This window comes from Pelophylax lessonae, assembly GCF_965119305.1.
Source record: "Pelophylax lessonae genome assembly, chromosome: 11".
NCBI classification, from domain to species: Eukaryota; Metazoa; Chordata; class Amphibia; order Anura; family Ranidae; genus Pelophylax; species Pelophylax lessonae.
This window is the reverse complement of record NC_138778.1, coordinates 164,934,105-165,006,193: the sequence shown is the minus strand read 5'-3', so window position 1 is coordinate 165,006,193 and position 72,089 is coordinate 164,934,105. Positions and strand designations below refer to the sequence as shown.

The following is a 72,089-nucleotide window of genomic DNA, read 5'->3' as shown; positions in this document are numbered from 1 at the left end:
AGTATTTTAATTATTATAGCTGCGCCTCCTTCCAGTTCTTCTTGCTGGAGTTATTGAAAGGCACTGAAATCTTAGCAGTTCTCTAATTACTCTTGAATACCCCAAAATCTTGGCAATAATTATCTAGTGGACCTGTATACTGTCAGTGGGAGGAGGTCACATTCTCCTTCATACTGGAAACCCATTTGATTTTCTATTCGGTGGCAGTGGAGGTGGGAGGGAGGCTCTATTTCTGGTAATAAAATATAACTGGGGCAGGGGAAGGAGGGCTTTAGACTTTGTTTGTAAAGGGCACAGTGACAATGTCTCTTTATTAGGGATGATTGAACGGTTCGGGTCGACCATTGGTTCGACCCGAACATTTGCTGAAAAAGTTCGGAATTTGGCAACCAGAACCGACCAAAATGCAATGGGACAGGAACTGGGCTTTAAAAGCCCGTGATTGGACCAGAACCATCAGTAAAAGCCAATTGAGGGGGCAGGAGGATGCTAGGAATGTGATTGGAGTGACTAGGGGGTTCAGAGGCCAATCAGTAGTGAATACGCCCCCCAGTATATAACATAGCCCCGCCAAATCTCTAGCATTGTAATACAGGGGCTGTGGAAGAGAGTGGAAGCAGTTCTGTTACTACTGCTTCAAAAGTGTAATTTAGCAATTATTAGTGTGAGGAAAGGGATATCTAGTGTAGTTAGGGTACTATTTTCCACTATAGTTAGATTCAAAAATCTAGTTTCTGTAGGGAAAGTGTTAAGTGTCAGGGTGATCGTAGTGTAGTGTAGGGTGAACTGACTCTGACTGCTATGGCAGGGTGACCAAACCCTTCCATGTCAGGGTGACCACCATAGAAAAAAGATCGTTTGTATTAGAATTGCAATAGAGCAACGTTTATTGGGCTTTTTGTGGACGTCTTTGGAGGTAGGCATGACATCTGAACTTCTGTGTAGGGGTATATATACACACACACATATATGTATATATACACCTACACACATATAGGTGTGAAAGTAGCAGAACCCTATGCCTGCGCTAATGAAATTATTTGCAGGCATAGGGCTCCGCTCCTATCACACCTATATGCGTGTAGGTGTATATATACATATATGTGTGTGTGTATATATACCCCTATACAGAAGTTCAGATGTTATGCCTGCCTCCAAAGACACCCAAAAAATGCCCAAAAAAATGCCTGCAACAACACACCTGGACGTTTTTGTTGCAGGTGTTTTTTTGGGCATTTTTTGGGCGTCTTTGGAGGCAGGCATAACATCTGAACTTTGGTATATATACACACACTCATATATGCATATATACACCTACACACATATAGGTGTGATAGGAGCGGAGCCCTATGCCTGCAAATAATTTCATTAGCGCAGGCATAGGGTTCTGCTACTTTCACACCTATATGTGTGTGTGTGTATATACCCCTACACAGAAGTTCAGATGTCATGCCTGCCTCCAAAGACGTCCACAAAAAAGCCCAATAAACGCCTGCAACAAAAACGGCCGGGTGTGTGTATATATATATATATATATATATATATATATGTGTGTGTGTGTGTGTGTGTGTATATATATATATATATATATATATGTGTGTGTGTGTGTGTGTATATATATAATATATATATATATATAATATAAATGTTATGTGTTTGTGTTTTGTGCAACGTTCAAGGTTTGAATTTCCCTCCCTAGTTCCGCTCCCATGCAGCATTGCTGCTGCAGGGAACGGAACCAGGAAGTCCTCATACCGACGAACGTTCTCGGCTGGCGATCACAGCAATGGGAGATCATCGCTGGATCGCCATGATAAGGTAAGAGACACCGCTGCGCGCTCTGCACATCTACCCCGAGCGTGACTCGGGGATACCGATAACAGCATGGAAAATCCACCCCGAGTCACACTTGGGGATACCGCTTGGCAGGTTAATAGTCCCTGGGGCATGACCCAGAACCCTAGGCACTTTTTAGGGGCATTTATTGGGTTTTAGGGCTTCAAAATGGTGTTTTTTGATTACCGAAGTTCGGGTCCATTTGGTTTCAATGGGGTTCTGAAATCCGGGCTGAACTTTCGGGAAGTTCGGGTGTTCTGGTCGAACCGAACTTTTCAAAAGTTCGATCATCCCTACTCTTTATGTATGCCAAGTGATAACAGGAGATTCTGAATCCTCCAGAGTTTTACATCTTTATGTTTATTACCAAGAGGTTCATAAATAAGCATGTCACCGATAGCAAGGATAACTTGCCACAGATTTGTGGCAGTGTTGAATTGTAAGACTTTTCAACTTGCTGCACATTTTTACTGGCAAGTTGTACACTTGTAGAGCACTTGAAGCATACTTTCTAGTTGACACTTTTCCAATTTGTAGCAAATTTATGTGGCAAGTCTCTAGCAAGAGAAACGTTGCAGTGGTGAGTCTACAGCAGGAGTTCAGCAAATGAGCCCTGTGGTGGGATGACTATTGCACAACATAACTGAACCAGAACTTGCAGATTGTTTGCAAAAAAAGTTGATCTCGAGTCATTCAATGCGGACTTGCTGCAATTGTGCAACAAACTTGTGAAGCCTGGCAAGTCTAGCAATAGCATAGCAAGTCATTTTCAAACTTGTAGCTCAATTGCTTGCTATCTGGATCTTTAGTAATAAAGATAATATGAAAACAAAGTGTAAAAACCATTAAACTAGAACTAAAGTTACAAGTGTAAAATTACTAGCAGGTAGGTTTTTATGGCAGAAGATACTTTCTGTTTACACTAATTTACACAAATGCACATCTCATTGTACAATCTCAACTTCTGTGAGGTGTTGGGGCAAGGAGCCATGATCTGGATTGAAGCAACTCCCGTGCACATGCGCATTCAATCTGAAGATGACCATTTGAGAAGAAAGAAGACTAGAAGACTTGAGACCCAGAAGAAGACCTGGAGGAGATATCAGAAACAAAATGATGAAGGGAGAGTGGACCTTGCCTCTCTGAGAGGTTACTGTATCATAATTTTGCAGGACCAGAATCCGTAAAGTCCTGAGAATCCTTTGTTTAATCTGTTTATGTTTTCTACTTACCTTTCAGAAGAGCATACAGATAGCCATGTGCCAAGGTATCAAATATATTTATAAACTCAATGATTATTTTAATCTGCATTGGTCATAATACTGTTACTATTTTCCTAATAAATAGATAATATACATTTAAAAAATATTCATTAGAGAATAATGTGTCTGAGCCATCCATTTAAGTCTACGGTTAACGATTTTATTGTGGATTTATTTGGCATTAAAGATCTAATGATTACAATAACTTGTCAGTCAAATGTCCAGGGTGTGACCCGTTGCACTGTATGATTACATAACAATGGTCTTTTCATTAGTGACTGTACAACCACATTCCCACCCTAATGGAAGCCTGTTAAAAGTCCATAAAATGACATTCATTCAATGACGCCTCTAAGGTTGTATAAAAGTTACCCACCAGCAAGGATCAGCTATATTTCCAAACTCAGGCAGCAGTGTAACTACTCCACCAAGTGTGCAACTATCACAGTCTTGTTTTACCATCACCATGAACCAAACTGTCAAGCAAGCTCACTCTGGATCCACCCAAGGAAAAAAACAAATATCCATTCACAACAATACTGCCCATCAAAAGGGATCCGCTGTTTCCTACCATGGAGGTCATCATCAAGCCCAGCATGGAAGACACATTAGAGCTCCCAGTGTCCATGGTGGATCTGGTGGAAAAGGCATTAGTATCTCTAGACATTTTTCTCATGGCCACAGCTTTGGGTCTGTTCATGGTTACAGTCATGGAAATCACTTCATCCACCAAAGTGCTCATGCTGTTTTCAAGAATGATAGTCCTTTTTGCTTTAATGAGAAAGAGACAATGCAGCTACTGAATAACCGACTGGCCACATACTTGGAAAAAGTATGCTCCTTGGAACAAAAAAATGGTCAGCTGGAGAGGAATATTAGGGAGTGGTTTGAGAAGAATGAGCCTGATGGTCTACCAGACTGCAGCAAGTACTACAGGACCATCCAGGAGCTCCAGAATCAGGTAACCTTTTGACAATGTTTATGAAATGTGATTTTTGGAAATGACATTGTTGATTTTGGTGGAAGCATTTATTCATTAGCTGTAATATTATCAGTAATATCTATGTAAAAGAAAAACGTAAAGGTATAATTTAGTTATATTCAGAAAGTTAGAATTGAAACACAAAAAAAGAGACAGACAATGTCTGTTTAGAGTTTTTGTTTTACATCTTGCCAATGCTTCAGTACCCTAGGTCATCCTTCTATGAAAAAAAATCTTTAGCTGTCTAAAATCTGGTAACATTCAGTAGTCATTTTGAGACAAAGATTCTGTAGGCTAAAGTTTCTCTGCCCATCAAAATATCTTTGCAATCTGAAGATGCACAGCCTGATGCATTTATTATACTTATTAAATAATCAATATGCTATATGGTTTATTTCATTCAATGTAACTGCCACTTTGCTGGACAGCTTGGCCTGTTAAATGAATTTTTTAAAAAAAGTGAATCCAACACATTTTTGAAGCACATTCATACTTCAGTATTATATAATTTAGGAGAAAAGGAAACTTCCTGTGAATTAACTTGATTGTCCATCAGTGGTGGTCCTGGAAGGAAATTCAGCTGTGTGTTGATTCCAAAACCATGTGCTGAAAGCACCTGCTACTGCTGCCTGAGTCTCCAGTCACTTTTTCTGCAGTGTTCCTTGGACCCTAAGCATTAAGGCACACTGACAGTCAAATTGGGACTGCAGATAATGGTTGACCAACTCTCGAATATATAGAGTGGCTAGCTACATGTCATAGTTTTTGTGTCATGTAAAAAATGGGACTAGAGACACCTGGAGGTACCTTCAGTATATAGTAAATTAAGGTATTGGGGACTCTCTTAGTTTTGGGGGGTTCCATCAGAAGCCTAAAAGTTCTGATAATACAGCAGCAATTGATGCTTCTGGAGTTGCTTTCAGTACTCTGAAAATGGTGTTTTATTTTTATTTTTTTATTATTTTAAAGGGGTTTTTGGGGTCTCAACCATTAGTTATCCATAAGTAAAGAATTTTACCAACTGCTTTGAAACAGCTATAGATATAGGGTTGTATTTAATTATTGTCATCATAGAAACAATCATTTTTATTATGTAATAAACTATACTAAAATTATCGGAATACTTAATTTATTTTTAACATTGCAAAGCTCAACAAATATGGTATTTCTTTCCTCAGTGGAAGAGAAGCATTTCACAAGCTTTATTGCTGATAAAAAATATTTATTTTATTTAAAAAAAAATACACCTTAAAAATACTACAAAACCATCATTAACTAGATTTCTAAGGATTTTTTAAATATTTTCAAAATAAATTATTATGGATTGTTTATGTGTACCACTTCATAGACATTATGTAGACAGAAAAGGAGGTTAGTCTTTCATTTTTCAACTTGCTCTGATTAAGGTTTTTTCATAGCCGAAATATTTTATTTAAGTTTTGGATAGGGTTGAATGGATACGGGCCCCTATCAAGATTTTCTGCTGTATCTGTTCTCAGTGGGAAGAATTACAGAAAGCAATAGAAAATCCAAAATTTTACAGTTGTCACTAGAACAAGAGATGAAGGAAAATCCTCCAACTGGGATACCTGTTTCTCTGGCCATTATCTAAGGGGAGAACTCTTCGCACTTGGTAGAGATTTCCTCTAACGTCCTGTTGCATCTCTAGGAGAAAGTGAAGGGTAATCCCCTGAATGGGAGATAAACAGCAAAAAAAACATTGACAGGTGTTTTAATCCTCCCCTATACTATCCAAAATATGGTTATAAAAAGAAAAGGTTGGGCTATACATACACTTTAAATATTCATTGTGAACCAGTAAATTACAGAACCCTTTAAAAGGATCATTGTTGAATAGGAAGACCACCTGACATTGATATTTATGAGTGGATGCTGGCCAAAAAGCCAACCTAATTTTTGTATCTCACTGAGAGAAATAGTGGTACTGTCATTAAAGAGTCTCTGAAAATGGAAACACTGGTTTTGAAATAAGAAAGCTCTAAACGACATAGATGTAAGCCATCTGGTCCAGGTGTTTTAATTGATTTTATTTTGTTTAAATGTTTCTGGATCATAACACTTTTGAGACATTATGGTTATTTTGGGGCTATTTCAATTTTACCCCATTAAGGACTTGAGCATACTCATTTTCCTTTGTAAGCTCTGAGCTGAAAAATATATTTCAATACATTTTCCTTTTTTTTTTTGTCCCCAGTTACTAAGAGTTATCTTGTAAAGGGCTTACATGCTCAGACCTGAATTTTTTACTATTACTATATTTGATGAATTTTTTTTTCATTTGTGCTGGGATGACACATCACAGAAAGTCAAATACAGATCAGATATGAATGTTCCTAATACTAACATCCTACATTATCCACAGATCCCTGTAGCCTATAAACAAAATGCAGAAGTGTTTTTGGATATGGACAATGCCAAACTGACAGCGGATGACTTAAGGAACAAGTAAGTATATAAAAAAAACAGTTACTACAGTATTTGCATATTTATGTATTAATAATAGAAAATATATATATCCAGTATATACATCCAGTATATATTTACACAAACTATAAAAATGAACAAGCCCACTCCTCAGTAAGGTGGTATAAGGTACCTGCTGTTATCGTCACTATGCTCCTCCATGGCCCTGATCTCAGAGACCACTGCATATATAAGTATAGACTTTTTTTAAGTCCAAATTAACACAGGGCTAGGCATATCCCCTTCCCCTCAACCATTAGACAGCAATATGGTCATGCAATTTGTTCCTGAAGAATCTAGTGCAAAATGGGGGGGGTCCCTTTTGTACCCCTTTACTTAAAGTTTCTGAAGAGAATCAGGACAATAGAAAGCACCTGAATTAGTAAGAACAAGCACCTTATGTAGCCTGTATTGCAGAGGACTTGTTATTAGCCGTCTAGGTCCCAAAAAATCTACGTATTCTGAGTTAATATAGCCTGCGCATAATTTTAAAAAATATGTGAGTGTGATATATTAAAATTTATTAAAACCTAAGAACAAAAATGAAAACTATGAAGTGTTCTAGCCCTTAGAATTGGTGGTAGCATTAGTTTTTCTTTTCATTCTAAGTATATTTTCTACAAGTACAGGAACATACCAGGTCATTATTTAGTGGCTTGGAGTGGCTATTGAAAAATGGCTTGCTTTGGCTTACTGTGCACTGTTGTTCCCATATATGTCTTGCAGTATGTAATAAAGTAAGCTTGTGTCAGAACCTGGTTCACCTGCTGGTGGCACTGTGGTTCACTGGACTACTGTCTACATGGCAGCAGCAGTAGCACCGTAGGACCCAGTGCTGGTTACTTTATGGGGCTGATCGGCAAATGCGTGGGAGGGCCAGTGCAATTGGTTGTAGACAACTGAGCCCTCCTGCAGGTAGCCTAGCAGTAGAAAAGCGGCATAGCCTTCTCTGTTGGCATGCAGATCGGGGTGCAATCCAGGTGATGCTCCCAGTTGATCTAATAATGAATATGATAGTGGTTTTGTTGATCAAAGCCCCCACCTTACTAGCATGGAGCCCACATGGCTGCTGAACATATAGTTGATAGATATGTGATTGTAAACTTGATTCTTAAAAAGCTGTGTTTATTTGATCCGACTGGGAGCATCACCCAGATTACATCCTGATTGGCATGCCAACAGAGAAGGCTATGCAGAGTTACTGTTCTTAGGTGACTGGAGGGGGCTCAGCTGTCTACAACTAATAGTGCCGGCCCTCCCCCGCATGCACCCATCAGCCCCATAATGTAACCAGCACTGGGTCCTGATAGACTGCCACCACTGCCATAGAGACAGAGATTCCAGACCAGCAATGGCAATAGCAGGAGAAGGGCAACAAAAGGAGAGCGGGAACCCCCACAGTGGCGAAATGCCAGGGCCCGGTCGCAAGAGCGACCTTTGAAACCCTGCTAGTTCAGCCACTGTGTTGGACCCTTATATGGAGTTCCCTAGTGTGCTGGTGACATATCTCTTGCTTTCTGCCACCATGGGGGGGGGGTCCCCAAGAGGGTAGGAAGGGGGCCCACTACAGAACATGTAAAAGAGTCCCGCTGCGGGACCAGAATAAAGGGCCGCGCCAGAGGAGTAAAGGGACTGGGATCAGTGGGGAGGGCGGCAGGACCAGAAAGGGCCCTGAGACCGATGGGTGGGTCAGGGAGGTTCTTTCAATGTTTCTTGTATCAGGGCCCTGAAGGTTCTAGTTACACCTCTGCTGCCAGATACTGTATGCCAGTTTATCCTGCTCTTGATCTAGCCTTATTTCTGTTCCCCTTGTTTCTGTACCTATTCCTGAATCCCCCCTTCCTTGCATATTTGGTATTCCCTAGTCTCAGATTACTCATGTAGCTACATAGATGTGGTTATCTTTGCCACTGAATCCTGACAACTTATTTACATACAATACTTTGTATCTTCTTTTTCTTCAGATATGAATTGGAGCTTAATCTAAGAAATAGCATTGAGGCTGATGTCAAGGGTCTCCACAGAGTCATAGAGAGACTGAACATGGAGATAGATGATCTTCAAATGCAGGTCTGCAACCTTCAAGAGGAGCTCCAAGATCTGAAGAAGACTCACCAAGAGGTGAAGAAAAATAAGATCTTCTGGGAAACAGACTAATAATAATATCCTTTGTACCATACTCATTTATTCTTCTTTTTTACAGGAGGTCAACTGTCTGCGCACCCAGTTGGGTGCTAGAGTCAGCGTAGAAGTCAACGCTGCTCCATGTAAAGATTTGAACAAAACCTTGTCTGAGATTCGACAGGAGTATGAAAACCTAATGGAGAGAAACCTCAAAGAGGTTGAGGATATCTTCCTTACAAGGGTAACTCCATTTTTTTACTTTCAATGGTTTTTATTGAAATTTCAGAAACACAAGTAAAACATAACAAAGTACACGGGAGGGGGGGGGACAGAGAAAAAAGGGGGGGAGGGGAAGGGTGCGATGTACATTACATAGTACATAGGTTTGCATCAATCTTGGTACAATCAGTAGGTTTAACAAAGATTATACAATACGAACAATGCGAGAGTATAACAACTGGTGTAGAGGTAAATGGAACAACAGAACTAGGTAATTCCTGTCATATAAGTACGAACTGTCAGGTAACTCCATTTTTTAAAGAATGTATCTTAGATATAAAAAACAGAAATAAAAATATTATAATTACCAGATTAGAAATGTGTTTACTCTAATATTTATCGTATGAGAGTGGACAAACAAAGGCCTCTCTGAGTAAAGGACACTTGTTTCCTATTTTTTAATGTTTTAAATTATTTTTAAATCTGCAGTTTTTATTAAAAATGTTATTTATACCCATTAATCCTGTCAAGATAGTCCTTGTTCAGGCACTTCCCATCAGTGGATGACAACACTCTGTCCCAGTCTTTTTACCGCTATCACTATCAGGAAACTTGCTCCTATAAATGACATGGGATTACATTGCAAGAGTGCATGTTTGTACACATGAAGTGGCTGGAGGAGATGAGCAGTGCTGAGATTTCAAAGATGAAAATAGGTGTAAACAATATTTTAGAGAAAAAAATATGGCAATTTCTTATGCTACACTTTACTACAAATTATATGTTGTTTACTTAGGGTTTTTGATCTACTTTAATAGGAGCTAAGACATTTTGCAGCATTTAAATAGAAGGTTCCAATGTTTTCCTCTGCCTACTGGTTGCTTTAATTTAAAGTGAGCTAGAAATAGTGTTATTGACTTGTACCTGACCCTGATTACTGTACATAATGGGACTTCTAAGCACTTATTTTTAAGATAGACCTGCTTTCAGCAAATTATTAATATCACAGTACTATTGGGAAAAGCCCTATCTACATTTAACAGGACTGGGACCACCATGAAATGATGTGGGGACTCAAAATTATATTACTTAAGTTTCTTGGCATGAATTCCATAAGTACAGTAACCTGGGCCAAGGGTATAGCTAAAGAATTGATGGGGTACAAGCAAACTTTCCTGTTGCTCACTGCTGAAGAGAACCTTAAAAATGACCCCATATCAATATTTTAAATTACGTTCCAACAAAGAGTATGAAGCAAGAATCTGACCTAGGATAAGTGGCTGGCACCCAAGTTTGGGGATGTCTTAACTTTTTTCTTACTATGTGATTGGTTTACTATTGTTATTCACATTTTTTAAATTTTAAAAGGTAACCAGTTTACCTAAAAAAGGCTGGCGTCTAACTTTAGCATGTAGTTTTTTTTCTCATATCGCTATATATTTATATCAATGTACTGTTGGCACAACTGAACTATCTTGTCATGTTATTGCCATTTGCCCAACTCTCTTTTACAGAACTGCACATGAACTGTTTTCCAAAATAACAATCTTAAGGAGATCCTGTTTTAGAATATAATATTGAGGCTACAGTGTTGGTGAAAGCTAAACAAGAAAACGATTTGAAAGAGTTTGAGATGCTAATTTCAGATGATTGCAAAATGAGCAGTTTGGCCAGGAAGCATGGAAAGCAATTTAAATTCTGGGATGCATCACTAGTGGTATCAGAACTAGGAGGAAGGAGATCCTCAATCTAGTGTATAAGGCTTTAGCAGACCTAATTTAGAATGTTGTGTCCAGTTCTGGAGACCACATTTACAAACATATATTGATACCATAGAGCTAGTACTGAGATGGGCAACAAAATGTGAAAGGTCATAGGGATACGATATATTAGAGGAGAGTGTAGAGAAACCTAAAATAGACAACCTTGAGGAAAAAAGGGAAGGAGGAGCAAAGGGGTATGACCTGAAACTAGCAAGTAGAAAGTTCAGGAATAGCCTATATCAGCCTTTCCCAAACATTTCAACACAAAGGAACCCTTGAAATAAATTTCTGGTCTCGGGGAACCCCTGCTAAAAATTAAAAATCTACAACTCATGACAGATTAGTGTGATAGTCAGTGGGAAGAATGCTCCTTACTATTGTCACCACTGGGAGGAATTACCCCCTTACCGATAGCTAAAAGGAACAATGGTGTCATTGGGAACTTATCTGAGAGGCAGAAATTGCCCATTGCTCAAGGAACCCCTAGCAACCTCAAGAGGAACCCTAAGGTTCCACTGAACCCTGGTTGAGAAACCCTGGCCTATATTATTATTATTTTTTTTTATATTATTTGTACGAAAGAGTAACTGATGCATGGGATTCCAGCAGAGGTAGTGAGTTAGTCACCAGTAAATGAATTCAAACATGCTTGGGATAAACATACACTATATTGTCAAAAGTATTGGGGCACCTGCCTTTACACGCACATGAACTTTAATGACATCCCAGTCTTAGTCCGTAGGGTTGAATATTGAGTTGGCTCACCCTTTGCAGCTATAAAAGCTTCAACTCTTCTGGGAAGGCTGTCCACAAAGTTTAGGAGTGTGTCTATGGGAATGGTTGACCATTTTATTAGAAGTTTTTCTAGTTTTTCATTGAAGAAATTCAATGAAGTTTTTGTGTGGTCTGGCACTAATGTTGGACAAGAAAGCCTGGCTCGCAGTCTCCCCTCTAATTCATACCAAAGGTGTTCTATTGGGTGGAGGTCAAACATTCCCATAGACACACTCCTAAACCTTGTGGAAAGCGTTCCCAGAGGAGTTGAAGCTGTTATAGCTGCAAAGGGTGGGCCAACTCAACATTGAACCCTACGGACGCCATTGAAGTTCATATTTCGTGTAAAGGCAGGCATCCCAATACTTTTGACAATATAGTGTATGTCAATGCTTATGTACAAAAAACAATAAAAATAAAAAACCCAAATATTAAACAGGGGCTGATTCAATGAACCACTTGGTTTTTCCTGTCATCACTCTTCTATGTTTCTACCTATGTTTTTAAAGATGTTACTGACACAACATTCTTTTGTAAACTATATGAATTTATTGGTAGCTTAAAGCTGGTTCAAACCTATACTTATCATTTTCACATACAATTTTCAGATTGAAGAACTGAACCGTGATGTGGTGTTCGGAGCTGAACAGTTGCAGTCAGTTTCTAGTGACCTTATTGAGTTGAAACGCAGCCTGCAAACATTGGAAATTGAGCTTCAAAGCCAATTAAGTGTGGTAAGTAAGACTTTTTGGGATATATTTTTTTATTTTATTTTTTCAGTGGCAGTGTAGAAAGGACACATCATTTGAAGATTAGCATCCAGAATATTTATAATATAAAATAACAGATTATTTGTAAAATTGTACATTTGAACTTCAATTTGCAAAAGATTAACATCAATCATAGTTCAATACTTCTTGGGCTTAAAATTATGTTCAATATTTTTCAGAAATCAGCTCTAGAGGACTCATTGGCCGAAACAGAAGCCACTTACCAATCTCAGCTGGCCCAGTTACAATGTATGATTAACAACCTGGAGTCAGAGCTGGGGCAAATACGATTCGACCTGGAAAAACAAAACACTGCTTATAAAATCCTCATGGACCAAAAGAATCACTTGGAGATGGAGATTGCCACATATAAAAATCTTCTAGAAGGACATGAGATCCAGTATGTATAGCAAAATAATTACCAAAATAACAATAAATGAAAAACAACTGGAAAACCATTCGGTAGTATAAACCTGGTAGTATAAAAATATATATGCAGAGGCCAAGAAGAATTAGCATCCCTGTCAGGTTTTATTGTGGTATTTGTACCTGTTGGGGAGTTGTACCCTCTCTGTTATTTCTAGGTGCCATTGTAACAGAAACAGGGAGTAATGGGAGATCCAAATGTACTGCTACCCACATTTGCTGCTTTGTAATTTGGGTTCTCTGCTCCATGCCTTAATTCCAAGAATGACCTTAGCCCCTCTCACATACCTGGTTGAGTGAAAGTTACTGCAAGAACTTATAGGAACATGAGTATAGATACCTTTAACATGGCTGTGAATTAGTACCAAGGAATAGACACAGGACTATTTAGTGGTAAATTAAATCAATTTATTGGTACAGGTTAGAATAAATGGTGGTTTGAGTACACATGAACACACAGAAGGTAGATTTGGACACAGTCCACTAGACAGTATAATCAGTATGCCAAGATAACTTAGAAAATAGTTCTGTATAACTAGAGTGTGATAAACTCATGAATTAGCAGCAAAAGGGAATCAGCAAAATTCAACCATAAACTGTGCATATATGTAGTAACTGCAATGTGAATAATATTGCTATACATAGTATAGAGTGCACTCTAGGAGAAAATCTAGGATATAGTGCAATGTCCTCTGAGAAGTACCTCTTAGTATAAGCAATAGGGAAAGCTCTCTGTGTAGCAGCTGTAAAGGGAATCTTTAGTCCTTCACCTTCAGCCGGCAAGCATTGGGCCCCAGTTGTTTCATTGGTGCATGTGAGAATAGTCCCAGTCAAGCCTGCAGACAGAAAAAAAGCCTACCAGATGGCTGTATGGTCAGTTCCTAAAGGTCTCAGTCTCTCAACCTTCCTGCAGAAGTGGTAGCTGCAAATACAGTGAAGGAGTTTAAGCATGCATGGGATAGGCATAAGGCTATCCTTCATATAAGATAGGGCCAGGGACTATTCATAGGATTCAGATATATTGGGCAGACTAGATGGGCCAAATGGTTCTTATCTGCCGACACATTCTATGTTTCTATGTTTCTAGTAGGAGATAGTAAATCCCCACTGCAGCAGCTTACTAGTCCAAGTAATATTGCAGCTACCCATCCAGTCACACACAGCAGTTAGCCCACTCTCTGCTCTACACCCAGGTGTCTCTGAACCAAGCACTCTGTATTCTGCTCAGGCCACTGTTGTACAGCAGTGGTGGTAAACATTGGACAGCAATGTGTACTCTCCATGTTCCCTCATGGCAAGAAGGAATATGCGTCCTCCTCAGAATGAGAAAATGTAGAAGAAGGGGAAACTCCTCCTGGCAATCTTACTCTGGGAAATGCAGTTCAAAAGCTCTTGACTAGAGTAGAGTCTCTCTCCTCTGAACTAAAGTTCACACAATGCAGCGCTGCCTAAGTCTATGGAACTCTTCCTGCTCAGCAGCTCCCTCCTCTTGCTAATATACAGTAGCTATTAACCAGTTCAGCACCGCAGAGCAGCAACTACAGAGAGTGACTGTGTTTCACTCACTCTCCATTCTTAGCCAAGCACCTGGCTACACAAATTTTGAGTTGTCACCAGTAGGGATGATCGAACGGTTCGGGTTGACCATCGGTTCGACCCGAACATTGGGTGTTGGAAATTCGGCCGAATTCCGAACTTTTTGCGGTAAAAGTTCGGAATTTGGCCACCAGAACCGCCCAAAATGCAATGGGACAGGAACTGGGCTTTAAAAGCCCATGATTGGCCCAGAAACATCAGTAAAATGTGATTGGAGTGACTACGGGGTCCAGAGCCCAATGAGGAGTGAATACACCCCCATACGCCCCCCAGTATATAACATAGCCCCGCCAAAACTCTAGCACTGTAATACAGAGCCTGTGGAAGAGAGTGGAAGCATTTGTGTTGCTCCAGTGTCATTTTGCAATTATTAGTGTGAGGAAAGGGATATGCAGTGTAGTTAAGGTACTATATACCACTATAGTTAGATTCAAAAATCTCGTTTTTGTAGGGATAGCTTTAAGTGTCAGGGTGACCGTAGTGTATTTTAGGGTGACCTGACTCTGCCATGTCAGGGTGACTGTAGTGTAGTTTAGGGTGAACTGACTCTGCCATGTCAGAGTGACCGTAGTGTAGTTTAGGGTGAACTGACGCTGCCATGTCAGGGTGACTGTAGTTAGTTAAGGGTGAACTGACTCTGCCATGTCAGGGTGACCGTAGTGTAGTTAAGGGTGAACTGACGCTGCCATGTCAGGGTGACCGAACTCTGCCATGTCAGGGTGACCCCACTATGCAGATTCTGGGTTAGGGGTATACATAAATTGTCGTTTTTGATATATATATATATATATAGATATATATATATATATATCTATATATATATATATATATATCAAAAACGACAATTTTTAAGAACTTTTTTTTGCCTGATTCATAGTCCCTGGGGCATGATCCAGAACCCTAGGCACTTTTTAGGGGCATTTATTGGGTTTTAGGGCTTCAAAATTGTGTTTTTTGATTCCAGAAGTTTGAGTCCCATTGATTTCAATGGGGTTCTGGAATCCAAACCAAACTTTTGGGAAATTCGGGTGTTCTGGTCGAACCGAACTTTTCAAAAGTTCGATTATCCCTAGTCACCAGAAAAAAAAGAGGGCAAATCTTCCAATTAGGATATTTTTTATATGGTAAAATAAGACATGTAAACCTAAAATAGTTCTAAAAATTGTTTTATAATCTTCAGGACACTCACTAAACAACTGTTCAAGCAGCTGGACATGTTATCCTTATATCTCAATCTAATAACGTGATCAATGAATCCCCCCATGGCCATCCTCAAAACTCTCTTACATTTTTCTGTACTAGTTGTCATCTACTGCTATATTCTGTAAGTGTAAAAGTGGTTCTAAAGCTGAAGGTTCTTTTTTCCTTAACGCTTTCTCTGCATTAAGGTAAAAAACCTTATGTGTTCTGCTCCCCCCCTGCCCCCTCCCTCCCACCACCTTATACTTACCTGAGCCCGATCTCGATCCAGGGATGTGCACAAGAGCAGTCGCTCTCTTGGCTCTCTCGATCCTCATAATACTCAGAGCCATTGGTTCCCACTACTGTCAATCAAAGCCAGTGAGAAGCGAGAGGGGGGTGGGGCTGTGGAGCACTAGGTGTGTCCATTGGCTTGGGAGTAAGCCCACACGCATGTCCCCCATAGTAATTGGCTTCCTGTGGTGAGCACTCGGCAGGGGAGAGGAGCCAGGAGTTCCACGGGGAATCTGAGAAGAGGGGGATCGAGGCTGCTCTGTGCAAAACCATTGCATAGAGCAGGTTAGTATAACACGTTTTGTTTATAATTATTAATATTCAAAAAAAATATGGCTTTACAATCACTTGTGGGTGCAGCCAAAAGAATTCTCTAAATATCTCACACCTACCACCAGACTGAACACTGCCCTGGTATGTTTACTCAATGCCCATATTTTGGCAAATGGGTTCATTTTGTCTATAAACTTGTGCAATTTTTTAGTAAATCATTTTACTTTGAATTCTAATAATGATAAAATGAATAATAATCCTCTTTTTTTCCCCCACAGTGCTCCTGTTCGTAACAACAGTACTGGTAAGATAATAAATATAGCCTTCTAAACAAATTGTTTTACAAAAGACAAACAGAGAAATGAGAAAAAATGCAACATTCTGTCCTTGACCAAGACAAGGGTGTCCAATTCTTTTTTATTTATAGGTGCCCCATGTAGTAGCTATGCTAAATAAAAATAAAATAGCCAGCAGATGGAAAGTATACCAAAGCACAAACTATGTTTATTAAAAATTGTGCTTGTATCCAATACTTTTTCAAACTCGGAGTACCTTGATAACAATGTTTGGACCACGTTTACAGTAAAGTATGACATTTCTTTATACAAATCAGCAAAACAAATGAACTTCTAGGTACTAAAACCCATGCTGGGGGTAGGACAATGGAGCATAGATTTGGACTGACTTTGGAGCAATTGTTGAGATGGTCTATATCACATGATTTGGAAACAAGTGTATAAACGTAGCATGCCTCCTACCAAATCAATCATTCTGGAGGAAATGGCAGTCCAATAGTTGGAGGCTTTTAGATCATGTAATCCAATCTAACCTGGCCTTGAACTAGCAATTGACATTACTTGTTCAATGCTCCAACAGGGCAATTGCGGTATTTTCCTACTAATGGACAATGCCTGGCCTTCCTCCAAATGTAACTTTTTCGTGTATTCTGATTGTGAATATAAATTGTGGTGATGGTCTTGTTATCACTATACTCCAAGTCTGAAAGGGGTCAAATAACACCTAAAATGTCTCTTTTATAGAGTGATGGAGTAACTATATCTCTGTAATGGTACACACTTACAGGAGCCGCTAGATAGGATGGGTCCTCTGTTCTTTACCTCAACCTCTTCAGCCATTCTGACACTCTAGGCTGAGTGTACAAAGCATGCAATATCACAGAAAATCACTGAAAGTAATACTTACTACCCAGTAGCAAGGAGAGGACTGGGCAAGGGGACAGGGGGGCAATTGCTAGTCAGCCCCTGCCAGTAGCAGTACTATATCAAAGAAAACAAGGCACGTAACCAGTTAGTAATGTCAAGCTTAATATATTGTCACCTGATATGGTGGTGACAAAGACAGCACAGAATGGGATTAACAATGGTAATAACACAATTTAGCATACAGGGTGATTAGTAATAAGGACTAGTCATAAGATGACACTTAGGGGAATATTTACTAAAACTGGTGCACTCAGAATTTGGTGCAGTTGATGTCGACTATGCTAGGCCTAGACCAACTGAACTTGCATTGTCCATAGAAATTAAAAAAATAGGAGAAGGGAACAAAGGGGACTTACAGGATGGTTGTACGGGAGGGCAGTCCTTTATTATATTCTTCTGCTAGCTATCATTTGGGCCCTTTTATGAAGCGCTGGGGTCCATAACAATTGTTTTAGTAAACAAGCATGTGGTAAAAGTGCAGTACAGGTGTGGTATAGGTTCAGTATACTTAATGTCCTACCTCCAGTAACTCAGTTCCAGCTAGCAGTGTGAACAATGGGCAGTTTCCTCTCAACAGTCCCTGTCGTGCGGCTGTGAGCTCTTGCTGTAAAAAGGAGTGCCCCCCCAGTCTCTCCAAAGAATGCCTCTGGAGATTCAGCAGTGGAAAGAAGAAGAGGGTCTCCCTGTGGCAGTGGTGCAGATATGATTGATGCAGTCTGTGCTGAGCTGCCTGAAGTGTCTCTGCTGGTCTAGCCTCTCCGCTGTCTGGTCAGTATGCGGATGTGTTCTCTTTGGTTCCCTCGGCGCCAAGAGAGAGATCCTAGCTGAGCAGTAGGGGAGCAGCTTAGGGGACAGCCAAGTGGGATACTACAAATTAGCCATGGGTAGATTTAAACTAATAATCCCAAAAAAAATTCAGCGCTTATAAATTAAAAGAAATCAATACTTGCCACTCACATTTAGGTGTAAATAGCCATATGTGAACAAATTATCACTGCTGCCACTATAAACATAAATGCATTAAAAAAAAAGGGGAAAATGACAGTGTATCACTCTCTACAAGTAGTGCTGTGAAAAAACAGCATTTATTATCACTATAACATAAAGTATTTCAACTTCCAAACACCATCTCACGTGCAAACAAAAAGTGATCCCACTCCCCATGGATGTGAACTCGCTAGCTACTTATGCCTTCCATTCTCATAGCGAGTTTACCGACCATGAGAATGGAAGGCATAAGTAGCTGGTGAGTTCACATCCATGGGGAGTGGGAACACTTTTTTTTTGCACGTGATACAGTGTTTGGAAGTTGAAGTTTGTAATAAGGAAGACGTTTTCATCATTCTCCTTTATGGGGGCGTGGGAGTGTCCTATGCCGGAATACTTTTACTAATAGGCTGTCATTCTCATCTCAAAAAGTTGGGAGGTTTACCTACATAAGTCCTGAACGTAGACATGACTGTGTACCCAAACTCTTTCACAGCTCCTTATCCTATTCTTTAAAGGCTTTTTGGAAGTGAAATTTGTGGAAAGAGCAGAGGAGCTTAATAAAATTTACTATATTCTTTGTTTTCTTGCAGATACTCACCATGCTGTAAAAGTTCAGATCACCACGGCACAAGTTCACCAGGCCAAGTGTTAATATTCTTTTTTGAACCGGATAACAGACCTGTTTTTAGGACTCGTTCACACTTGCGATAGGCCTTGCTTCCCCTCCAAAAAGCGTTTCAAAGCATATCGCTTTTCAGAGAGTGGTGGGCAGACAGCTGGGAGGCATTATATTGCCTCCTCACTGCCTGTTTTAACCTGGAAAAACTTGCACCGCCATGCTGCAACTGTGTGCAATACATTTACTTAAATACTGTCTGTCAAACATTATTCTTGGCATCATTGTTTCCATGGTCTTAATGCAAAGCAACGAGAGGGGAGAGTTGTAAAACTGTGGCTCTTCTGCTATTTTTTCACCTCCTACGGGCCGTAAGTGTGAACAAGCCCTTGTGAAGTTACCTTTACTGTGTCATTCCTAAAGCACCAATAAGCTTTCTAATAAGCAAAAAAATAAAATGAAAAATACTTTATAGAAGAGCTGCTCATAATCTTAACAAATATCTGAAAATTAAGGAGTAGAAATTTTTGAGAGACTTGACATCATAGATACATTTGTACTGCAGCTGAGTTTTACGTCATCAGTCATTGCAAGCTATGGAGAGGCTAACTGCAGCATCCTTCAGTGGGATTACCAACTGGAACTCAGCTGCATGTGACAAATATATCATCCTAATACAGGCATGAAAAACTTTATTCATTTTACCAATAAGAATGAGCTTGTCAGCTGTCACTGGTGTGCTAATGAGCTATGGGCAGGAGATTCCCCACGCCGCAACTGCACATATACAATGGGGCCGGAATGCTAATTACATCATTGACCTAATATTGGCCATGTGCCCATATGTCACGAGTATCCCCTTACATGTATGTCAGCCGCGAAGCACAGAATACCCTGCCCAAAGCTCATTGGCCCAGTAATGATAATAAGCTTCCAGGTTTGGACAAACTTGGGTTCGGACCAAACCTAAGCCGGAACCCAAGCTCATCACTAAATACTGGTAAATCCAGCTTTTTTTAAATTTCTCAAACTTTTACAAATATATTTGTTGGTATTATTAATGGCTCAATTATTTTAAAGGAAACCTCTATGAGGAGAAATATGAAGGCTGACATTGCTGATCTCTTTATGAAAACCCTACTGGTTGGCTATTTCTGAGTTAAACTGATATTAAAGTTTTAGTTTTTTTCTTTAAAATAACAAACATGTTATACTTACCTGCTCTATGTAGTGGTTTTGCACAGAGCAATGCAGATTCCCCTCTTCTCGGGTCCCTCGCTAGCACTTTTAACCCCTGCCAAGCTGAGCCACTGCTCTGTGTGTCCATTCAAACACAGAGCCATGGTTCCACCCTTGCCGCCTCTCTCTTCTCATTGGCTCACTGACTTTGAAGGACAGCAGCGGACCAATGAGGAGGGAGAGTCCAATGAGGAGAGCAGCTGAGACTCTCCTGCAGTTGAGAGGGGCTCAGGTATTAGGGTGGCTGAGGGGGGCTGCTGCAGACAGAAGTTTTTTTTTTTTTTTTTTATCTTAATGCATAGAATGCATTACAATAAAAAACCTTCTGACTTTACAACCACTTTAAATACCTTCTGAGTCACTGACCTGGAACAAGCATGCAGCCATTGAGATTGAACTCAAAGTGAAGCCTAAACCTTTGTTTAGCATCAGATAATAATCAACAATAATAGGCTGTGCTAGGTTAAATACAACAAATAAAAAAGCTGCTAACATGTTATTGCTGGAAAAGCAAAATAAGTAAAACATTTACATCATAGGTGCAGCACTAAAAACAAAACATTTGATTTACATATGACTTAACAGTACTTTAACCACTTAAGCCCCGGAGGATTTGGCTGCTAAAGGACCAGGGGTTTTTTTGCGATTTTTTACTGCGTGACTTTAACGGACAATTGCGCGGTCGTGCGACGCTGTACCTAAACGAATTTGACGTCCTTTTTTTCCCACAAACAGAGCTTTCTTTTGGTGGTATTTGATCACCTGTGCGATTTTTTGATCACGCGCTATAAACAAAAAAAGAGCGTAAATTTTGCAAAAATAACAATATTTTTCACATTTTTTATATGAAATTCCCCAAAAAAAAAGTAAAAGTCAAAATTTTTTAACATTTTTCGGCCAATTTGTTTTATGCTACCTATGTTTGGTAAAAAAAATCGCAAAAAGCGTATTTGCACAAAAGTTATCGCGTTTACTAACAAAGGGAAAGATTTTTGTCATTTTTGGTGGTTTTTTTTTAACGCGTAATGGCGGCGATCTGCGATTTTTTTTTCGGTACTGCGACATTGCGGCGGACAGATCGGACCCTTGACTGACATTTTTGACACTTTTGGGGGTACCAGTGGGGGGATTACTGCAGTAATCAGTGCTATACATATGCACTGTTACTGCAAAAATGACACTGGCAGGGAAGGGGTTAACTTTATTGGACAGGGAGGGGTTAAGTGTGTCCTAGGGGCGTGATTCTAACTGTGCAGGGACATTCCTATTGGTGTAAAAGCAAAGATCAACCGTTCTACATAGTAGAACGGACAGATCTTCACTTTTACACAGGGAGAACTGACAGGCAGCTTGTTTACACAAGCCGCTCTGTCTTTCTCCCTTCACAGGAGCGATCGCAGTGTGACTGGCGGACATCGAGTCCGCCGGTCACACGCACTGACTTGTCTGTGAACGAGCCGCGGCGGGCGCGCGCCTCGGCGGGCGCGCGCCCGCCCGCGATAGGCTCGCAAGTCAGTGACAGGCGAGTGACGTACCGATACGTCACTCTGCCTGGCCGGGGCTGACCGCCGCAGTATATAGTCGTGCGGCGGTCGGCAACTATTAAAAAGGTTATTAAAAACGGTTAAAAAGTATTTCTCAAATCTGCATCAAAACAACACTGCCTCCTACCCTCCAATATGGACCTCAGGGGCGGCCCTGAGGATGTAATTGATGACGAAAAACGTAGGGAGGAGTCATGACGTGTGACGCATCGTGCATTGGGACGCGGCTGCCATTATGTTGGTTGGAAACTTCAGCTTTATTCCTATGTATGTGCCTGTTTGTGATTCCAGTGAAGTGAGTGTACAACCTTTTTACTAATACATTTATATTGCAAATGCTACACTATGCTACGCTCCTTCTATTCTTCCTCACATAATTTGTGAGAAATTAAGGAAGCCATGGGCAGTGAATGATTGTTCCAACAGGAAAAGTATGGTGAATATTCTTCAGGGACACCAGTTCAGGATTGCATTGGAAGCTGCATGTTTGACCTTCCTTGGTAGAGGCCCATATTGGAGAGTAAGAGGCAGTATGAACAGGTGCTGGTGATGGCTTTACCTTTCCTTGGATGCACCTTAATCTTTATTCATTTTGATCGCATTACCAATCAATTTTGATGCAGAGTTGAGAATGACTTTTTAAAGGACTGCTAAGCCATATGTAAATCGAATGTTACAATCTGATTTTGTTTTTAGCACTCCATCAGATAGTATTGAAGTCAGCAAATCAACGTGCCACCCAGACAACTGATATTTTCAGGAGATGTCAGCAATGGTAGTTTCGCATATTTCCCTCTGCAGAGATTTCCTTTATGACAGAATTTCAGTTCATTGGTCTTGTCACAAAATTTTTGATTGAATATTTTCTGAAGCTCTGTAATACTCTTATTCTTAATAAATTTATTTCTGCACAAAGCAAAAATGTTGTTGTGTGCATTTAATGTGCTTCATAGGATCAGAGCTGGATTGCAATTATGGCCACTTATAAGACACCCTTCTCTCCCCCAAAGGTATATGAGGAGCCTCAGAGGCAGGGTGAGCTAGCATTTCACCTTAGGGTTAGATCTTTGGCAGTAGTGGATGTGTACAGAAGGGAGCAAGTTAATTTTCAGAGCAAGCAAAGAGTTTCTTAAATCTAATTCAAACTCCTGAGAGAGAATCTTAGGTTTAGGATATCTATAGTAGATGTGCAAAAGTGAGATTAAAATTACTTACAGCCTTTACACATAGAGGCCCTTTTGGCCAACCCAGCATTATGTAACTTCAACTCTTGGCTGCCAAGCACTGGATGGTTCAGCTACTGACTCCTTGGGGAGAGATCACCATACACCAGTCAAGGACCAAGCTTCTATCCAAATTCTCTGATACCCCTTTTAGGCTCCCATAGGTGTTTCAATCCCCTTGTTCAGCATTCTAGGCCTCAAAGCCAGGCCTCTATCCATTCACATGTTCACCCTTTTCAGACAGCAGGCTGTTGTTTCACAGGCAAGAGGCCAGGGGGAAGACTGCATTCCCAAGGCCATGCCTGAATATGGCACCTCCTGCGGTGTGCATCGGGCATGCTCTGTGACCATTGTGTCCTTCAGAGACAGCTGATCACAGATCGGGGTAAAGGGCCAATCACAGCTGCCCTTTGCCATGTGATCAGCTATGTCCAGGCACAGCTGATAACATGTAAACAGACTTGCCGGTTATTGGCATTCCTTTCCTCCCATGCTGTGTCTGTGGGAGGAAAGAAGAGCCCTTAACCAGCAAGGTCGTCAGGACATTGTTCACACTAGTAATCAGGGGCGCTGATCATCAGTGCCCTGATTATCAGTGCAGCATCATCAGTGCCAACCAGTGAAGCCTATCAGTGCCAGTCAGTGCAGACTATCAGTGCCCATCAGTGCAGCCTCATCAGTGGTGCTTATCTGTGCTGCCTCATCAGTGCCCATCAGTGCCACCTCATCAATGCCCATTAGTGCTGTCTATTAGTGACCATCAATGCAGCCTCATCAGTGCCCATCAGTGAAGAAGAAAAATTACTTATTTGCTAAATTTTATAACAGAAACTAAGGAAAACATTTTTTTTTCAAAATGTTATGTTTATGTTTTTTTCATTGGTTTAGTAAAAAAAAAAACAGAAGTGGTTAAATACCACCAAAAGAAAGCTCTATTTATGTGATAAAATGATAAAAATATAATATGGGTACAGTGTTGCATGACCGCGCAAATATCATTCAAAGTGTGACAGCGCTGAAAGCTGAAAATTGGCTTGGTCGGGAAGGGGGTGAAAGTTCTCAGTAGGCAAGTGGTTAGGAGAGACCTGAGCTATCAGTCAGGCTTAGGCTGCATATAGCCTAGCAACTCTAAATGTAAATATACATTCCTGCTTAGGGTGGGTTGGATACATCTATGTGACCACAGACCTTTAAGAAACAGGAGCTCATACCCATGTCACACAGGTGACTGTGTCCTCTCTAACACTTTACAAGAGCTACAAATTGATTTTTGGTAAAAAAAAAAAAAAAAAAAAATATCCTTGCTTCCATCCCCGGCTCAATTTGCTAAGACTTGTACAAAGTGTGTGTTAAGGGGGGGTCATTCATCACCCATTCTCCAACCAAGAGAGATGTGTAATGCATCTCTGTAGCACCTGATAAGTCTCAGTATGTATTTAATGTATTTGATATTTTGAGTAATGACACAAAAACACAAAGGGCAAAGTACTATACAATCATGGCGAAACAACTGATCATCATATGTGATTCATTAACTGACTATTCTTTCTGACATTTCTATGTAAATTGATTAATTAAATTGGTTCCTACTTATAATTGTGCATTACTCATATTTGCAGTAATTAAAATAAATATGATATGCTATCTTGTCTGTGTTTTTTTCTCATTATATTATGTATTTATCAAGTATTTAATATTTAGTGAATTAAAAAATATGATTTTCCTGATGTTAGAAAGATCTTAATGTTTGCTGATGGTTATGGTAGTGTCATTGTTGCTTGGTAAAAGATGCTGAAATGACCATGAACATGGTATGGCATGTATGGTTCTTTTTGGATTACTGATAATCCAGTCAGAATTATATTTGTTGCCCATAGCAGTCAGTATTATATCTTGCTGCCATATGTTTCATTTTCAAAACTGAATGAGGAGATTACATCGGAAACGAATTGGTTGCAAGGGTACAAAAAAATGTTCCAATTTCCAAATTGGCATTTTACTGGTATTTTCACACCAGTTAAGGTAAATTGCTTTTTAGTTGCATCTAAATTTAATTTAAATGCTCTCAGACCTCTTATAAGATGTGTGACAAAATGTTTGCATCCCCCTATTTTTCATCATAATAATGAAAGGTGGTAAAATAATGGAGCAAGTTTAGGTTTGGCCCTGGTCAATAGAGCCTGTCTACAAAATGTTCTATGGTCCTGGAGTAGACTTCTAGATTAGCGTTTCTCAATCTTTTTCAGTCAAGGCACCCTTTAAAATCATACATATTTCAAAGCATTCCATTCTAAAACGTAACCAAGAGTTTTACATAAAACACTTTGCATTAGCGGCATCATGACATGTAGGACACCCAACATTGGAGGTGATTTATTATTCCAAAGCAAATACACCTTTTATTATTCTAGTGTTTCTCTTCTGCCTTAGTTTCTCTCCCTCATTCAGCTAATGTGACCCCAGTGCTGACGGAGAGGAGAAAACAAGGACATACTCAGGTGCCTGATGTCCTCCTTATCAACCTATACTTGTTAGAATGCCAACAGTTGACCTGCATGATGCCTAAGTTTGTAATGCTGCACAATAAACACCTTTAGATGTGTGTAACAAAAAAGTCAGGCTTAAAGCAGTTGTATTTCCCGCTTGGAGATTATAAGAGATAATAAAGCTTAGTTGTAGGTAAAATGAATATCTCCTAAACATGCACCATTTAGGAGATATGCACCCGGCATGCAGTCGCTGACATTAGCAGCACATGTGCTCTGAAGGTCTAACGTATCGTGTCGGAACTTCAGAGCTCCGTGCCGGAAAAGTAGTGACATCATCGCGGCTCCGGCCACTCACAGCGTCAGAGGGGGAACATTTCAGCACCCTCAGTGGTGACCCGGTACCACTACGGGGTCTACTAACACATTATGCTATTGTCTTGCAAGTTTTTTTATTTTTTAGCGGTTTACTACCACTTTATTCCACCTGTCAACTTGTTGACAATTATTGGGCAATTTGAAACAACCTAGAAGGCACCGCAGGGCTCCATGAAACCCTGGTTGAAAAAGGCTGTTCTAGGCGATGCCTGATAATATGAGATATGTTTTGTCTTTTGTTAATCTTTGAATTAAATTTCATGCACTTCGAGGAGAATCTTTTCTTATATCAAATTACATGGCCCTGCCAATAACAAAGCTTCATCATCCTAATTGCACTGTTAGAGGTAGGGAAAGTTACAGGAGCAGGACCAAAAATAGGAGGGGGGCCAGGGGCCACATGCCCCAGGCGCTGCATTAGGAGGGGTTCTGCCTTGCCCATGTCCCCATGCTGCAGGAGAGGCAGCAGGGATGGCCTTTACTAGAACAGCCGATATTTAGCTGCTGCAAGTGGAGGAAAATACAGCCGATTGGTGCTTGTAAATGCCGCCCTATACACATGACTGACTCCACAGCCTTTAGATTTGAAAACATGCACCCCACTCACTGCTCTGCAAACTGAGCGATCTGTACACATTTAGTCCACCCCCATTTGCAGTATGACACAGTAAACAGTTCCCTGGCTTTTTGGAACTTTTAGCTCAGGTAATGACAACAGCGCTCGGATCAGCTCCATCCCTCAGTTCTTCGGGGAACCCAGAGCTCCCTGCAATGTTCCCTCCCCCTATCACATGGCAGATTGGAAGTGGAAGCTGTAGGTGAATGATGATTGGTGCCATGGTACTGTACAGATGCTTTTACTGGAGCTGATATCAGTGCTATGCAGGGTGGTCAGTGTCGTGGCTCTCTTTATGTTTCTTTATTCTGCTGGTGATCTGACCACTCGTGGTTAACAATGCCTACATGTCAGTCTGCTGCCTATTAGTCTTGTGTATTCTAAGTACCTGCAGGGCTGAAACTATGGGGGCATGTACTAGAACCGGGCTGTATTTTCCTCCTTGTGCAGCATCTAAAAGCAGTCTTTTCCTCCTCTCCCTTCCATCAGCTGTCAGCGGCTGCAGGAGGAAAATACAGCCGATCAATTCTACTAAATACCACCTTCCACTGCTCTACTGACTGACACCGTCCATTGCCCCACTGACACCTTCCACTGCTCTGCTGACACCTTCCATTGCCCTACTGACACCTTCCACTGCTCTACTGACACTTTCCATTGCCCTACTGACACCTTCCACTGCTCTACTGACACCAACATCTTCTCTATTGACACTTCCATTGCCCTGCTGAACTTGTACACTTTTAATTTGGGCTAAGTTCATGTTTCTACAGTAACATTTGTTTTAATCATTTAGGCAGATTTTATGGGTACATGAATGCTTTTGGTTTATTTTACCATGTCCCTTTAATCCCCTCCCACTGTTAATGCAATTTGGCCCCAACCACTGTTCACCCACTGTGCTATTCACCCTGGGGCCCTCAAAGGTGTCCCAGGTCTTTTACAATCCTACAGTGTGTACTACAAAAAAAAATTGTTGTGTGCCGCTAAAATGTTAGGGTTTTGGCTTGAAGAAAAGGTGGCAACCTTAGCTGCTGTGCCAGAAGAAAGTAGCAGCGCATTATGAGGCAATTTCAAGCCTCACCTCTATGGTGGATTAGAAGGGGTGCTGCAGCAACAAAAAAAAAAACAGACCAGCGGGGTAGGCTTTAATAAGCCAGCCATAACTGTAGAATGAGGCAATTTCAAGCTTCACCTCAGTAGCGGCTTAGGAGGGTCATTGCTGGGAAGGAAGAAGAGCACACAGAAGCAGGCCTTGTGAAAGACTCGCTTCTTGGATTACTTTCCAGGTGGCACCCCTCCTAATCGGCAATGGAAGTGAGGCTTGAACCAACGCAGTGATAGTGATAGCGTGCCTGCCTGCTTGCACAATCACCAGTGGCGGCCCGTCGGGGCGCAGGGACGCTGCCCTCAATCCATGCATCTGGCCCCTAATCTACATGCATGGCACTGGATTCATCGATTCCAATAGGGGATTTTTTTTTTTTTTTTTGAAGCACGTGATTAGAGCCGGAGGCTCTAATAGGCTTCAAAAAAGTGTGGGCTCGGGGCGCCAAACTGAGCCTTTTACGCCCGGTGAAGAAATATCTAGCTTCACCACTGCCCAGAAATCCCTAATTTTTAATAGGGATTTAGTGGTACTGGAGGGGGTGCTGGCCATGAATGAACAAACAACAACTGGGGTGTTCTGATAGGGGTCATATTTCCTGGTTGACAGATCTGTCCTTTCTTCCAATAAATCCAATGCCTCACTAGTGATTAGCAAGTCCCCCAATCACATTTATAGCCAGTACAATGAATGAGCAAAATTGAAAAAACTCAAAAAATCATGACATTTTGCCATGTTGGTTGTTTTTGGGGTTTTTATGGATGCAATTAGTAATTTAAATATAAAGTATTGTATTATACCCATGTTACCTTCCGTATTCATTAATAAAAATTTACAATAATTAAAAAATATATAAAGTAAAATACAAAGTAACTAAAAGAATGGTTATTTTCACAGAAAGAAAAAACAAAAAAACAAAAAAACAAAAAGGAAAATAAAAACTATAAATTGAAAGTACACAATTAATCAAATGCACTTAAATATATATATCAAAAAAATACAAAGAACACTAAAAGAAAGAAGCTGGGATTGGTAAAACTAGTTTTTCCTATTCATATTGCTATTCCCATGGCTCAAAAACAAAGAAGGGAAAGAGGAAAAAAAGACAAAAAAAATAAAAGGAATAAAGGGAGGGTGGAAAAATACCCTAAATATGCCCCTCCCCCAAAAACTACAAAAAAAACCTTCAGCCTTAAAAAAAAATGAATTTATTTTTTTTTTTAATCATATTTTTTCATAAATAGCTTAATGAGTAAAATTAAGGTTAGTCAAAATTTTGTTGATGGCTAAAAATTGGTAATTTAGCGCTAAATTAATTTGGCTAAAAATATTCCCCTCTCCCAAGCCAGTACTAAAGGTAAGGGAAAAGTAAAGGGGCATTCTAAAGGTGGCAGCTATGGAGGAGATGATATTTGCAGCTTACATAGCCGAAAATCACAACATTTTTCCATGAAGTTTTTATGTTTGGAAGTTTTAAAAAAATACAGTAGGTGAGGAAGTAAACCAAAGGGCTAGTTTTTTTTTTCTAAACCTGCAAAGTATAGACATAATGTGCTAGTATGCATTTCACACTAGCACATTATGTTAAACTTACCTGGAAAGAAGCCTTCCGCCGTTGTGTTGTTACTGCTGGAGGTTGCATCCATCTTCATCCGTCTTCCTTCCGGATCCGCGGACTCCGGCTGTGTGACTAGCTGGAGCCGCATGATGTCGCTGCCGGTCAGGGCACAGGGCGTCTAAGTAACAGCACGAGTGGCCGTTCCTTCAGAGCGCATGCGCCGATGACGTCATCAGCTGCATATACAGTAAACATCTCATAAACTGTGCACGTTTAGGAGATATTTACAGTACCTATAGTTAAGCCTTATAGATTTGTGTCTAAACGAGAGGCAACGTGGCTCACCCTATTCATGGGGAGTCACAGTAGGACTTTGTCATTTTATAGGTATATGTGTGGGTCAACATACTGAAAAAGTACCATATAGTAGGGATCATGGGAAAGACTCCCAAAAATACAGTATAGAGAGACCCCAGACAGTATGCTTATAAAGATATTATGTTTATTGGACTCAGAATCTAATTAACAAAAACAAATTATTATAGGCTGACCTATAGGTACAGTTCATCTATGCGAGTTTACAACCACTTTACCTATCCTGGGCCTGTTCTTCGGTGAAAAAATGGCCCCTTGTTAAACCTCATTATTTATTTTTTTCCAAAAAGGGAAAAAAACTAAAAGCAAAAAAAAAATCAGTAAAGTGAAAGTACACGAATAACAAAACATACAAAAATAAATACATAAATAAATACAAATATTATGAACACTAAAAGAAAGAAAAAACTACCCTAAATATACCCCTCTCCGAAAATGACAGCATTTAAATAAATATCAAAAAATCATGTTTTAAACTGCTCAGTAAAGGAGAGTTTCCACTTTGCAAAGGTGACAGCCATGGAGGAGATGATATTTGCAGCTTACTTTGCGGCTGTCCTTTAAGCTGAGGTATGCTGTACAGGATATATGGGCATGAAGGGGTGCCTAATATACAGTATAAGGTAAGTTCCAGTTTCACACTTTATTTTAGCCACAGGTACCAAAGCCCACTTGAAGGTGGGTCTGGTATACTTTCTAAAATTAGTGCAATTGCTTTGATTTCCTAATAAAATCAACAATATGCTGATTCATTTTCTTGTTTTGTCTACAGAAGCTATTTAATTAAATTATGTTTTATGAGCAATGCACATTCAATAGCCTTCAGCTTGGCTTTGCGCTTGTAAAATGTGTATAATAAAGAATATATTCAGAAATATCTAATGCAAGCCATGTCTAAAGTAACTGAGAAATCAAGAGCCTCATCGAGCACTAACTATTACTGCTCTAAGCAGGGATATTGCCTTTTATTTTCACTTTAGGTAACAATAATACAATCATCCACTTTTTGTTGCAGACAGCAACTTGAGCCATAATTTGCTGTAGAGAGATAATGCTTAGAGATTGAAGAAAAATAATGATTAGTATCCCATTGGTAGGATCTGTCAATGTATAAAAAGGCCCGAAAAAAAAATGAGGATTCCTTCACACCAGCCTGCACACTAAAATGCATGCTCAATGGTGTGAATTGTGTAGGGGCAATGAAGAGTAGCAATAGCAAAATAAATATACATTTGGTGACGATTAAATGAAACAAAGAGCAACCCCTAAACCATATACTAAGGGTAACCCTTCCTAAAGGTAGGGGGTAATTTCACAATAATAGTTTGACCCTCTATATTTCTCTGCTGGCCAGCAGGTTAGGGCTATATTTCTCTATATTTCTCTGCTGGCCAGCACATTAGGGCCCAAAGCTGGTGTTGCTGCATTCTGAATAAAGTTACTCCAAATCCAGGCACTATGAGCCACACAGGCAACTCTGCTCCTCTTAAAAAGGGTGTAGTGGGATTGGCTAGTCACCTCTTATTGACTCCTGGGATGACTACTGATCTCTCTCTGTTCCCTGTCAGCGGTTCAACAAAATCAGCTCAGTTAGTAATAATGGTAATCTTAGGTACCAGGGAATGTCCAGTTCTGTGTCTCTTTCTACTCCAGATGAAGTGGTGAGTGCTTTGCCAGCAACCAGATGCACATAATGTCTTTCTCAATGTCCTCCTCCCAACTCCCTGAGCCCAATAACAACTTTTCTCCTTTTTCTCCCCACAGAGCCTCAGTAAACCTGAATATATAAATATAGTTCCTTCCCCCAGTCCATAAAACAGGCTTAGTCTGGTATGGAACTATCTCTCCCACAATCCACAGTTCCTGCCAGCATTCACAGCAGTCCACATATTTTTTCTGTGTGGTAAGTTGGCCTAAACAGGCTACCCACAGCCCTGTAATATATAATAACAGTTCCCTCTTCATAGCTGTGCCTCTTCCTTTGTCAATGCAAGCATGAATGGCAGCAGAGACAGTGACAAGTGACAGCTTGGTTCATGCAACAGCTCTTCTTATGTCAGTAATGCGGACTAGGGCTACACATAGATCAGGCTCAAAGCAAGGGCCATCTTAGTAGAGGCAGGACTTTGTTATGTCAATACTGCAGATACTAGACACAGAGGGCCGCAAGGTACGCAGCAACAGCAGTGGGTGACATCAGATACGGTCGACTCCACCTCCCGTACGCGTTACGTCCTACGGGTCCCCCACTGACGAAGTCCCATAGGACATAACGCGTATGGGAGGGGGAGTCAGCCTTATCTGACATCACCCGCTGCTGTTCCTGGGTACCGTGCAGCTCTCTGTGTCTCAGACCGGAGACCGCGGTATAATTGCCTTACAAGTCTGCCGCTCAGTGTATTCTTTATGCACTGGAAGTATTTTGATCCTGTAAGTGTGTTGTCTTCTTAATAAATGTTTGCACCATATACAGTCTGCATTTAGATTTGTCTTCCTTGTCTTGCATTCACGGTCGGATCACAGCTGTTTGATGTTGTGTGACCTGGGAGCGTATCATCCATTTATCCATCTTGCTGACCGTTACTGGATGAAGTTTCTTCTTGCTCCTTTCTGCCCATTGTGACCCGCTGGTAACACAGGGGTCTTTCCATGAGGTGAGCATATTTGAGTGTCTTTGGTGAAGAGGCTTGACACTGGAAGCATCTCTCCTCCAGCACCCTTTGTGGACTTGGATTACTGAGTAGACTCCTCTTTTGGACTTTCTGGGTTTACATTTCTGTGCATGGACTTCCTTCCTTTGTAGCCATTATTTGGTTTCAGTTACTAAGATTTGCTCTGCACTATTGGTTTGTTTTAATATTGCACCTATGATGGCTGGTGATCTGATGACTTATCGGGTAATATTCAAAAAGTAGAAGAAGAAGTAGAGAGAAAACAGATCTACAGGATTAATGAAGCAGAAGCACAATAGTTACATATCCAAATCTCAAGAGACTAGCAGTCACAACCACAGTGTCTTCAATGATCCCACACTGCAGACATACAGACATACAGCTATGGGGCTCAAGGCACATTTTTGCCCTAGGCATAGTAAATTCAGTACTGTTTTTTAAGACGAAAGGTAGATTGTTGAGGTACTGCTTACTTCACTTTTTGAGTTCAAGTAAAAATTGAAGGGGGATTTCATTAATGTCCCTTAAAGTGTCATGGTCCCCTCATCTATTCAGGGAAAAGTAATAGTGTTGGTGTAAAGTCAACCCACAACCACTTTAGACCTCTACTACTGCTTATTTTGTTATGTCCATCATTGCAAAATACTTAGTGCTTTCAGGTATGGGAGAGCATGTGACCCCCCTCCCATGATGCAATGCTCAGACAGGAGTGGGTCACATGACCTTGTTAATTGACAGAGGGGGAGTTTCTAACTGCTTTGTCTAAGGTTCAACACCAGTGAACACCAAGTATGGACACCAAGTATTTTGAGTATTTTGAGGAAAGCTGCGATAAAGGGAGGAGCTCTGTAGAGTTTAAAGTGGTCTGGAGTTGTTTTTACACAGACACCAGTAGGTTGCCCCTGAATAGTCAAGGTGTCAGTGTCTCTTTAGAGATTTCCCTATGTGGCTTGTTCCCTCTGTGAATGATGAATTTCCCCAGTCATGAGAAAGTATTTTGACATGACTGGCATAATACTGCAGAGACCTGGTGATTGGGAAGTCATGTCTGGGGTCTTTCCAAGGAGTTAACCAGTCTGAAGAGCATGTAGTAGATTCCAGTAAGCAGGCAGTTACTCGAGGAGAGCTTGAGAGGGCTGAAAAAGTGGAAATTATGTCTTTGAAAATGCTCCTTGTAGGCGGGCGAAACGCCTTGATGCACTTCCGATAAACGGCAAACCCAACAACATCACTTCCTGGAGTCCATGGAGCGCACCCGGCTGCATTCCCGGAAGGATTAAGTGATCGCCTCTTTATGTGGTTCTGTGTCTTTTACATACTAATAGCCTTTATTTCTTTGTAAGTATCATTTTATTTTTCAATAAATAAACTTTTTATGCGGGCTTTACCATGTCGACCCATTCCTTTTTTTGAGTGACACTGGAGAAGTAAATTACTGTGTTTCCGCTTGGAGGTCTATTGGTTCACTTTATCACAAGGCTCCTTTGACCCATCTGCTCTGGTGAGTGGATCCCCTCAGGGGATTCAAGGCACCTTCCACCGTGTGGAGCACTTATAGCACCTTTGGCAACAGCACCTTTTTGAGCACTTCTGCACCTGATATGGGACTTATTACATTATTTATAATTTGGGCAATCCATTGAATTGTCATATTGTGGACATTTGTGCTTGCTACAATATTGCACCCTTGCACCTTATTTTTAAGCACTCTGCTTTTGTTGATAACCACAATTGCATTTTGTTTACAAATTAATATAGTTTGGATTTAGCGCAATTGCACTTTATGCACTCATATTATCAACAATTTTAGTTTACACCTAGCACCATTGCACTTTATGGTTATTATTGCATAAATGTATGATATTTTATTCATATTTATAATTTATAACTTTTGCCACATTTCAGGCTTCAAACATAAAGATATAAAACTGTAATTTTTTGTGAAGAATCAACAACAAGTGGGACACAATCATGAAGTGGAATGAAATTTATTGGATATTTCAAACATTGTTAACAAATAAAAAACAGATAAATTGGGCGTGCAAAATTATTCAGCCCCTTTACTTTCAGAGCAGCAAACTCTCTCCAGAAGTTCAGTGAGGATCTCTGAATTATCCAATGTTGACCTAAATGACTAATGATGATAAATAGAATCCACCTGTGTGTAATCAAGTCTCCGTATAAATGCACCTGCACTGTGATAGTCTCAGAGGTCCGTTTAAAGCGCAGAGAGCATCATGAAGAACAAGGAACACACCAGGCAGGTCTGAGATACTGTTGTGGAGAAGTTTAAAGCCGGATTTGGATACAAAAAGATTTCCCAAGCTTTAAACATCCCAAGGAGCACCGTGCAAGCGATAATATTGAAATGGAAGGAGTAACAGACCACTGCAAATCTACAAAGACCTGGCCGTCCCTCTAAACTTTCAGCTCATACAAGGAGAAGACTGATCAGAGATGCAGCCAAGAGGCCCATGATTACTCTGGATGAACTGCAGAGATCGCCAGCTGAGGTGGGAGACTCTGTCCATAGGACAACAATCAGTCGTATACTGCACAAATCTGGCCTTTATGGAAGAGTGGCAAGAAGAAAGCCATTTCTTAAAGATATCCATAAAAAGCGTTGTTTAAAGTTTGCCACAAGCCACCTGGGAGACACACCAAACATGTGGAAGAAGGTGCTCTGGTCAGATGAAACCAAAATCAAACTTTTTGGCAACAATGCAAAACGTTATGTTTGGCGTAAAAGCAACACAGCTCATCACCCTGAACACACCATCCCCACTGTCAAACATGGTGGTCGCAGCATCATGGTTTGGGACTGCTTTTCTTCAGCAGGGACAGGGAAGATGGTTAAAATTGATGGGAAGATGGATGGAGCCAAATACAGGACCATTCTGGAAGAAAACCTGATGGAGTCTGCAAAAGACCTGAGACTGGGACGGAGATTTGTCTTCCAACAAGACAATGATCCAAAACATAAAGCAAAATCTACAATGGAATGGTTCACAAATAAACATATCCAGGTGTTAGAATGGCCAAGTCAAAGTCCAGACCTGAATCCAATCGAGAATCTGTGGAAAGAACTGAAAACTGCTGTTCACAAACACTCTCCATCCAACCTCACTGAGCTCGAGTAGTTTTGCAAGGAGGAATGGGCAAAACTGATAGAGACATACCCCAAGCGACTTACAGCTGTAATTGCAGCAAAAGGTGGCGCTACAAAGTATTACTTAAGGGGGCTGAATAATTTTGCACGCCCAATTTTTCAGTTTTTTATTTGTTAAAAAAGTTTGAAATATCCAATAAATTTCGTTCCACTTCATGATTGTGTCCCACTTGTTGTTGATTCTTCACAAAAACTTACAGTTTTATATCTTTATGTTTGAAGCCTGAAATGTGGCAAAAGGTCGAAAAGTTCAAGGGGGGCGAATACTTTCGCAAAGCACTGTGCTTAGCAAGCAGCAGCTGCAAATTTACACTTCACCATTTTTTTCACATACATCATATTTTGTAGTTCCGAGCGCGGGTTGATAATTTTTGTATCATGAAAAGGGACCTTAACCCATCAGCAGTACCAGTATCTGCTCCTTTGTGCAAGGAGGAAAATGATGAGCACTACCAGAACCCTACAAATAGACCACCAGCACTCGTGTGAATGTCTCTGACCAAACAATTAGAAACATTCTTTAGGAGGGTGGCCTGAGGGCCCGAGGTCCTCTAATGGGTCATGTGCTCACTGCCCTGCACCGTGGAGCTTGATTGGCATTTGCCATAGAACACCAGAATTGGCAAGTCTGCCACTGGCGCCCTGTGTTTTTCACAGATGAGAGCAGGTTCACTCTGCACATGTGACAGACATGAAAGGGTCTGGAGAAGCCTTGGAGAACATTCTGCTGCCTGTAACATCATTCAGCATGACCAGTTTGGTAGTGGGTCAGCGATGGTCTGGGGAGGCATACCCATGGAGGCATGCACAGACCTCTACAGGCTAGACAATGGCACCCTGACTGCCATTAGATATCGGATTAAATCCCTGGACCCATTATCAGGCCCTACGCTAGTGCAGTGGGTTCTGGGTTCCTCCTGGTGCACGACAATGCCCGGCCTCATGTAGCAAGAGTATGCAGCCAGTTCCTGGAGGTTGAAGGAATTGGATACCATTGAATGGCCCCCATGCTCGCCGGACCTAAATCCAATAGAACACCTCTGGGACATTATGTTTCGGTCCATCCGACACGCCAGGTTGCACGTCAGTCTGTTCAGGGGCTCAGTAATGCCCTGGTCCAAATTTGGAAGGAAATACCCCAGAGCACCATCGGTTGTCTCATTAGGAGCATGCCCCGACATTGTCAGGCATGCATACAAGTACATGGGGCCATACAAACTGAGTACCATTTTGAGTTGCTGCAATTTAATTTCAGCAAATTACACTACCCTGCTGCATAATTTTTTCACTTTGATTTTTGGGGTTGTCTTTGAATTCAGCCCTGTGTAAGTTGATAATTTTCATTTCCATCAAACGATGTGGCATCCTTTTGTTTCTAACATATTACCTGTGACAGTATTCACCGTCACTGGAATTTAAAGACAGATAAGTAATGGTTTGGATTGCTTCATATTTGCCAGCAATATCTCCATATAGAAATATTAAGATTTATTCGCATTTGCCATGAAATCTGTTATTCCTAAATGCTGTGTATATTACATGTCTTTCAATGCCAGACAGGTATTCCTTTTGTTGTGTATTGGGAGGGAATGTGGATTGCCCTTTTGCATTGCTAAGTGCTAATGACCTCCCATTGTTCTGTGTCTGGCTATTGTGTACATTGATTGCCCCCTGGGGGCTTCTGTCTCATTGCATATGGCAGTCCTTCTGGTCAAGCTATTGGACCAATCCCTGCTGACTCATTTTCAAGTCCTCATTTGCATGGCTAAGGAGGACCTGAAGGAGGACCACAGGTACTTTACAATTGACCAATAGGAAAGCGGTTGTTGGGGGTGGGATGTTCCAAATTCTGTATATATGTCTTGTTCAATAAAGTTGTTTTGAGTTCCTTCACCCTCATCTAGAGTCCTGTCTCTTATTGGGGGAATCTGCTGCAAGGGATTGCTATGGTCTTCCATACTCCCTTAGAGAATCACTAAGCTCTTGTAAGAGCTTGTGTAAGAGCTTGTTCTGCTGCACTCTCTGGGGAAAGAGAGGTTCACCCACAGGAACCTGGAGTCTTGTCGTAGGTCCAGGGTGGGTAGGAGACACAAAACCCTAACCAAGCTGCGGCGGTTCGTGGAGTCTGAAGTGGCTACGGTGTCTGGTGGAGTGCTTGGAGCCCTTGGAAAGCACTAGGAGCATCTGTCAACGGAGGTACCCGGTCCAGGGTGCCCTGTTCCGTTACATTGGTGGCAAGCAGTGGGATAGCGTCCTAGTGTGAGGAGAAGCAGCTCGGAGACACCGGTAACGTTATGGAGCGAGCTAACACCCGTGCAGCTTCCCAATATGAGGAGGAGTTTATCTGGAGGTTGCAGCAAAACTTGGTCCAACAGGATGGGCCTGTATCAGAGGAAGCCATACTGGACTTGAGAGATTTCACTTGAAAGGAAATGTGGTGTGAGGCCTTAGAGAATGCGCTGTGGAGGCGGAGAGAGAATCTTCCCAGCGAAGAACAGCGGTTGCAGGTATACGTTGCCCTGCGGTTACCTTTCCTAGGAGAGCAACCCCTGGATGAGTGGGTGACGGAGCTGTGGAACCTGGTTTGGAAGGAGTTGTGGCTGGATGAAGCTTACCGGGCACTAAAGTGGTACGCCTCCCGGCACGACCACTGGATGGCTGATGACAATATGCCGGAAGGTGAGGACTATAGTGGGCCGGGCTTGCTGTGGGAGGCCTTGGTGGAGAGGGACTTTGGATGTCCAGCAGAGTTTCGGTGCTGGGAAATCCAGGACACCAGGGAAGCCCTACTGGGTCTCCCCAAAGCGGATGACTTGGGGTCAGACCTGATTTATCTTTTCAGAATGGAGTGGGAACTGGAGCAGGACTACCAACGCCTGATCTGCTCCGTTCCACCCCAATCTACTCTGCAAGCAGAGTCCTGGGTGGCAGATCCAGACCCACAACCCTTCAGTTGGAGAGACAGTATAGACTGGTGGTACTGTGAAGACCCACCGATGGCAGGTGGAGATGGGACCGAGGTCTCTCTACCGGCCCTACAGGGAGGCTGGGCAGCCAGCCCAGGTCCCCAGCTACAGCAGGAGTTACAGGGAGTCGAAGGTGTCATCCTTCCTTCCAAGCAGCAGTGTACCTTACAGGGAGAGGAGACAACTAATCCTTCTCCCCAACCACAGGGAGACAACAGCCCTGACCCCAATGGTACAGATGGGACCGTGGTCTCTGCACCAGACCTACAGGGATGCTGGACGGCCGATCCAGATCCCCAACCTGCCCCGCAGGAATACCAGGAGGAGGAGGTAAGCGATCCCTCCTCTCTGCAGCAGACCCCAACCAAGTTTTGGGGGTAGTATTCGCCAATCCCAACCCAGCAGAAGAGCTGGCAACAGGGCAGAGTGCTACCAACCTCTGCCCAGCACCTGCAAAAGCTACAGTCCTCATTTGTACACCCCAGGGATGCTGGACAGTCGGCCCAGATCCCCAACAACCTGACGAAGTGAGCCCCACCACCCTGTCTTCTCTCCAGCGGTTGAAAGAACTCCCAGGAGAAGGGCCAGTCCACACTTATCCACAGCAGTGGGTATGTGCTACAAGAGAGACAGAGGTTGGCTGGGTGAGTAACACTGTTTTCCTGACAATTTGTTTGGGGTACTGGGTGGGTGCAGACTTTGGGAGGGCCTGTGGAACACAGCCTACCTTAGAGAGGTTGGAAAGTTCTTCTCTCAGCCTACTAGGCTCCTCTTATGTCTAAATCACCCTGTGTCTTTTAGGGACACAGGGTGCCCAAGAAGCCCAGTCTGGCCTGCCCAAACCAGACTTTCACAGACTAATTGGCTATGAGAGCTCCATAAGCCTTGCCAAGACAAACTAACAAACTATGTGGAACTTTGTCAAGGAAGCTGCCATGATGGATGGACTCTTTGGGACTTGTTACCCGACTAACTCAGGCACAGACCGATTGGAGGTCTGGTACCCGGATTAGTCTACCTTTGGGGGGAAGATATGTGACAGCATTCACCGTCACTGGAATTTAAAGACAGATAAGTAATGGTTTGGATTGCTTCATATTTGCCAGCAATATCTCCATGTAGAAATATTAAGATTTATTCCCATTTGCCATGAAATCTGTAATTTCTAAATGCTGTGTATATTACATATCTTTCAATGCCAGACAGGTATTCCTTTTGTTGTGTATTGGGAGAGAATGTGGATTGCCCTTTTGCATTGCTAAGTGCTAATGACCTCCCATTGTTCTGTGTCTGGCTATTGTGTACATTGATTGCCCCCTGGGGGCTTCTGTCTCATTGCACATGGCAGTCCTTCTGGTCAAGCTATTGGACCAATCCCTGCTGACTCATTTTCAAGTCCTCATTTGCATAGCTAAGGAGGACCTGATGGAGGACCACAGGTACTTTACAATTGACCAATAGGAAAGCGGTTGTTGGGGGCGGGATGTTCCAAATTCTGTATATAAGTCTTGTTCAATAAAGTTGTTTTGAGTTCCTTCACCCTCATCTAGAGTCTTATTGGGGGAATCTGCTGCAAGGGATTGCTATGGTCTTCCATACTCCCTTAGAGGATCACTAAGCTCTTGTAAGAGCTTGTGTAAGAGCTTGTTCTGCTGCACTCTCTGGGGAAAGAGAGGTTCACCCACAGGAACCTGGAGTCTTGTCGTAGGTCCAGGGTGGGTAGGAGACAACAAAACCCTAACCAAGCTGTGGCGGTTTGTGGAGTCTGAAGTGGCTACAGTGTCTGGTGGAGTGCTTGGAGCCCTTGGAAAGCACTAGGAGCATCTGTCAACGGAGGTACCCGGTCCGGGGTGCCCTGTTCCGTTACATTACCCAATCCATATCAGTATAGATATCAGCATATTATTTTTCCCCATTGAGATCTGATGTGTTTTCAAAGTGTTCCTTTATTTTTTTTTTTACTTTGTTGTATGACCACCGCCAGGGACCACAGGTTACAGTTCTTTACCATAGCTACTACAGTTGGTTTGGTCACTCTTTGAAGGCAAAACTTTTTTTACTTTTGGACACAGTGGAAATACTGTAGATTAGAACATCAGTTTGTATTGCTGTCTGTGATCCCATTAGGGAGATTCACTCTCTCTGTTTGTCCTGTTTACTATTATCATTGAAAGTGAAGGCAGGGCCAATCCTAGGTTCACAGACGCCTGGGTGCAGAAATATTTCTGGTGCCCCCCACATGGGTGTGGTCATCTTACTAACGTCTCCCCTTTACAAATGTTCCTATGGCAACAACTCAAACACAAAGATGCTCACCTAAAGAGTCTTGCTTACCATGGGATCCTCCCATGATCTCTTAACAATAAACAGAATACAGAACGAGAAGAGCCTCTAATGAGACACAGTGAGGACCTCTGTTAGAGAGTCTGTTAGAAAGAGCACCCACCAGGCCCCATTAGAGACTACAATGGGGTCTAATGGGACCTGGAGGGGAGTGTCTCTAACAGAGGCCCTCTTGGTGTCCATTAGACTATTAGTCTATAAGAGTCCCCACTAATACTATTAGCAATGTGTTAAGAGATTGCAGACATACTACAGGAGATGGTCAGAGACTGCGGGCATGATACAGGAGATGGTCAGAGACTGGGGGCATGATACAAGAGATGGTCGGAGACTGCAGACATGATACAGGAGATGGTCAGAGACAACAGACATGATACAAGAGATGGTCAGAGTCAACAGACATGATACAAGAGATGGTTAGAGACTGCAGACATGATACAGGAGATGGTCAGAGACTGCGGGCATGATACAAGAGATGGTCATAGACTGTGGACATGATACAGAAGATGGTCAGAGACTGTGGGTATGTTACAGGAGATTGTAGGAGACTGCAGGCATGATACAAAAGATGGTCAGGGACTGAGGACATGATAAAGGAGACAGTCAGAGACTGAGAACATGATACAAGAGATGGTTAGAGACTACAGACATGATACAGGAGATGGTCAGAGACTGTGAAGAGATTGTCAGAGATTGCCATTTCAGGCTGCTTCCCACAACAGATAACTCTGATCTTACGCTGGCATATTAGGTTTCAACTCACAGGGAAGAGAACACATTACATTGTGGGAACACCAAATGGCATGGTTGGCACAGCCCATTACATGGCATAGTGGCCACAGCCCATTACATGGTGGGCATGGCACAGCACATTACATGGTGGGCACACCACTTTGCATTACATAGTGGGCACATCACATTACACGGTGGGCACTATACAGGACAGCACATGAAATGGTGGGCACAGCACATGACATGGTGGGCATGGCATAGCACATGACATGGTGGGCACAGCACATGGCATGATGGGCATGGCACAGCACATTACAAAGTTGGCACAGCACATTTATACAGAGGGCTAACCACTTCACGTTACATGGTGGGTACAGCACATTACACGGTGGGCACTGTACAGCACATGACATGGTGGGCACAACACATTACAGCACATGAGATGTTGGGCACAGCACATTACACAGAGAGCACACTACTCTGCATTACAGGGTGGGCACTGTACAGCACAGCACCGCACATGACATAGTAAGCACAGCACATTAAACAGAGGGCACACCACTCTGCATTACATGGTGGACAGAGCACATCACATGGAGGGCACACCACTCCGCATTACATGGTGGGCACAGCACATTACACAGTGGGCACTGTACATTACAGCACATTACACAATTGGCACACCACACCACATTACATATGGGTACACCACATGACATGGTGGGCACAGCACACTACACAGAGGGCACACTACTCCACATTACATAATGGGCACTGTACAGTACAGTGCATGACACGGTAGGCACAGTATATTACATGGGGGGCACACCACTCCACATTACATGGAGGGCACTGAACATTACAGCACAATACACAGTGGGCACACCACACCACATTACATATGGGTACACCACACCACATGACCACATGACATAGTGGGCACAGCAGATTACACAGAGAGCACTCCACTCTGCAATGTATGCTGGGCACAGCACATTACATGGTGGGCACTGTATATTAGATCAAATTACATGGAGGCACACCACCTGACATAGTGGGCACAGTTACAGTAGATGACATTATGGACACATTACATCACATGGTGAGCACTGCACTGTACATGACACGGGGGAGCAGCAGTCTGCCCCCAGTACAATTATTCTGCACAATCTTCCCTGTTTTACTCCTAGGCGCTTCCTGGATCAATGCCCTGCCATGCCCCCCAGACAGCAGCCTGAAGCGCCTGGGCACTGAGGATCTGTGTGTAAGCAGATCCTGTGATAGGAGCCAGGCAGCAGCACTGACAGTTTCATCACCCCACCTCTGCCTCAGCTTGCGGCGCCTGGGTGGGGTGCATCCGCCCAGAATCGGCCCTGCCTAGTGGTCCCCAAGGGATTCTCTTAATTTGCAGGGATTTCCTCTTACTTTCTGTTTTGGGGGAGTCATCCCCATCTGGAGAACACAGTAATTATTGCTAGCAACTCGAATCTCGGCTGGTTCCTGCTGAACTGGCCGAGATTGGGCTTTACTTTATCCAAAATGAAAAAAAAAAAAGTTTTGCATACAGTTTGTATGGCTGAATTTGCATTGCACAGGCATCGCATGTGACCTGCAAAGCAATGCAGTGTGACTCACATGCAATGTCTGTCATCTCAGAATTGTGAATCTAGCCTTATCCCCCTTCATGACAAGGCCATTTTTCGCAATACGGCACTTTAATTAACAATTGCCCGGTCATGCAATGCTGTACCCAAATAACATTTATGTCCCTTTTCCCCTAAAATAGAGCTTTCTTTTGGTGGTATTTGATCATCTCTGCGTTTTATTTTTTATTTTTTATGTTATAAATAAAATTAAAATCGACAATTAAAAAAAAGAAAAAAGAAATTATTTTCTGTTATAAAACATATCCAATAAAAAAATGTAAAAAAAATCTGCTACGTATTTTTGGTAAAAAAAATCCCAATAAGTGTATATTAATTGATTAGCTAAAAGGTATAGTGTCAAACTATGGGATATTTCTATTTATTTGGGGTTTTTCTACACTAATGGCGGCGATTAGTGACTTACAGCGGGACTGCAATATTGCGGCGGACATTCTGACACTAACTGACACTTTTGACACTCTTTGAGGACCAGTGACACTAATACAGTGATAAGTGTGCGCTGTCACTGTACTAAAGACACTGGCTGGGAAGGGGTTAACATCAGGGGCAATCAAAGGGATAATGGTGTGACTATCCTGTGTTTTCTAAACTGTGGGAGGTGCTTTTACTAGGGGAAGACGTGGATCTTAGTCCCTGCTCTCCAGTAAAACAGGATCCATGCCTTCCCTCCTGTCAGAACGGTGATCTGCATTGTTTACATAGGCAGACCGCCATCTATGCCTCTCTGCTGGTCAATTGGCAGTTGCCTACAGACATCGAGTCTGCAGTTCCCGCCGCTGGGCTCCTGCTGCGTGTGATCGCAATGGGAGCGAGCTGCTGGTGGCCCGCATGTGCGCCCCCTACCCGGAAGAGCTGGATCACGTATATAAAGGTGATCTGGCACACAGGTGCTGTCCTGTAGCAGTAAAACTGCTATAGGGTGGAGTTGAAGTAGTTAAAGCATTTGTTACCCCAACACTTCATATTCCTGATATGTGCCTGCTGTACCGTGTACTTGTATGAGAAAGTGTCCTGTTCTCTTTGTATTGCTTCCTATATGTGAAATCCCAGGTGATCCTGCTAGCCCCCTTGCTTTCCTATTAAAAACTGACCACACTAAGCAGTAAAGCACACTGTGGTCGGTTCTCTAGCTGTGCTGGGAATTCAGTCTGCTCTCCTCCAATGATCAGACTTGTCTTGACACACCTCCCCTTCACAGCCATTCACTGGGAAGCTCAGTGTGCTGCTGCTTCTCCTCCCTCTCCCTCCTTATGCAGCTGAGAACAGAGGGAATGTGATCACTTATAAAAAAGGGAAAAAGGTATTTATAATGGTTTATTTTATGTCTATACAAAAAATATTTGCCTTTTTATTTATTATTTTTATTTTTTTTAATCATTTCTATTTAAAACTTAAAAGGTTGTTTTACAAGGTGACCACTTACAATCACTATAAGGACTTCTGCCTTTACTCATAGGTTCTTTATACTGTACATGTGCCTTTTCTTAGCGACTCAAAGTACTGCAGCCTTAGGGTTAGCATAACATCGATATACAATTATCATTTTCAGAAGGGGTCAGCATTGACAGTTTCCTATTTTCTTAGGCCTCATGCACACTGAGCGCTTGTTCAGTGCCTCTGAACATCTTTTCACGTGGCAGGGGAAAAAACGCTTAAAAAAACACTGTGAAAGCCACGTATTGCACACATGTTTACATTCCTTAATGCTTTCTATTGGCCAAAATATTCATTTATTTGGGCCATTGGAATGCATAAACATCGAAATGCGCCTAAATGCATCTAGTGTTTATGCACATTTATGTGAATTCCACATTTTTTCCGCTCAAATACCGAGTGTGTTGGTGATGTTTTTTTTTTTTCCCCAGCCTGTAAATGCTCCTCTTTTAACCACTTGCCGACCGCTGCCCTACTATATACGGCGGCGGTCAGCCCCTCCCAGGCAAAGTGACGTACCGGTACGTCACTAGCCTGGGAGCGAATAGGGGGCGAGTGCGCGCCGCCGGAGGCGCGCTCCCGCCCCCACTCGTACCCCAAAAAGCCGGCGCGTGTGACCGGCGGACCCGATGTCCGCCGGTCACTCGCGATCGTCGGGTGGAGAGGGAGTAAGGCAGGCGGCTAATGTAAACAAAGCCGCTTGTCACTCTCCCCTGTATAAAAGCACTGATCACTCGGGCCTGCTATGTAGGACCGTTGATCTGTGCTGTTACACACAAAGCCACATCCAATCACAGTAAGAAACACGCCCCTAGGGACACACTTAACCCCTCCCTCTCCAATAAAGTTAACCCCTCCCAACCCAGTGTCATTTTTACAGTAACAGTGCATATGTATAGCACTGATTACTGTAGTAATGTCACTGGTACCCCCAAAAGTGTCAAAAATGTCAGTCAAGGGTCTGATCTGTATGTCGCAATGTCTCAGTATCGCAATAAAAATCGCAGATCGCCGCCATTACTCGTTAAAAAAAAAAAACAATAAAAATGACAAAAATCTTTCCCTTAGTTAGTAAACGCAATAACTTTTGCGCAAACCAATCAAAATACGCTTTTTGAGATTTATTTTACCAAACATATGTAGCAGAAAACAAATTGGCCTAAAATGTTAAAAAATTTTGATTTTTACATTTTTTTGGGGGGGAATTTCATATAAAAAAACGTGAAAAATATTGTTATTTTTGCAAAATTGTCGCTCTTTTTTTGTTTATAGCGCATGATCAAAAAATCACACAGGTGATCAAATACCACCAAAAGAAAGCTCTATTTGTGGGAAAAAAAGAATGTCAATTTAATTTGGGTACAGCGTTGCACGACCGCGCAATTGTCCGTTAAAGTCACGCAGTGCCGAATCGCAAAATAGGCCCTGGTCAGGAAGGGGGTAAAATCTTCCGGGGGTTAAATGGCTAATATGCCTGTAAACGCCTATATGTGCATGGACACATAGGTTAACAAAGAGGTGCATTTACATGCAGAAAAAAAACACCTGTAAAAACAACATTTTTTAAACCTAGTGTCCATGAGGCCTTAGGTAGGGTTTCACAAAAATTAGCCACGACCTCCAGCGCTAAGAGGCCCTGTGTGCATCACCGATAGACATTTATTCAATAAAAAATGGATACTCACAAGATAGCAACTAAAAATAGACCCAGGCTCCTATCTCTGAAGAAGAGGGTGCGCCCCCAAAACTCATCAGCTACACTCCCCTTGTTGTCAACAGCACACTAGTGTCTTATGGTCTATTTTTAATTGCTATCGTATAAGTATTCATTTTTTATCCTTTTTTATGGAATAAATGTCCATCGGTGATGCACTAGGTACCTGCGCCTCCTTGTTTGTTTGTCTTTTTAGGTAGGGTTTCCTTAAGGGCTCTTTCACACGGCCGCTCCGATTTTTTCCTCCGCTGCGGCACTTTTTTTTTTTTTTTACGGACACGGATGACACTTGTGTCATCCGTGTCCGTATTTCCGCATATCATCCCATTCGTTTGTGGATGATATACGGACATAATGTATGTCTATGGGGATTGCGGATGTCAGCGGATGACACCGCTAACATCCGATTTTGCATCCGTTCGGTTTTTTAAACGGAAGAAAAATAGGGTTCTGTTCCAAAAAACAGAACAGAACTGAAAGGACGCAAATCGGATGTCAGCGGATGGTCATCCACTGACATCCCCAATCCCACTGACATGCATTATGTCCGTATATCACCCGCAAACGGATGGGGTGATATACGGACATACGGAGCGGCCGTGTGAAAGAGCCCTTAGGGACCAGGGAGAAACCAATGATTTTAGGATTTGCATATTTTAAAAACACTGTTGAGTACTGTAACAAATGTACAAATAAGGTTACATTCATCCTAAACATCTTTTTAAGATCATAACACAAACAAGTGTGAGTAGCATCCTAATAAATGTTGAGTGTTATTGATGGCTAATAAGGTATTACGTATTTTTAGAGGTCTTTGTAGGATTATTATCTTGTAAACTATTTTGTTAAGTGTTTTTTAATGTGAGAAACCAAGGGTGATGTCCAGACATTCTGCCTTTTTTTAAGCTTGCTCATTCCTCTCATAAATATTCATCTGGTTACACCAGACACGCTGAAAATATTTTCTTGCTCAAACCATATAAAAATGACCTCATGTAAGCTAACACTTCATATAAAATGCAACCCTTGGGCAGTAGCTAAATCATTTGAAGGACTGGTTGGCCTGTGTATTGTTCTCGCTTCTCTGGTGAGCTGTGGGAGCATCATGAGTTGCAAAACTATTCAGTCACCTCATGGGGTTTACAGCACTTGTGGGGGATATTTGGGCTATCCCATGTACAGAAGTCACACATCTTCATCAGATGCAAAAAAAACCCCATGTATCTCTCATAGTGTACCTTACTACAGAATACACCACCAATTCCATGGAGGTTCTGGAGGGTTAGATATCAGGCACTCATCTTCTGGTCAGAGAGATGGCATTGGAAATGCGTATGGATTTAATAGAAATCACAAGATAAGAAGGTCTGTAAGCCACACTGCCTTGACCAGTAGCAATCTGTTCAACTTTGATGAAAAGAAAACCATGCAGTCACTGAATGGCCGCCTGGCATCGTACTTGGAGAATGTGAAACAACTGGAAGAGGAAAATGTGATGCTAGAGAAGAAGATCTGTGGATGGTATGAAAAAAATAATAACAAGGTCTACCCTGACTCTAGTCCATTCCTCCAGTTGATTACCGATCTTCAGAACCAGGTAAGAGAATGCTTTGGTGTAATTTTGAGCTGAATTCCAGGTTCAGCATAGTTACATTGATCCCACATGGACAAATGTAAGTATGCATAGGCCATACCTGACAGTGGAAGTGGAGAATCACTGGGCACAACCAAACCACCACCTGGTGCTCATGCTATAATGCACCAGAATGTGAATTGTTCATGAGCCATATGTTTGGGGCTAATGATAGGCACACATATGTCCTATGGACACATGGTTCACATTCTGGTGCATTATAGCGCCTGGTGGTGGTTTGGTTGTGTATAATTCTTTCTCCATCACATCTTTCCTAGAGACACTTTTATGGCTGCCCTGCTTTTTTTTGTCCATTACTAACTCTTATGCTTCAGCTGTCATCATGACACTATGATGAGAAGACAGTCTTTTAGCGCCCAATCTGGTTGTGTTGTGGAGAATCTCTGTAGTAGTCACCACTACTACAGCGATCATTGCTGTCCTATGCTGAACGGCTTTTACTGCAGCATACTGATTACAGGGGTGGCTTACTCCGCATGGGTGCCATTCAGAGAACGCCTTGTATTTTTCTCAATGCATACAAGGCTTTCTCAGGTTTGACAAGGTGGAGCGGTGGGGCAGTGACATCACATCCTTGGTTTAATATTTTTCAGTCTCAGACCTATAAAAAATACAGGAAAGTTAAGGGAAAGTCAGAATTATTTAAGTACTGGTCGTGGCTCAATGGCTCATAGGGGTTGATTTACTAAAACTGGAGAGTGCAAAAATGTATCAAAGCCAAACCATGAGGTCAGCATTAACAGGCAACCTATTTCACTCAGGACAGGTATTGTGCAGATTTCCTGTTACCATGTTTCCCCAAAAATAAGAATTTTAGCTACAAAAAAACACACTAGGGCTTATTTTCAGGGGATGTCTTATCTATGTCCCCTGTTTTCTCCCCCCCCCCCCCCGTCAGCTCAGGAGTCATCATTATGATATCTTTAATCCCGAAAATAAACCTTAGTTGATATAATTTCAAAAATATGTAATCTGTTTTGTAAAAAAGATTATATAATGGCCAGTGAGTCTCCTTTTGTAAAGTTATTGTCGAAAAAAACCTTATTTACAGTGCCTCTGGGCACTCACGTGATCCACATGAGCTCCTGTTCCCCGCTCTGAGCACTGCCGAGGGAAGGGCCGAGATGCCCGCTGACGTCAGCCCCCCTCCAAGCACTGCAGAGGGAAGGGCCATTAATGTCACCTGGGAGGAGAGGAGAAGATCTTCAGTGGGTCACATGAGCGCCCAGCGGGGCTGTAAATAAGGTATTTATGACTTAAAAGTGATAAAAGGAGACACACTTAATATTTTTACAAAACGGATAATATATTTTTACAAGGACTTTAATAAGGTTTATTTTCGGGGTAGGGCTTATATTGCAGCCACTATTTTTGGGGTAGGGCTTATTTTTGGGGAAACACTGTATAAATTGGTATTAAAGGTACCTATTTTTTTTCCCACACAGCGGTGAGTATAAAACTTGGGGTAGGAATGGTATAGATACCCCATATTCACAAATTGATTTTTCCAGTTAGAGATATGTGGTGTCTCACAGATCTATAATATATCATTGGAGAATGACTTTTATGCCTAAACTCTGCTATGAGTGAAGTGTCTAGTACAGAGCCAGCATCGCAAGGAGACAACAAGAAAAAAAAAAAAACACGGGTCTTTAGTATGCAGTGCATTGTGAATCTTTTCTTTTGTCCCCTTTTTTTTCCATTTATTTAAACATGGATGCCAGATACTCCAAGCCGAGTACAAGATTAAAATAAATATCTTGACCATTCACTCACATGAAGCAAATACAGTCATAAAGATGGTGCATTAAAAGGAGGCCTTGCATTTTTTTTTCAACAAATGCAAAGTATTCTCTGATTGGACACAGTGGAGAGGAAATGTAGTTACATAACAAATACCACCTTGTTCAATCAGAGAAAGCCTTGTGTTCACTGAAAAAACAAGGCTTTCTATGAATGGCCCCTGTGACAAGTGAGTGGCTCCTGTGTTCAATGTGTAGTAGGGGAATCCCTTGCATAAAACCTGAGCAAGACCCTGAAGACCCTGAAGATCATGGCTTTTGCTGTAGCACTGACTACTACAGTGATCATCAGGTATGAATAATACATACTTACAATATATAGGAGCAATTTAAGTATGCACTACAAATAATAAAACTTGGAGTTTGTCTTTAAATATTGTGACAGTGTGAGGTCCATTGTGTAAATGGAGGTAGAAAGCAAACTGGGTTCTCACTATTCCCAAGTGAGGGGCTTTACAATGTTTGAGCTGAGTGGAGAAAGGTGGTTTTTCAGCTTTCTCTGGGTTTTGATATTCCTGAATTTGGTTCGGGACTTCAGAGACTTCAAATGGCTTTGGGATGGAGGAAGCCTCTTGCCCAGTGTCTGGGTCTTGCCAGAAACCAGCAGGGTGTGTGTACAGGTGCACAATGCCTTTATAGTCATAGGCTTGGGCATAGCTCAGGGATTCCATTAGGAGACAGTACTCAATGCTGGAGGCAGAAGGTTCTGTATCTAGGGGACTGAGAAAGTCCAGATGACTGAGCGAGTCTAGAAGTCTTAGAGAGCCCAGGGAGTAGGGAGCAGCTACTGAGAGAGTTGAAGGGGCAAAGATCTGGGAAAGCTGGTGGTCTGGAGGATCAACACAGCTGAACCTATTACATACAAATATATCTAACACTAACATATCAGAAAAAAATAAAAATAATTCAAAAACAGAATCACTGAGTTGGAAAAAGGACCACCCCCTTGCATCAGTATTTTGTTAAACCACATTTTGCCTTTAGCCTGTTGGGAGATGTCTCTTCTAACTTTGCACATCTACACGTTGCAATATTTGCTCACTTCAGCAAGTCCAGTTAAATTTGATAGTGCCCATTTTTGGACTGCAGTCTTCAAGTCATTCCACAGATTTTCAATGGGGTTTAAGTCTGGGATCTGACTAGGCCATGCAAAGACATTCACCTTTTTCTTCTTCAACCACTGAGTGGTCATTTTTGCTGTGTGCACTTTCTGGCAGAGGCCAGCGGATTTTCCTCAAGAATTTGATGGTATTTTTCCCCACCCATTTATTTTTCCTTCTATCCTGACAAGTGCTTCTATCCCTGCTGCAGAGAAGCACCCCCATAACAGGATATTCTCACCTCCATGCTTTACTGTAGAAATGGTGTTATTTGGATGGTAAGCTGAATTGGATTTCTGCCAGACATATCGTTTGGTGTTGAGGCCAAATAATTACATTTTAGTCTCATCTAAACATAACACCTTTTTCCATGTGGCCTCAGAATCTTCAAGGTGTGTTTTGGCAAAGCTCAGTTGTGACTGCATGTGGCCTTTCTTGAGAAGTGGCTTTTCTTCTTGCGATCCTCCCATACAAGCCACATTTGTGGAGAATTTGTGATATTGTTGTCACATGCACACAATGACCATACGTTTCTGCAACTGCTTCAGAGTTACTGTAGACCTCTTGGTAGCCTCTTTGACCAGTTTCCTCCTGGCTCTTTCATTCAGTTTGGAGCGAAGTCCTGATTTAGGGAGGGTCTTTGTTGTACCTAATACCTTCTACTTCTTAATAATAGACTTCACTGTACTTCTAGGCATTGATAAAGCCTTTGACATTGTTTTGTATCCATCTATTGACTTGTCCCTGTCCACAACATTATCCCAGAGATCTTTTGCCTTGCCACCCATAGTTGATTGTTTGCTTCAGTTGCACTACCAGGGACATAAATGCTCCAGGAAAGCTAATTTCATGCTGAGCTAATCAAAATGACCACAGCTGATCACAGCCAGATTATGGCTTTGTGTGCCATTAAGAAGATGATTAGCTACACCTGATTGACTTTGTTTTAGTAGAGGATGATCTTTTTGCCAACTCAGTAATTCTGTTTTTGGATTTTATTTTTCTACATATAGAAATAGAAATTTTCTACATATAGCTGAATAGTTATATACAGCTGGATAAAGCATAAACTGTGTCTGTGTTAATTTCAGGCTGCAAAGCAACAAAATGTGATTATTTTAAAGGGTGATTCTTTTCTATAACCACTGTATATACAATATCTTACAAAATTTTTGTAAATATTTTATTATATATTTTCATGTGACAACACTGAAGAAGTTACAGTGTACAGCTTGTATAACAGTGAACATTTGCTGTCCCCTCAAAACAACTCAATACACAGCCATTAATGTCTAAAACACTGGCAACAAAAGTGAGTACACCCTAAGTTAAATGTCCAAATTGGGCCCAAAGTGTTAATATTTTGTATGGCCACCATTATTTTCCAGCACTGCCTTAACCCTCTTGGGCATGGAGTTCACCAGAGCTTCAAAGGTTGCCACTGGAGTCCTCTTCCACTCCTCCCTGACAACATCACAGAGCTGGTGGATGTTAGAGACCTTGCAATCCTCCACCTTCTGTTTTGAGGCTGCCCCACAGATGCTCAATAGGGTTTAGGTCTGGAGACATGCTTGGCCAGTCCATCACCTTTACCCTTCAGCTTCTTTAGCAAGGCAGTGGTCGTCTTGGAGGTGTGTTTGAGGTCCTTATCATGTTGGAATACTGCCCTGTGGCCCAGTCTCTGAAGGGAGGGGATCATGCTCTGCTTCAGTATGTCACAGTACATGTTGGCATCCATGGTTCCCTCAATGAACAGTAGCTCCCCAGTTTTTTGCCATGAGGTGCCATGTTGAACTTCCAGTGACCAGTATGAGCGAGTGAGAGCGATAACACCAATTGTAATACACCTGCTCCCCATTTACACCTGAGACCTTGTAACACTAATGAGTCACATGACACTGTGGAGGGGAAATTTGGGCATTTTCACTTAAGGGTGTACTCACTTTTGTTGCCAGCGGTTTAGACATTAATGGCTGTGTGTTGAGTTATTTTGAGGGGTCAGCAAATTGACACAGTTAAACAAGCTGTACACTCACTACTTTACATATTAGCAAAGTAGAATTTCTTCAGTGTTGTCGCATGAAAAGGTATAATAAAATATTTAAAAAAATGTGAGGGATGTACTTCTTTGGTGAGATACTGTATACAGTATATATAGTTTTGGCACTGATAGAATACAACTTAAAATATTGTGTAGTCCTGTAAATGTACCATCTCAATGCCTGTATTTGATGCATATGATTGCACAGTGAGGCTATTTATTCCTGTCCTGTACTTAGTATGGATTTCTTTTTTCCAAATCACTCCCATTAATACATACTGTACATCCTTTTACACCCTGCCCAGGTGCCGCCATCTAAACTGCATGCATAAAAATCAAGAAGTTCACTTGTTTTTAAAACCTGTTGTGCTAATCTCAGTTTATCTTTTTTATCCAGGTACTGCTTGTTACAGAAAATATAGCCAGTCTTGAAAAAGATATCAGCAATTGCCACATTGTTGCTGATGAATTTAGAAAGAAGTAAGTTGGTTATGTCTTACACCTTTAATTTCATTTATTACAGAAAACCTTTCTCACCTTCAAAATGTTATAGCATTCATAGGACATCCCGATTCCTGCATATAAAGGTGCATCTCATAAAATTAGAATACCCAGGCAGCACAATGTCTTGGGCCAGCCCTGCCAGCAATGTTAGTGTCACATTGGCAAAACTCCAGCAGATAACAGATTGTGCCTATGGCAGGCTTATGGTAATGGAACAGCATCTGAGTAGAGGGGTGGCTGGAGGCAAGTGGCTGACTAGCGGCAAATAGCAGACTGATGTGGATTCCAAATGACAGCACAGGTGTCCTGTTGGTACCAGCGCTGGCAGCGATGTCCCTATTCTGTCCCTACTCATCAGCAACCTCTCCTTAGGCTAAATCGAGCTGTCCCTATCAAGCATGGATCCTGTCTACACTGTATTCACTTCTCAACTGTATGCCAACTGCAGCAGGGCACTACTATTTATTAGCATTGCCCTAATGTTGGCCACTGGGATCATCCAGATAGAACACTGCTCTCTTGATGAAACTTACAGAGGCTGCAGATGTGCAATGTTCCTCTAATTTTTCATTCCCTCTGTATAGTGATCAGCAACACAGCGTTACCTACAGAGGGGTGGGTAAACTTCACCCACTTACAGACTCACTTTGTAGGTGTCATGACTCACTAATGGATGGGTGAACCATTGCTGAATCTAAAATTAAGGAATATTGCAAGTGTGATCAGGTGTATTTATTGAATACCAAGAGGTAGGTTAATTTTCAACTAGCCTTAGTGGTAAGATAAGCAACTCTTGCTTTGGGTAATAAAAACTGAAAACAAAAAGGAGAGAAAATGGTGGGGAAAAACCAGATGAAATACCTTGTGATATATTAATAACCTTGCCTTCTGTTTAGCATTTTTAAAGTCCCTATAGTATTACTCAGTCCAGTTTTTCTACTGGCAGCTGCCACCTAAAGGTATTTATTTTTTTATAGGTACTTATATAGCACCAACAATTTACACATATATCTTGTACATTCATATCAGTCACTGCCCTCAAGGATCTTACAATCAAAGGTCCCTATTTCACATATACTAGGACCAATTTACCTACAAGCATGTGTATGGAGTGTGGGAGGAAACCCACAAGGAGAACATACAAACTCTAGGCAGATTGTGCCGTGGTTGGGATCTGAACCGACCACCCTAGTGCTGCCTAGTGCTAACCACTTAGTCATTGTGATACTCATCTATTCATCAACATTCAATACTATGAAAGTGTTGGGGTTAATGGGAAAACTGAAACATTTCAGAAATCGAGCCTAAATATTGAAAAGAGAAGTATGGGTTTTTTTTTTTTTCATACTTACCTAGCTGGATGCTGCATTGGTGTGGTTGTGCATCTGTGTCCGCGGGCTCTAACACTGAAAACCGAGTGATCAAACACCGCCGATTGCTCGGTTTTCAGGGCTCCCTGAGCAGAGAGCTGGTAACTGTCAGTCACCACTGTCTGCTCTGCCCCCTCCTCGCTCACTGGAGCGCTGGGCTGTGGAGGAGGACGAAACTGCCCAGGCATGTGGTTGTACCCCATTCCAGTGTTGTGATTCTGCCCGAGCCTTGACCGGCTCTGTGATGTTAGCAGACAACGGATTTCTGCCTGCTCTCTGCTGAAAACGGGTCACAGGAGTGCAGAATGAACTGCACTCGTGTGATCCACAGGGAAAGTACAGCCATATGAGCTTTGGCTGTACTTCTCCTTTAAAGAGGTTGTATACTCATAAAAAAAATAAAAAGAAAACCCCTGTAAGACAAAAGGCATAGCTGTTCCAGCGGTGCCCACACACTGCTGTCACTGCTGACATTTTCTTCCGGGTTTGCGGGCTCCAGCGCTGTGATTGGCCAGAACCATGATGACATCACTCCCGTGCATGTGGGTGGGAGCTGTCTCGCGGGAGTGGTCTTTAACGGCACGGGGCATGGAAGGAGCGCCACCGATGGCCGTTCCTTCAGAGCGCATGCCCCAGTGATGTCACTGGCTGCATGTCATGTTAATATCTCCTAAACGGTACACGTTTAAGAGCTATTTACACTACCTTTAGGTAAGCCTTATTATAGACTTACTTATAGGTAAATGTTTGCTTCCTCTTTAAGTTAAACTTTGCATAGGCAAATTAAAGTATATGTAAACCCTCACCTTGTAAAACAACCCATTTCGTTTAAAATAGAAATGAAAGGCAAAACACTTGTATATAGAAATTAAAAACATTATACATACCTTGTTTTTCCCTGTTTTATGAGTGATTACATTCCCTCCAACCTCCCTATGCAGCTGAAAACAGAGAGCTGGGGGAAGAGAATCAGCAGCACACTGAACTTCCCTAGTGAACTGCTGTGCATGAGGGCATGTATGCAGGAGTCTGATGATTGGAGGAGAGTACACTGAGTTCCCAGCACAGCTGAAGAACTGACCATGATGCACTCTCATGCTTAGTGTGGTCAGTTTTTAATAGGAAAGCAGAGAGACTGGCAGGAACACGAGTGATTTCACATAAAGAAAGCAATACAAAGAGAACAGGAGACTTATTTTTTAGTACATGGTACAGCAGCCACATACAGTATCAGGAATATGAAATTTTGCGTTTACATACTCTTTAATAATTATACTGTAGGTAAATATTGTAAAATTGTATAGATAATTCAATCCTTTCACATATTTTTAATACAAAAATATGCACTTTCATGATATGAGCTTTAACAATTCAGCTTCCAAAAATGATATTCTTATGTTTCTTTTTGTGTTGAAGGCAAGCAATGGATTTTCAGATAAGGACAGTTGCTGAGAAGGACCTGTCTGAACACATTGGTATACTGGAAACCATTAACATGGAAAGACAGGATCTCAGTGTCCATATACAACGCCTTGAGGAAGAGTTGCAACAGCTAAAGAAAACCAGTGAAGAGGTTAGAAGCCAAATTTGGAAAAAATGATGACTGTTGTAAATGGTGGTGACAAGGACAAGTCCAATAACAGTCATAGTTGTTGTAGTGATAATGGTGTCAAACTATAATAATAATACTGATGTTTATGAGGATAGGTGCAGCAATCAATGAATTAAAAATCTGAAAGGACAAGAACTGTGTATGTGTGCAACCAATCACATCTGTTTTTCGTCTGGGAATTACAAACTATGACGTTTTAACACACCTACCGGTACTATAAATAATGACAAAGACCCACAACTGACCATCTTACACTGCACATCCAAAAGAACATAGCATTTGAGGGCATGCCATCTATATTACATACTCCACTTTGCATTACTAATTTCTGACCTCTAAACTATTTGTTACATACTCCTGACCTCTAAAATCTGCATAACTTACTCCAGACCCCCTGCTTTATTTACTCTTCCCCCCTGCACAGTGTATTACATGCTACTGACTTCTGAACTCTGTGTTACTTACTCCTCATCCTTGCACTGTGCCCTGCACACTACTGACCGCTTCACTCTACATGACTTACTCCTGGCCCCTGCACTCTGTGTTACTTTCTTTTGAACTCTGCATTGCATGCTTCTGACCTTTAAATTGCATTACCTAATACCAACCTCTGAATTCTGTATTACTTAATACTGCAATGCAAACATTATAGCGTTTACAAACTATGGTATATGAATATGAAAAAAAAAATACTATTAATGGCAGCAGGGGAGGACTGGGACAGGGGGCAGGGGTGCAATTGCCCCTCTGGGCCACTCTGATGTCCTGTAAAAAGTCTGCACCGCTTCTGCCACAAACATGCCTAAAGGATTCCTGGTAAAGAGAAGTAAAAAGTCCCCGCCACTGACCTACTGAGTGCAGGATGAAGACAAGGACAGAGTGCAGTCCTCCCTCCCCAGCATGAATGGTGTAAACTGTATCTGAGCAGAGGCCTGTTCCATGCCCCCCCAGCCAGCCCCAACCAAGCTGTTCAAGCTGCCCCCAACCACCCCCTGCTGGCCAGGTTGGGAACCCAGATTCAGCCAGTGAGTAGAGAGTACCTGGAGCAGGGCTTCAGCTTGGAATGGGGGTCAGGAAGAGGACGGGAAGAGGGAGAGTGGGGAGGGGGGCCGGGTCGATGCACCATGGGCCTCTGGTTTGTACCTCTTCCCTGGGCCAAAAGTTGCCAGTCTGCCCCTGAATGGCAGCAATTAGCGACTTATAGCGGGACTGCGATATTCGTTCGGACAGTCGGACACTAACTTTTGACACTTTGTGGGAACCAGTGACACTAATACAGTGATCAGTGCTAAAAATAGTGTATGCACTGTCACTGTACTAATGACATTGGCTGGGAAGGGAGTTAAATATCTAGGATGATCAAAGGGTTAAATGTGTGCCTAGCCAGTGTTTTTGTGTAGTGTGTTAGGTGCTTTTACTAGAGGAAGAGATGGATTTTATTCCCTGCCTTTGTCAGAACAGAGATCTGCCTTGTTTACATTCTGTGTGTTGTCCTGACGATCAGCGGGTGCTGAAGGATATCCAGTGCCCAGCACCTGCAGATCAGCTTTTGCTGTAAATAATCACAGCAGAAGCGGCCTCTGCAGGCAGAAGTGCAGAATCACAGAGCTGTCCTTAAGCAGTAAATCAGCTATAGGGCAGACAACAAGTGGTTAAAGAAAAAAACGGTTGAGCAGGGGATCTTTAATGTGGTAGTAAAAAAGAAAAAAAAATCTTCTACAAGGCAATGTTTTAATGTGCTAGTATGCGTTGCATACTAGCACATTATTTGAAACTTACCTTAAAATGAAGCCCTCCAGTGGCACACTGTCACCGCTTACAGGGTTTCCATCTTCACCCAGTCTTCCTTCCGAGTTCGTGGGCTCCACAGGAGTCACTTGTAACGGCACAGGGCTCTGAAGGAGCAGCACGGGTATGCTGTTCCTTCAGAGCACATGCGCCAGTGACATCACCATCGGCTTCACAAGTAAATATCTTCCCAACGGTGCACGTTTAGGAGATATTTACTGTACCTATAGGTAAGCCTTATTATAGGCTTACCTATAGGTAAAAATCAACCAAGGGAGTTTACTCTCACTTTACACCTGGAGTTGAGATATCATTTACGTTGTCACTTTAGGAGATGCAATTGTTAGTGGCTCTTGCTGTAACATAGTGACACTTGATAAGTGCAGTGGGTTTGTACAGTGGGGAAACCAGTCTTCAAAGGCAGGTTGTAAAGTGTTAGCTGCCTTTGAAGCTTTCCATCGAGCAACATAAGGCCAACACAATTTTTACATTTTATTTTTGTATAGTTTTTTTTTCTCCTTTAACAACTGTTTCTTTCCTCAGATCAAATTAATACTAATAATCTATATATTATGTTTTTATATATTTATAGGAGATAATGCACCTTCAAGCTCAGTTGGGAACAAAAGTCAACGTTGAAGTTGAGATGGCTCCTTCTATAGATCTGAATAAAGCCTTATCTGATATTCGGAAGGAATATGAATGCCTCATGGAGAGAAATCTTAGTGATATTGAAAGCAGGTTCAATGAGATGGTAAACATATAAGTTTCTCAATACGAAAAAAGAGGGGGGGGAAAAATGGACTTTGAAGGCACCGTAATAAAAAACAACACTTTATTGTTAATATGTATAAAACCACAAAAATGTGCGTCGACCGACCAAAAGGGGCGGAGACAGTTAATCAGGAGATACAAGTGGTCCGGTATATAAGGAAACCTCGCCACTTAGGACATACAATACAACATGAAAGTACAAAATTACAGTGAGATATCAATAGACAAAAAATGAGGACGCTATACGCTGCAGACAACCAGCACCAAAGGTGCAGGCAACGCAGAGCGTCCTACAAGGTACAAATACAACTTCCACAAGGAAAACTGATATATCCAATTGCTCTACATGTTTCGCCTGGTGTTCAGACTTCTTCCGGAGCTGTTTGGAATACAGATTCCATAAAGAGATGTTGCTGGGGCCAACCCGAGGGCACCAGAAGGATAGCACACCGTAAAAAATGTTTAGTAATCACGAGGGGTGACCTGCTGAGGCAACTAGAGGAGCACGCACTGCTTATGGCCGGTTAGGAGAGTATCAGGTAATCAAAGTAGGAAAATCACAATGACATACATGCCTGTTGCATATATAGCCGGGCATAAGGCGCAGGGGTAAATAGTAGGCAATTCCTCCAATAGAGGGCAACGTGCAGCGCCTCCTACAAATGTTCCTCACGATCGCAGATCCGTACCCCCCGGATGGGGAATGACCACTTATAAACATATAAGTTTATTGATGTGCTATATTGTTGCACATCAACAAATAAGCAAAGTAAGAAGTTAACTTTATAGCAAGTGGAGTAATGGCCATGTACATATAATTTCATCATTCTCCTGTTTTAATCTTCCTCTCCTCATCCTCTAAAAATACAGCACTTGGTGCTTATTGGGGCTAGGTTAAAATCTATTTTCTATTTAAAAAAATGTTAGTCCATCTGCCATTAGAGAGATTTCTCTTGACTTCCTGTCCCATAGATACAAGAGGAAGGGAGGGAATATCTCTCCAAAAGGATTAAAACCCTCACAGTTAACAAGTGACCTCAATAAAATATGTTGGATTTTCCTTCACTTTTTGCCCTGGAACAAGAGGATTTTCCCTCTATTCCTATTTTGGTGACTACAGAAATGAATGCTTGCTGTGTTGTGGAAGTAAGAACATTGAGGACAGCTCACTCTAAGCCAACTTTTCTCTCACCCCTTTTGCCCCAGAGCAACCCTTGAATGAATTTCCAGGTCTCAGGGAGCCCCCACTAAGATTAGTTCATTGGGGGTCATGAGAAAGTGCCCTCATTACAGTGGGGGCAGAATTTCACTGTTGCAGTCATGCCATGTGGTGTAGGACCTGGAAGTATTCAGGCACCATCAGATGGATGGCCAATAAGCTCTAGGAACCCCTAGCTGCCTCTAGAGAAACAATAGGGTTCCATGGAGCCCTAGTTGAGAATGGCTGCTCTAAGACTTCTATCTAGTCCTACTGCAGAAAAGTGCAAAAACTAAGGGAAGATTTGTGCTTCTACACAATGGCTTTTTATGAGAGGTCAGGGCAATGGAAGGAGCACACAAGGAAATACCTATGCAAAGAACTGGACAACATAGTATTTTTCTGCAAAGATTAATAAGAGGGATTAAGTATATTCTGTAACCTGTATTGAGTAGAGGTCAGCAGTCCTCTCCTACAGGGGATCCAGGAGATCGTCTGAAATCAACATCTCCATGATGCTGGTCAACAGAGGGAAGAATGAAGTGCTCTAGAATATCCTGGTAGAGGGCTGCGCTGACTTTTGACTTAATAAAATACAGCGGACCAACACCAGCAGATGACATGGCTCCCCAAATCATCACAGACTGTGGACATTTCAAACTGGACCTCATGCAACTTGGATTCTGTGCCTCTCCACTCTTCCTCCAGACTCTGGGACCTTGATTTCCAAATGAAATGCTACATTTTCCACAATCCATGATGATTTGGGGAGCTATGTCATCTCCTGAAGTTGGCCCACTGTTTTATCAAGACCAAAGTCAGCGCAGCCCTCTACCAGGAAATTGTAGAGCATTTTCCAACAGAACTTGGCACTTGCCCACACTGTCAACTACAAAAGTACCAATACCTGGTTTAATGATCATGGTATCAAACTCGTATACTATACTGTACATGGACATACTTTTCACTAAGCCAACATTTCTGTATCAAAAGTCCTTTTTTTATTGGTCCTATGTAATATTCTAATTTTCTGAGATACTGAATTTTGGGTTTTCACTAACCTGAAGCCATAATCATCAAAATTAAAAGAAAGAAATGCTTGAAATATATCACTCTGTGTGTAACTCATCAATTTAAAATATTCAAGTTTCACTTTTAATTGAATTACTGAAATAAATTAACTTTTTAATGATATTCTAATTTTATGAGATGCACCTGTACTTGTTCCTGAGAGCCACGGCTAAGTACAGTGTTCTAGATCAGTGGCAGTCAACTGAAAAATTGCAGAGGGTCCCAAGTGTGGACCCCAACATTTTCAGGTGGGCACACAATAGAAGCGTATTTTCACACCTTAAGGCTCAAAAATGTTTGCCCTCTGTAAACTGAAGAAGTTGGAGTACAAAACTCCCCAGCATTGACGTAATGGGCCACATAAATAACCCCCGGAATTGGTGTCATTACTATTAAAATTAACTCACATTGGTGGTAAGTGGCAGTAAAAGTTAACCACCCACCCTCCATTGGTGTGGTTGTTGGGAGTGACATTTTACCCAACCCGTCCTTCATTGTTGGTTGATCAAGGGCAGTAAAATTTGACCTCACCCTACCTGCATTGACAGTCAGTGGCAGTGAAAATTAACCCCCCCCCACATTGTTGCTCGTGCCAGTGAAAGTAACCCCCCCCCCCCTACATTGAGGGTCATGGCAAGTTTACCCTTCCATGCCCCCTGTATTGGTGGTAATGGCAGCAAAAGGTTTTCCCCACTCTCTTTGAATTTTTGGTCATGGCAGTAAAAGTTAACCTCCACCTCCCCCCCCCCCAATATCAGTGGTTATATTGGTGATCATGAAAGTCAACCCCCCATATTGGTGGTCTTGCTAATAAAAAGTGTTAACCCCCCCCTCGTATTGGTGGTCCTGACAGTGAAAGTGTTAACCCCCACCCCATTGTTGGTCACTTACCCTTCACACCCAGAGAACGGCATCCACAGTACAGTCTCTCTTTCAGTGTTGGGTGCTAAAACACAGATGCAGTTCCAGTGCATGGCCCCCCACTGCCGCTCTGCCCATGGATCACACCTAGAGGGTCGTTGGGTACCAGGGTCATAGATGCCTACCAATTAATAAGTCCATTGATTGCTTAAACAGATCTTTACTAACATGTATTGCTCTTACTCAATATCACTATGTACTTGTCATTTTCCTAGTCTACACAAATTCTATACTTTGCAGACCTCTGAACTGAATAATCAGATGTCCAGTGGTATCGAACAACTGCAGCAGTTTAGTAATGAGACTATTGATCTAAAATTGCAGAAGAAAACTTTGGAGGCTGAACTGAGCACACAAATGGCCATGGTAAGTCTTAGGCAAGGAATTGTCAAATTAATAGTGTGGGGGACAGGGCACTCACCTAGAAATCATGAACTAATTTAAAAAAAGTGTAGAAATTCAGGTTTTCAGGGAACACCCGTTTAAATAATGCTTAGTGAAACATTAAAGTGGTAGTAAAGCTGGCTTTGTGATTTTTACCTACTGGTAAGCCTCTAATAAAGCTTACCTATGTGTAAAATGGATATCTCCTAAATGTGCACCATTTAGGAGATATTCATCCTGGATGCAGCCGTTCACATCAGCGACGTATGTGCTCTGAAGGTCCGGCATAACCTGCCAAGCCATCGGAGCTTAGTGAGGGAACCTAGCACATGCCGGAGCACGCAAACCGGGAAGAGAGACCGGGGAGAAGATAAGTCAGCTCTCTCAGCGGCGACAGCATGCCACTGGAAGGCTTTGTTCTAAGGTAAGTATTTCAGAATGTTGCATTGCATACTAGCACATTATGCAATTGCCTTACAGGTGTTTTTTTTAGGAGAAAACCCCAGAGAAAATGCAGAAAAAAAAAAAATGACATGACCCCCCCTCAATCCATACCAGATGCTTATTTAAAGTTGCAGCCTGGCTGGCCAAGGAAGCAGGGTGACGAGTGTGCCACCTTCCTCCTAAACCATGCTAGGCCAGATACCCTTAACATGGAGAAGGGGGACCCTCCTAGCAAAGCACCTTGCCCTCATTTAACTTACACAATATAAACCTGTGGACAATAACTTTGTCCAGGGATGTCAACCACAATAAACAATGCCTGGCAGGGAAATGTCATCTATAAGATAAAGATGGTAATAGCAGTTGTTTTCTTTGCAAATGTCCATTTTGCTGTAGTATATTCTACAAAAAAAAAACAGGATCCCCCACAAAAATCTACACCAGAACCTAAATCCTTGATGAGGGTCTTTTATACATTTGAAAATATGAGGGGGAATTCCATGCAAAAAAACTATGCCAGAGCCTTTGAGCCTGGAAAGGATTTAAGGAGAAAATTACAGAGAAAATGCAGAAAAAAAAAAAAAAATGACATGACCCCCCCCCCCCCTCAATCTATACCAGATGCTTATTCAAAGTTGCAGCCTGGTTGGCCAAGGAAGGAGGGTGACGAGTGTGCCACTTTCTCCTAAACCATCCTCAACATGGCGAAGGGAGACCCCCCTAGCAAAGCACATTTCCTCATTTAACTTACACAATATAAACCTGTGGACAATCACTTTGTCCAGGGATGCGGATCCTTTTCAATCACAATAAATGATGCCTGTCGACTGGCCAAAATAAAAACCACACCGGGATCATGTTTTATCGTGACAACTGCTCAAGCTATATGACATCTCCTGAGTTTACAGGTGAGTTGTACACTGAGAGGTTGATTTACTAAATTGGAGAGTGCAAAATCTGGTGCAGCTGTGCATGGTAGTTAATAAGCTTCTAATTTCAGCTCATTCAATTAAGCTTTGCCAAAAAAAAAAAAAAAGGAAGCTGAGCTTCACCAGATTTTGCACTGGGCAGATATGGTGGCTGATGTCATTGACCACATATAGCCATGACCATATTGGGCGGATATGGTGGCCGATGTCATTGACCACAAATAGCCATGACTTTATTTGGTCAGTGATGTCAGTTACCACCCCCAGCCCTTTTTTTACACCCTGACTCCCTAAAAACAACCAGCTTGAGCGGTTGAGCAGCAGTAGTATTACCACTGCTAAATGCATCAGCGGTAAGGGGATATGTAAGTATGAGGATTTTACAAGATATACAGTACTGCATTTCAAACTGCATTAATATGTTTCCATTTCTATAGAAAACATGAAACTATGGGCAAAAGAGCAGAGCCAGTCAAAGAGATAAAAAAAAAAAAAAAACGGAATTCCAGCAGATATATATATATATATATATATATTAATGCAGCTCTGCATTAATTGATAAATTGTATTTTTAAATGCAAGAAGGGTAATTTCTTAAATCTGACCTCACATTAGCCTTTTGCAGCAGAGCTTAGACAAGAGAAAAGAGAATAAGCACAAAGAGCCAGAGGTGAGCTTGTCAGCATGGGGCCAAGACCTGAAAGTGTCACTGAACCCCAGCAGAGAAAATGTCAGGTCTTCTCACCTCCCAGACAGAGTTGCAGTAAATCTCAGAAGCAGATGCAAATCCTTACATCTATGTATGTAGCTGTTTAGCTTTAAACATTCTTAGGTCCCTATTCCCTAACTCCCTATGACTTTATAAACAAGTAAAGCAATACCAAATGTATATCATATTTCTGTGCAAACTCCTGCACACTGAGCAGCACACACCTCTATACAGAATATATATGATGGCATTAAGAGTTTGAGCTTTGTAACTTCCAAGGCAGGTTTGACTCGGATTGGTGGCTGAGAAAAATTGCTAAACATTGCCATTTTATTTTCAGCAGGGTTTTTGTGTGTTAGACACAGCAAGGAGGGTGTTCTAGCATCACCAGTAGGTATGGCCCAAGATCACCAAGTTGCAGAGGAAAGGAAGTAGGGTGGACTGGTAGAATACAGCCAAATCTAAGTCAGATTAGCTTGATTGGGGGGCTATCCTTTAAAAACTCCTTTGTTATACACACATTTATACTCTTTTGGTATGCTTTAGGTATCAGTTTACAATTCCGATTTGATGGAGATTAATGGAGATTATAGTTCCCTACTGAAACAACTGCAAGATATGGTAGAGATTGTTGAAAATCAACTGGAAGAAATCCAATCAAAATTTAATCAATTAAGTGATGAATATGGAATCCATGAAAATATGAAGAACTACCTTGAGAATGAAATAGCCAAATACAAGGAACTTCTTGATGGACAGACCACTAAGTACGTACAACAGCCATGTGATCCTCTGTTATATACAGTATTACATATTGTATGACTATGTACAGCACCATAAGGGTTTCCAGGATATTTTTGGGCCCCTTTACTTTTCACTTTTTTAAAGGTTTACCAACAAATCAAGTGCTTTAACCACTCACTGGTAGTTATATTTAACCACTTCCATACCGAGTCATGTAAAATGACGTCGGCAAAGTGGTTGTCTAGATCCGGTGTTCCGTGAAAAAACCATACCCGTGAGAAAACCATACCCTCGTCACTTCCGGAGGGTATGGATTTCTCACGGTACTTTAACTTGCGGCGCTTACATTATAACAGCTCCCCTGCATCATGCCTCATGTCCGCTCCTTCCCCTGTCACTTCCCTGATCTCCGTTAATAAATATAAAAGCGGATCACGGAGCACAGGTACACCCGCCGCCGCTTTTATATTTATTAGGGGAGATCAGGGAAGTGACAGGGAGAGGAGAGGAGATGATTGATGTTGCAGCCGAAGTGTTTTAATGTTACCGCCGCAAGTATTAGTGCCGTTAACATATCATGCTCTCCGAGCATGCGCACTTGCTAACTTCTTTCTTGTTCAATCACGTCTGCGGGGCTCTGAGCATGCGCACTGCTGCGCTGCTCTGCTGTTTCAGACCGGAAGTGACGAGAGGTATGGTTTCTTCACGGGGTATGGTTTTTTAACGTTACACCGGGCCGCCGTCATATGACGTCGGCCCGTTCTAGCTGCTACTGCGCGCCCCCGGCGGCGCGCAGCGGCGCGATCAGGGATGAGGCTCGTCCCTCGGACATAGCCCATCTCTGATCAAGGTAAACAGCCAATATAAATTGGCTGTTTACCACGTGATCGGCTGTGTCAATCACAGCCGATCACATGAGCGGCTCCAGCACGAGCCACTCGTTCTCTCTGCAATGCGCGCCCCCGGGGGCGCGCAGAGCAGCGATCGGGGACGAGGCTCGTCCCTCGGACAGAGTCGATCCCCGATCTAGGTAAAGAGCCAATGAAATTGGCTCTTTACCACGTGACCGGCTGTGTCCAATCACAGCCGGTCACAAATGTCAACAGAGAACACGGTAACTAGCTGTCACCGTGTTCTCCTCCTCACACACTGATCCTGTGTGAGGAAGAGAGTGTGGTAACAGCTAGTTACCAAGTACAGTGCACCCCAAACACACTGATTGCCCCACCCCCCCAATAAAGAGCACCTGTCACTAGCCCATCAAAGTACCCGAGTACCTGTCACCAGCCCATCAGGTACTCAGATGACAGGTACTTGGGTACTCTGATGGGCTGGTGACAGGTACTCTGGTACTTTGATGACAGGTACTCTGATGACAGGTACTCTGATGACAGGTACTCGGGTACTCTGATGACAGGTACTCGGGTACTCTGATGACAGGTACTCGGGTACTCTGATGACGGGTACTCAGGTACTCTGATGACGGGTACTCAGGTACTCTGATGACGGGTACTCAGGTACTCTAATGACAGGTACTCGGGTACTCTGATGACAGGTACTCGGGTACTCTGATGACAGGTACTCGGGTACTCTGATGACAGGTACTCGGGTACTCTGATGCCAGGTACTCGGGTACTCTGATGACAGGTACTCGGGTACTTTGAGTACCTGTCAACGGAGTACCCGTCATCAGAGTACCTGAGTACCTGTCACCTACCCATCAGAGTACCTGACGCCTGAAGTACCCGAGTACTTGCCGCCTGCTCATCAGTACCCATCACTACTCATCAGTACTCATCAGTACCTATCACGTATCAGTACTGATCATCAGTACCCATCAGTACAGTATCACCTATCAGTCAGTGAGTACTACTCATCAGTACCTATCACCTGCCTGTCACCTGCCCATCAGAGTACCCGAGTACCTGTCACCTGCCTATCGGAGTACCCGAGTACCTGCCACCTGCTCATCAGTACCAGAGTACCTGTCACCTGCCCAACAAAGTACCCGAGTACCTGTCACCCTTCATACAGCCACCATGTCCAAGTCCAAGTCCAAAAAGGTTTATATACGTCCTCCGTTTAAACCTAAATACCGGTGTTATGGCAGCAGATAGCTGCCATAACCCTGGTATTTTTTTAAACGGTGGACGGTTGGCTTTCCGATAAGGGTGGTCCCAGCGGCGGATTCGCCATGGGATCACCCTTCCGGGATAGCGGAAGAGGCGCCCCCCCCCCTCCCGACGCGTTCCGGTCCTTTTCCTCGCTTACCGGACCCGCCAGCAGCGGGGAAAACGATCCGGTCCCGAATCCTCACAGACAGGATGTCGAGTGAGGGCAAGCTTGCCCTCACTTGACTCTATGGTCTTGGAGGACCGGAGCTACGGAAAATGTTGTTGCCTAGCAACCGGTTTAAAGGACCTTTTTTTTTTTTTTCATTTTATATAATAATTTTTTTTTTTTTCTATCTTTTAGTGTACTTGTGAGATCTGAGGACTTTTTGACCCCAGATCTCACAAAAAAGAGGTCCTGTCGTGCCTATTTCTATTACGAGGAATATTTACATTTCTTTTAATAGAAATAAAAATGATAAATTTTTTTTTTTTTTAAACGGTGTAAAAATAAAAAATAATAAATAAAATAAATAGTAAAAAAAAAAAAATAAAAAAATTAAAGCGCCCTGTCCCCGTTAGCTCGCGCGCAGAAGCGAACGCATACAGAAACCCCGCCCACATATGTAAACGGTGTTCAAACCACACATGTGAGGTATCGCCGCGATCGTTAGAGCAAGGGGAATAATTTGAGCCCTAGACCTCCTCTGTAACTCAAATATGGCAACCTGTAGAAATTTTTAAATTATCGCCTATGGGGATTTTTAAGTACCAAAGTTTGTCGCCATTCCGTGAGCGTGCGCAATTTTGAAACATGACATGTTGGGTATCTATTTACTCGGCGTAACATTATCTTTCACATTATGGAAAAAAATTGGGCTAACTTTACTGGTTTCTTATTTTTTAATTAAAAAAAGTGAATTTTTTCCCAAAAAATTGCGTTTGGAAGACCGCTGCGCAAATACGGTGTGATAAAAAATATTGCAATAATCTCCATTTTATTCTCTAGGGTCTCTGCTAAAAAAAATATATAATGTTTGGGGGTTTTAAGCAGTTTTCTAGCAAAACAACTGATTTTAGCTTGTAAACACCAAATGTCAAAAATAGGCCTAGGCAAGTGGCTAGGATGCATGATGATGCTCCTTGGATGTTAGGCCCCTCTATATGGCTAGGCTGTGAAAAAGTCTCACACATGTGGTATTGCCATACTCAGGAGGAGTGGCAGAATGTATTTTGGGGTGTCATTTTTGCTGTGTACATGCTATGTGTTAGGAATATCCTATAAATTGACAACTTTGTGTAAAAAAAAAAGTTTTCATTTTTTTCCCACATTTTCCAAAAACCTGTGGAAAAAAATCATATGTTCAAACGACCCATAATGCCTCATAGAATATACGTTGGAGTGTTTGCTTTCCAAAATGGGGTCATTTTGTGGACTTTTCCATTGTATTGGTGCTCTAGGGCCTTGAAAAGTGTGATAGGTAGTAAGAAAGTTTTATGTGTATTTATGCTCCTAGAACGCCTGAATGTGCTTCTTGGACGTGGAGTCTCTTTTTGTGGCCAGGCTGTGTAAAAGTCTCACACATGTGGTATCGCCATACTCGGAAGGAGTAGCAGAATGTATTTTTGGGTGTAATTTTTGCTGTGTACATGCTATGTGTTAGAAATAGCTTATAAATTGACAACTTTGTGGGAAAAAAAAAGAAAAAAAATGTTTTTTCTTCATTTTCCCAAGAATTGTGGGAAAAAATTACAACTTCAAAAAACTCACCATGCCTCTTACTAAATACCTTGGACTGTCTACTTTACAAAAAGGGGTCATTTGGGGGGGTATTTGTACTGTCCTGACATTTCAGGGCCTCAAGAAAGGAGATAGGCAGTCAGTACATCTGGTGTGATCAATTTTCAGTAATTGGTACCATAGCTTCTAGACTCAATAACTTTCACACAGACTAAATAATATACACTAATTTGGGTTAATTTTACCAGAGACATGTAGCAGTATACATTTTGGCCCAAATGTATGAAGAAAAATTAATTTTTTGCAAAATTTTATAATTGAAACTAAAAAAAAGTGTTTTTTTTTCAAAATTTTTGCTCTTTTTTTGCATATATCACGAAAAAAAAAAAACCCCAGTTGTGTTCAAATACCACCAAAAGAAAGCTCTATTTGTGTGAAAAAAATGATAAAAATTTTGTTTGGTTACAGTGTAGCATGACTGAGCAATTGTCATTCAAAGTGTGAGAGTGCTGAAAGCTGAAAATTGGTCTGGGCAGGAAGGGTGTCTAACTGCTCTGTATGGAAGCGGTTAAACAGCCAGCCGAAAACCTTTCTGTTCTAACTGAATGTATAAAACATCATTTTTTACAGTGCACTGGGTGGGAACATGCCATGTACCTCAGTTTCCATGAGGTACAGTATATATACATATACTGCATATATAAAAATATATCAGTATGTATCACTGATTGAACGAGGTGGAAAGCAGAGGTAGTGATGTCACAATCTCCACCTCATCCAGTTAGAGAACATCTTGAAGTCACTGGAAAAAGACCTATATTGTTTGCCTAGCATACTGTACCTTCTAGGCTTTAATCATTGAGAGCTATATGATTTGTTATTAACCCATAGACCATAAAGGTACCGAGGCATCCTCACTTAGCTACACCATATAGGAGTTTGAGTGTGAACCAGGCAAGGACTCCTTGGTGGCGGTTCCCCATCCGGGCAAGGTGATCGTGCGCGTCTGTACCCATATTTCACATTGAATATCTCTATTATGCGCATGAGCAGCGCTTCCCTTGGGGGTTTACCTATATGCTCCTAAGCTTTGAACCCAGATGCTGTAAAGACCAGGCTTCAGGCGAGGCTGGTGATATATACCAGTAGGTCCTAAAATAAGTCCACCTTTACAATTCTCTGATTTCTGATATTCAACCGCAATCATCGATCACCTTTCTCGTTAACTCATTATGCTGAGACCACTTATCTGGCTTATGGTATTACAATAACGATACAGTTCTATGATTAGCTCCCGATGAAGCTTTATATATAAAGCGAAACATGTCGAGAATCCTAAGAGCATCGTAAATACTGAATATCGTAAACATTGAGCATCGTAAATACTTACCTTCCACTATCCTAATTCAGTAGGATTTTTATTTCCCTAATTTGTGTATATCATGATATGTACTTATTTTTGTCTCCTTTTGAGATATATGAACTGTTTCTGTAGATTTTAATGTATTACAATTGTGCCAGAAATGTCCTTGCCTGGTTCACACTCAAATTTCTGTAAAGATTGGGATGTGGCACATAGTTAAAATATTTAGTGGCGATCAGAGTACTGCTATCTGAAGTCGCTATCTCATTCAACACCATATAGGAGGCCTACTTGTCTGTGGTATGTATGTTATCCTCCTCAAATTACTGTCCGCCACTGGCCTTGGCATCTGTTCCCTGTTTTGTGAGTTTGTCTTTATTCAATAAAAAATATTGTGAAAGAAAAAAACACAAGGTCTTCTATAAATGGCAGCTGCGTTGAGTGAATTAGCTACTGTAGTCAGTGGGTAGTGCTTCACATAGGACCTGGAAGATCTTGGCTATCACTTTAGCAGCTCCTGCTACTACAGCGATTTTCAGCTTTTCTAGTGGTCTATCAGGAATGAATAATGCAAACTTATATTGTGCCAAACTGGATCAATGTAAGTATGCAATACAAATAATTCCTTGAGTTCAATCTTAAAGTGGTTCTAAAGGCAGATGTTTATTTTTCCTTAAGGCATTCTCTGCATTAAGGCCACCAACAGCGCCTCCCTTATACTTACCTGAGCCCGATCTCCATTCATTGATGTGTATAAGAGCAGAGGACCTCTATGCTCTCCCCCTCCTTAATGGCATTTCCTTTGGCTCCTGCCCCTGTCAATCTTAGCCAGTGATGAGGTAGCGGGGGCGGAGCTGCGTCCCGCTGTCTGTGTCCATAGATACAGATAGTGAGGCTCAGGAGTAAGTCCATATAAGTGCCCACATAACAAGTGGCTTTCTTTTGGGGCAGGGGGCGAAGGAGGATCAGGGCTGTTTTGGATGAGACCATTGCACAGAGCATTTAAGTATGACGTTTATTAGTTTATAGAAAAAAAATGTACGTTTGGTATCACTATAAATAGGTTATAATCTGTGTTGTTGTTATAAAACTACTATGATGCGTGTTGACACAAGTATCTACCTTATTCTAGGCATTCTTTCTGGCCTATTGGGGAAGTTGGTCATGGTCACCAGATCTGATGCCAAGAAGCTAGAACTGTCGGAATTCCACACCTCACATATAGGACTTGTTCTTCCGATCCTCACTTGTCTTTCCTAAAAATATGCAGGGTTTCAGAATGTGATATATATATTGTTAAAGAGACAGGTTTCATTCATGGGTACGTGAATGAAAGCTCCGTTCCACAACTCAGCCTCTGGTCACTTAGCTTCTGATTATGGTGAACATGCAAGACTACTTTACAAAATTATCTCTTGGAGAATATACATTTCCTCTGTTACAGTTTAACCACTGGAATTATGTTGATTGACAGCAACCTTAGGGAGTGGATGGCCCTAAAATCTCCTTGTGGTGAAATGGACTCCAATGGATGGAAATTGATGTCATTCTAAATGTATGAAAGACTTTTGGTTTGATTTTGTTGATAAATGTCTGACTGGCTACCACACCTATAAAGAATTTTCTGCCACTCAGAAGAAAGTTAACAAATGCTGTGTGAAACAATTTCATTGTAAACCTCTATATTCTCTGTTATCTCTGACCAAGGCAGGACAAGTTCTCTTGTTGATGAAGCACCCCTGGTACACTAGCCATGGTGTGCTACAAGATCTAAATGTGTACATAAGATTTTGA

The 72,089-nt window shown here is 41.9% G+C and overlaps 2 protein-coding genes across 2 annotated transcripts; both read left to right on the top strand.

Annotated features, from left to right (window-relative positions):
- Positions 1-3,564: 3,564 nt before the first annotated feature.
- On the top strand, positions 3,565-18,847 carry LOC309566826 (keratin, type I cytoskeletal 19-like; the record flags this gene model as incomplete). The annotated part of the gene is made up of 8 exons (XM_082272143.1): positions 3,565-4,059; positions 6,464-6,546; positions 8,529-8,685; positions 8,768-8,929; positions 12,053-12,178; positions 12,394-12,614; positions 16,261-16,286; positions 18,786-18,847. The coding sequence occupies 8 exons, from the start codon at positions 3,565-3,567 to the stop codon at positions 18,845-18,847; spliced, it is 1,332 nt and encodes a 443-aa protein (XP_082128269.1).
- A 28,293-nt stretch (positions 18,848-47,140) lies between these two features.
- On the top strand, positions 47,141-71,848 carry LOC309567469 (keratin, type I cytoskeletal 19-like; the record flags this gene model as incomplete). The annotated part of the gene is made up of 7 exons (XM_082272858.1): positions 47,141-47,632; positions 53,030-53,112; positions 55,923-56,079; positions 58,499-58,660; positions 62,111-62,236; positions 64,883-65,103; positions 71,740-71,848. The coding sequence occupies 7 exons, from the start codon at positions 47,141-47,143 to the stop codon at positions 71,846-71,848; spliced, it is 1,350 nt and encodes a 449-aa protein (XP_082128984.1).
- Between the last annotated feature and the right edge of the window lie 241 nt (positions 71,849-72,089).